Source organism: Pinus tabuliformis, chromosome 2_2 (genome assembly GCF_031772625.1).
Source record: "Pinus tabuliformis cultivar Carrire ecotype Pingquan chromosome 2_2, CPIR1, whole genome shotgun sequence".
In the NCBI taxonomy this organism is placed as follows: Eukaryota; Viridiplantae; Streptophyta; class Pinopsida; order Pinales; family Pinaceae; genus Pinus; species Pinus tabuliformis.
Window position 1 is genome coordinate 930,225,541 of NC_142300.1, and position 72,089 is coordinate 930,297,629.

The 72,089-nt window shown below is 35.2% G+C and overlaps 1 long non-coding RNA gene across 1 annotated transcript; it reads right to left on the reverse strand.

Annotated features, from left to right (window-relative positions):
• Positions 1 to 301: 301 nt before the first annotated feature.
• On the reverse strand, positions 302 to 1,534 carry LOC149196176 (uncharacterized). Its single transcript, XR_016254100.1, has 3 exons — positions 1,132 to 1,534; positions 579 to 722; positions 302 to 398 (listed from the first exon to the last, which is right to left on the reverse strand). It is a non-coding gene; the product is annotated as an uncharacterized LOC149196176 (long non-coding RNA).
• Between the last annotated feature and the right edge of the window lie 70,555 nt (positions 1,535 to 72,089).

Here is a 72,089-nt window from a genome sequence, read left to right on the forward strand (position 1 = left end):
ATCTTAGACCAGGTCACTCTCCCAATTTAGCAAAAATGGAGAAAGGTTATAGTAATCATGACGTGTGAAGGATCAACATTCTCTCTTTGCAAAGAAGCCAAGATATGGGAGTCATATATATGGAGCACTTTACTCAAATGTGCATGGCCTTCCAAGTAACATAACACTAGATGCCACCAATTGTGAGTATACCTGGCACCCTAAAATATGTCAGTGCATGATCGAACCCACTTTGCAAACTACCTACCATCTGTAATGTATGGATCACTGAACAGTGATAGAAGAGGGAAAAGACTACTTCACATGAATGAACAACAAGCATTCCATGAATCCAAACATGTTTTCATAAATTGGACTGCCTCCTTAAAGCGACATTCATGCTGAAACACATGACATAGCTGTACCAAAAACTAATGGAGATCAAAGACATGTTGTAAAATGATTAACACAAATAAAGTAGGTGCCCCCAACCAAAACAAAATACTATTTTTCAAATGCAATGCAAAAAATAAGCCATCAATCTTGGATAAAAATTTAAAATACAGCATGCTAAGTGTCTGCTGTGTTGTGGCACACACCGCATGCTGAGACCATGGGTCATCACTTTTGATTGTCAAGCCTTTCCTTGAAGCCAATTCTGCATCCCCCATTCACCCAACCTCCAGTAAAGAAAATGAAAGCATTCCATATATATAGTTTTCACCTTGATTTGCTGGCAAAACCTGCCTTGATAAGTCAGAATCTATGAATAGAAAATCTCAGACTCTTCTGAACATATAATTTTCAGATTGAAAGGTAGAGTGTAAGAGAAATGTCCTGACTCCTGTTACAGGCTAACTTCTATTGGTTGTTTAATTCTTTTCTGGCATGCATAGTAGATAAAAAAAACCTAGAAGGAAATGAAAGAATATCTTTCTTAACTGCTCACCAAAGCAATTTTCAATTCCATAGAAAACCCCGTATGAGAAAATTGAATCATCATGCATCTTTTATGAGATACACCATATGTTTTTTGAAATACTATTCAATTAGATTAGTAATAAATATAATAGGTCTCTAAAACTTATATACCACGTCAAGGTCTTCAGAATGCGTATTAGACATATACCTGACAGAAAGGGGAAGCAATACCTGCTCTACAAGCTGAAGAGAAAGATCAGGTTGGCCAATGTAAAAGCAAAGCACCTGGGCTCTTTTCAGTGACACCAAATCCTTTGGGAAGTCCTTCAGGAGCTGCAAAGCAAAATAAGTTGTTATTTCAGAAACTGACACTCCTCACAAACAGATTAGAAAAACCCCATTTTATTCAAAATTCATACTTCTTGCTAGCTAGTTATTAATCATAAAAATATAGCAAAACTAATGAAGGAGAAAAGATGCAAGTGTGTGACAAAGTACTACATCGAATGCAGTATGGTTGTATCCAAAAAAGAATCTATCATTGCAACTACCCAAGGAACTGAAAATAACAACAGAAATATGATAGGAGTGAAACTCAAAAGATAGAAAAAAGAAAAGAACGAAACTAGTGGAGGCACCTGCACACCCAATGGGTGGATTGTACTTGCAAATCAGGATTAATGGACAAATCTTCTCCAAAGGAACTTTTTGATTGTATTTCTGAAATGATAAATGTTACAAATGAAAGGGGACTCTTTATACCAAATGAGGTGGAAACCCTAAAACTTAAAAGCTCTAGTTACTAATAAAAGTGATAAGACCCTTATTACACAACAATGGCATTTTACAGATATCAAAATATGGTATTATAAAGACCTAAGACAAGAACATTATTACAAAATTATGAGCTTACAGACAAAATAGCTGATTTATATTATGTAATGTCTAAAAGCTTATGTGGTGAGGTACACAGCATGCCCTCCCTTTAAAAAGTTTTATCCCTGTCTCTAATCAAATCAGTAGGGTTGTTGAGGTCCATGCAACCTACTCTGATTGACACACACAAGATGAGGGCCCACTGTCACCCAAATCCCCACTCTTTAAGCCCAGCTACCTCCTTGATGGCTATGAGAAGATTCCTTTAGAATACCTCACCCAATCAATAAGATCAATGCCTTAAATTGGATCTATGGGTGAAACAGAGGAGTTAACTATTTGTTGTCCTACTGGCTGACTATGTATGAATTAAGGTGGGTAATTACTAATAGATTATGATGGTCACCTTTTTATAGGACTTATGTAAATTAATACATGTAATAAGCAGTGGCTTTTTAGGTAGGCATATAAGGTGTCAAGTTTGGAAGTTGAAAGGTTAGTTTTATGAAGTTGCAATTGAATACAATATTGACATCTAAAAACATATGTAACCCTACAAGGGTGGATGAACCTTCCAAATAATAAAGTTAATATTATTATCAGTCTTGCAAAGGGAATATATTGCCAACGCTCCAGAAATAAACTTATCTGAAATATAGAGGAAGATATTGGAAATCATTGGAAAATATCAGCACACATAAACTTGGACTGAAAGCTCAGAAAATATTGGAAACATTGGCACCCTGAAAAACTCAGGAAAAATTGGAAATATCAGAAGAATTTGTAGATTTTTTCAACACTGATTATTATCATCTCTCTTTCTCTCTGTTTTATGTGTACATTATCTGAAATTTGAAGTTTTAAGCAAATGATCTGCATACATAATTTTGCTGATACAATGTCCAATGGCAAAAATTAGAAGGGAATCCTTTGTAGGAAACTATGAGCGTAGTTTTGTCTTGCACGCAACTACTAACATTCCACACCTTATCTTCTCTTTTCATAAGTACAATACTGAACTTGTGCTAATCTGCAGGACTTACAATGTCAAGTTCCAATTATACATGATCAAGTGTTTAATGTATATCATTGATTAGACAAACTAAAGTCTCATGGACACTTAAAAATGTTAAGATTTTTGGTTTTGGCTGTGTATGTCAGTGATGGTCTTGTGGACAGAAATATGCTTATTCTTAGCCAGTGGGTCATTTTCTAGATCAGCTGTAGTTTTTGTCTGAATTTGAAATTCTTGCACATATTTAGGATGGTGTATTTTACGATTACTTCTAGCTTTGTTCTAAATTTTTAATTACTGTAATGAAAATCTGAGCTATGCACAATCCATTACTCAAGGATAAGTTGGGGTAGAGCTAGTTTACTTTTTGGTAAATTGCGACTTTCATTCTTTACAAGTTTGTATTAAATGCTAGATATGATATTTTAACTCTCACATAAAATGTATTAATATTGACATCTTTTCATCTTCTTGACATTTTAATTTATTGCATTATGGGACATGTTTCTTCTCACTCCATGTTCAACCAATTGTGTATATTTCTTAACACCTTTTTGATTAGAAGTTGGTAATTTTTCCAGTCATTATGGCACCAAGAATGGCTCCTAGATCTTTTGGCAGTATGGGCACTTACATTTACTAATAAGTTTTCCATGTTCGTGATTGCAGTGAGGGATATGAAAGCTGGTGATGAGATCACTTTTCCTTACATCTCTGCAATCCACCCCTTTTCAGAAAGGAAGCAGATGTTGAAAGAATGGGGCATTCATGACTGCTACTATAGCAGATGCAAATTTGAAAACAACAATGGTACCCAAGATACCATATTCTGTGTTAATAGCTCTGAGAGATTTTGAAATATTGAAGCCTATGAAAAGGGAGTGGTATATCGCCTCGCACCAGCACAAGCTTTTGAGTGTTTCACATCCAAATGAGTACGAATCCATTCGCCAAGAACATGGGTCAATTTTTGATGTGCCAAGTTACTATGTGGACAATTGTAGGAGACTGGAGGTGTTGCAGGCAATACAAGCTACAGTGCCCAAACATCCATACTTTATTCAAATGTTGGTGAAGGAAGCAGAATTAATTTTCATTACTAACGAGTCATTGGAGAGCTTAGGGTTCATTGAAAGAATTTTGAATATGGCAAGGAACGCATTCTATTCAGTTTATGGAAATCAGCTAGAAGCTGGACTAGTTTCTGGTTCTGAGCAATTTTCTATTTGTAGACATGTCTATACGTAGATGTGCTATTTTTAGTAGCTGTGCAAGTTTCCTCCTATTTTTAGGTGCAGATTTTGTTGTTAGATACTGCTCTATTTGGATACATGAGAGTGCACAGAAACGTCCTTGCCCCTGCCTCTTATTAACAGTACAAGACTGTTATCAATTTCAACCTTGCCACATATTTCTATTTATCACTGAGCAGATACCACAACTATTAAACATAGACTTCCGTTGTTCAATGAATTCGAAATGTGCAAGAATAAGAATATCAATCACTGATATAGCCAAAGCTTGATGGCCAAACCATGTCATCAAACTAGCAAAATGAGAAATAGATGCTAAAAAGTAATCAAAAACACACAAATGATCAATCATACTCTTAAGCACTAACATTATCACAAACATAGTTTGAATTCAGAATGCAACTTAACAACTTTTCATTACAGTGTCCCTCTAGAGAAGCAAAACACTACATAAAACAACTCTTACAAATACAAAATGACTGGTTCACATGAAACTTGGATACAAACCAGGGAAAGGAGTACAATGACAAGAATAATCATAATAATGTGAAAGAATGTGAAGAATGAACACTTATCACTCTTAACACCCCTTAATTCCCACCTCATTGACTATAACTCCAAGTTGCCTAACCTGAGACTATCGTATTTATCCCACAAAGTCTTTGTAAGGATATCTGCAATCTGCAGAAAAACAGGACAATATGGCAGCCCGGCTTCCTTATTTGTCACCTGCTCCTTGATGTAGTGAAAATGTACCTCAATGTGTACTGTGTGTGGTTAATGGTACAAGCATAGGACAATGAGGTGCTCAGTGAGATATCAAAATCTAACAGACAATATAGCAAAGAACGTATGGATATACATGCACATCAGGTTGCTTCTCCTTCTGGCCAGAATCCTGATCACCAACAACCTTGTTTTCATTTCCTGAGTGACATGGGCAAGGAATTCACCGAAGGCAGTGATGGCCCAAGTTCTAATTTTGCTAATATTGTTCAAATGTTAAGATTCTTGCTTCCTCGTGTTCAACAATCATGTGCTCACTGGCTTGAACGATGCATTTGAAACAAACATGGATTTGGCCTACTAATCTGTGACTCCACTCACAAAACACATTATTCTTACTATTTAGTGCTCACTGGCTTGAACGATGCATTTGAAACAAACATGGATTTGGCCTACTAATCTGTGACTCCACTCACATAACAGAACCATCATCACTCTTAAATTCAATGAATGCATAGAATTTGAAGGTGAAATTAACTTTTCAATGCATCTATACACATGCAGATTCATTGGCATGCATGATATTTTGTGCTCTTCAAGACAATATATTTATTTCACACAACTTTCTATTTTTAGAAATCACATGCATGCAAATTTGTGGGAAATATCAGTTTTATCTTCGAAGACACTGCTTTTCTAAATTTAGAAGTTCATATTTTTAGCAGGTGCAGTGTGCATGCAAGTGTACAAATTCCATTTCAGGAGGATGAAGCTGTTTTTCTGGTTCTGAGCAATTTTCTATTTGTAGACATGTCTATAGGTAGATGTGCTATTTTTAGTAGTTGTGCAAGTTTCCTCCTATTTTTAGGTGCAGATTCTATTGTTAGATACTGCTCTATTTTGTCCGTATAGATAAAAAAATTACAGATTGTTTTTCTTCGGAAATTTAGATTAATTTAAAAGAAGAAAGATATGCTTGATGTTTGCATGCAACATGTCTATCTGAGCATAGGGTTTCATTCATGATTTAATCAATTTCCTTTTCCAAACCCCATGTTCACATGTATAAAAGCAAGTATTTTAACTTTAAATTGTTTTGGTAGTAATAAAAATAAGTTGGCAGGTATTTAACTATAAATTGGAGGACATTGCTATTATTTCTTTCAATATGGAGAGAGTTCCCATATCTAATCAACGAGGGTGTATCTCTTTGACCTATTTGCCAATGATTTTCTTTTAACCAATCCACAAAGTAAAGTGGATCCAGATATACGCTCCAAGAGGATCCAACTTCCAACTTTTAATCTGACTATTTGTTAAATTAAGCTGAAACTTAAACTAGTTCCAAAAAAAATTAGCAAAATCAAAACAATCATTGAGCACCTTGTTCACATTCATTTAGTATGATTCTATTCCTACCCACAACTCTGTCAAGTTTAAATTTTATCAATCGGTAAAAGATTACAAAATAAGCTGTCAAAACTGGGCAGTTCTACAAACCATCCAAATACTAACAAAAAGCCACTGGCTAAACAGAGAGTCAAACACAAAAACCACGAGTCAAACATTAACCTCTGAGGGTCTCAGTATGCTTTTTTCAGATGAAGGGTCTCAGTGGCCTTACTCTATACGTTGTTTTGTGTAGATGCATCCCTGTCTATATCATAGGCCATCTTTCTGAATACTTGAAATCTGTAGGTAGATAGGCGATGGATTACACACCTCAAACAAATATGGAGATCAATTAGGAGCATCCCAGAAGCAGGGTGATCTTCAAGTAAGCATCTAATACCCACTTGGTGGACCTTTCTTTCACTCCTATATTTTATGTCATTGTTGTCATTTATTGATCCCACAACTCAATAGATCAATTGGTAAATATCGTGCTTGTAGCAGTAGCTATTCAGGGTTTGTAAGTGAGGATGAGGATGGAAACTTGGATGACTGGGAGGCTGTAGCTTATGCCCTAAATCTTTTTGAGGACTCTTTGAAATTGTCAGGAGAAAAAGTGAGGGAGGAAATACCCACTGTTGCTCAGTTTCAAACCAAAATTTGTTATTCAATGAAAGCAGAAAACAAGGAAATTCTAAAACCACAGTACAAAATCAAGCCCGTAATGATTCCAAATCCTGTCTCATTACCCAGTCTCTCTAAACTGCACAGCTTTCCAGCACAATCCGAGAGGCTATCTGCATGGGTATCAACTAATAGGACTGAACAAAGCGATCAAACCAACCTATATCAACTAAGCAAATTGCAAATACTTACAGCCCAGGATGGACAAATTCTGTGTAAAAGTATTTTTCATTAACAGAAAAAGAGAGTATATTAAAAAGACATGGCAGAAACTGTTTAAAAAAAGTGCACAAAGGTAATCAAAATTACAATCAGAAGTAGGAAAAAACCTGTATTTTGCATGAACTCTCACTTCCAAAAGGGAAAAATCTGAACCAGTAAAAATCTGAACCAAAAACTTGTGCTGCTTGTAAATTTGAAGATTTGTTCTTCTGAAAATCAGACAGAATCCTGTATGTAAATATCGTGCTTGTGAATTTGTAAACTTCCGTACCTTATTGCTTTTAAGGATTACTGGGTGCATTAATGGAAGTAAATTTACCAGCTCAGAACTGCCATATTTATTAATTCATTAGAGCCCGAACTGTCTAATGAGATCAGATTAGATATTAGATGGTGGAGTGGGAATCAACACTTAGTTTACTAACTACTTTCACCTACTTCAGTAGCCTATATTTACTAACAAAAACGTGCATGTAGATAGATATCGTGTATTGGTCACATGATATGAATGAAAATTTTGAAATTTTAAAAAATCATGTAGAAGTAAATTTACTAGCTCAGAACTGCCATATTTATTAAATTACTGTCTGATGAGATCAGATTAGATATCAGATGGTGGAGTGGGAATCAACACTTAGTTTACTAACTACTTTCACCTACTTCAATAGCCTATATTTGCGGACAAAAACGTGCATGTAGATAGATATCGTGTATTGGTCACATGATATGAATGAAAAATTTGAAATTTAAAAAAATCATGTATATTTTTTATATATGAAAAAAAAAAGTATTGGATCAGAATTGTAAGTAAAATTTCAATAAGCATGTAATGAAAAATCTAATTTTTAATTTTTTTTATTTATGTTAAATAATAAATTTAGTAATTATTAAAAGAAAAAAAAAATAGATTTTTCCTTATTTCAAATAAGGAATTAGTTCAAATACAGAATTTAGTAATTATTAAAAAAATTAAAAGTAGAGATTTTTTTTATTCAAATAAGGAATTTAGGAATTTGTTAATTATTTTTTATCTCTATTTTTCTAGCAATATATACTTGTCTCATATAAAACCTCAAGCAATAAGTTTGGTAACACCCTTGAAATAATATTTACTCTCATTTATTAAATATTTTGTATTTCCACTTTTCAACTTCAGTGACAAAGAAATAATAAATTTAGTTAACAATGAGTAAAATCCATCAAAAGTGTTGCCTAAAGTCATAGTTATTTGATCTATTACAGATGATGAAACTATTTGTGAAATTAAAGATTTCAATATGTGACATAGTAATCAAGATCATTTATAGGAATTCTTACCTATAACTATTCATGTGATACATAACTTTGGTTCCATTACAAGAGATATTGAATAATTAGGCCATGTTCATTTTAGCAATGATATAAACAATAAGATGGGATCCTAGAATTGTAAGTAAAAGTTCAATATGTATGTAGTGAAAAATCTAATTTTTAATTTTTTTTATTTATGTTAAATAATAAATTTAGTAATTATTAAAAGAAAAAAAGAAGAGATTTTTCTTTATTTCAAATACAGAATTTAGTAATTATTAAAAAAATTAAAAGTAGAGATTTTTTTTTATTCAAATAAGGAATTTAGGAATTTGTTAACTATTTTTTATTTCTATTTTTCTAGCAATATATACTTGTCTCATATAAAACCTCAAGCAATAAGTTTGGTAACACCCTTGAAATAATATTTACTCTCATTTATTAAATATTTTGTATTTCCACTTTTCAACTTGAGTGACAAAGAAATAATAAATCTAGTTAACAATGAGTAAAATCCATCAAAAGTGTTGCCTAAAGTCATAGTTATTTGATCTATTACAGATGATGAAACTATTTGTGAAATTAAAGATTTCAATATGTGACATAGTAATCAAGATCATTTATAGGAATTCTTACCTATAACTATTCATGTGATACATAACTTTGGTTCCATTACAAGAGATATTAAATAATCAGGCCATGTTCATTTTAGCAATGATATAAACAATAAGATGGGATCCTAGTTTCTTCTTTACAAATTCTCATTTTGTATAGTCTAAGAAAAGGTGTTTTATTTGACCTTTGGTATTATTTAAGTTTATATTGTAACTTCTCTCTTATACATATTTATTTGCTTCTTGTCAAGCACATGGCAGTCCTTTGCCCACATGTCACCATTATAAAATGGCATATCAACTTCCACGATAGCTTACCTAGTCAATTAATTTGGCTATTATATCCACTATCAACCACTTGGGAAATATCACATTAGTTTAAAACTTGCTTACTCGGTCTTCACATAACCAAACAATGGGTCATCAATTAACACAGTTACCTTTCCATCATCTACCTTATCCATCTGCCAGATCACTAAGCCCCTATCCCCCCAGGACACTTAATGCTCTATACATACTTACTGTCTCGATACTCGACACCTAACATACAGACGAGCTTGTAGATTGAAGCCCTAATGTCTCAATACTCGATATCTTGAAAGGCCAATGGTCGGGCTATCAAGCGATCGGGCCCTCGGAAGAGGCTAAAGAGTGTCATTGATACTAATTAGCTGATATATTAACATCCAAAAGCCCAACATCCACGTCATCGCTATATGGTTACCACCTAGACATCACCTCGGTGCCTAGTCAACCTTCCATTGCCATGTCAACATGCCACATCACTTGCCACATTGGTATGCCATGTCATCTAGACCCACATTGGTGCCACATCATAATGAGACGTTAGCATGTCAAATCAACTACCACACAATTGACATGTGGTATCCCCGGATCCACGTCCACTCACCACATCATTACTCTATCGATACCAAGGTTTCTTGTTGGTGACTAGTGTCCTACTTACTAATGTCTACTACCCAATATTGTGACATTTTGATAGGTTGATGTACCAACAACTAATACATTGCATTAGTGTTGGTTGACCTCGAGGTGTCCTTAATATAGTTAGCCCGACATTTGACCTCTCGATGGACTATAGTCCCCAACCATCAAGTGAGAGTCCTTGAACCCTCTATCTCCATGAGCTAATGGATAATGTAGGGTGATATGCTAATATCGAGGACATGTTTGACATGGCATCTAGGTTAGTTGGGGATTTTTGCACAATTAGGTGATGGGGAGCACTATTTTCCATCATTATAAACCATAGGTATATAGATGGTGTATGGGTGTTAATGTGAGGATAATTTTGCCCCACAAGGATGGCTTTGTTTGGGTCCTTGGACATCATCTAAGGAGAAACACCATTATCATCCTAGGGCCTAGTACGAGTGGTTTTTAAGGCTTAGTAATAATACAGACTATGCACATGGTACAAAACCACCTCCCAATGCCTCTAAGGTGAATAGTTGGCCTAGTGGTGCTCATGGAGACCATCTAAGGGATGGTTCTTAGGCCCTTGAACATTTTTCAAGGATGAAAACTAGTCCCTGAGGGCCCAAAAGAGGTGTAAGATAATGTTCATGGTCCATGTATAAGCTCCCAAGCCACTTCAATACAACACCTACAAAGCAAATATTTTCCCCACGTATGTTGTATGGACAATGTTAATTTCCCTTTAGTGGTTAATTCCTATTGAAAAGTGTTTGAAATTTTTCATGTTATATGTTGATGCCTATTGCTACACTTTTTATCTTTCAATCTCTATTCTTCTAGAAATATATACTTGTCTCATATACAACCTCAAGCAATACGCTTGGTAACACCCTTGAAATAATATTTACTCATTTATTAAATATTTTGTATTTCCACTTTTCAACTTTAGTCACAAAGAAATAATAAATCTAGTTAACAATGAGTAAAATCCATCAAAAGTGTTGCCATAACAACAAATGGTTGTACAAGATTCTCCACCTCCTCCTAGGGTAATGCGGGGAAATGGTAATATGGTCCTAATAACAATGCGTAGGTCCTCATGTTAATTCTCACATTTATTTTACCACGAGAGAAAAATCATATGACCCTCCTGAGTCAAGTTCTACTTCTAAGGACTTGACCACCCCTTTCGCTTCCACTAGATCTCTCACATCAGATAAGCCTATGGAACTGCTATATCACCCACCTAACGGTGTAGTCCAAAAGTTAACAAACAATCCCGATGTGCGGGCTTCCCAACATTATAGTATTATTGAAGAGTTAGTCGAAGCATCATGTGTCATGTCTTCCTTAGAGGATTTTCAGTCCTGCCTCATGTAGCGCAAATCCTTATTGACTACTATTGGAGGGGTAGATCCCTTGGAATATGACTAGGATCATTTTACCACATGGGTTGTCACTCTGCCTATTGAACATGACTCCCTAATGATGAATTTCCTTTGGAAAAATTCATCATGGAGGTCATGGATTCACCTATTGACAATCCTAGGGAGATTATGCGTCTTGATACCTCTAGTCTCCCCAAATGGGAAAAAGTAGAGATTGGTAAACTAAATCTCGAATTAACCTAGGGGGCATTTTCTCAGCCATCCTTGGAAGTGTCACCCTTGGACCAAGTAACGTTTTTGGTTTCTAATGTTGAACTTTCTAGTGAATTGTCCAACACACATCCATCATTCAATGAGTTTCTTGTCACCCCTTTATGTCTTCATAGTCCTTGTCATGGAGCCACAGTAGCTCACAAGACCACTCACTTTTTATGTCCTCTGGTTATTCCTAATAACACTATGATTCTAGGTTTTCCTTGTTATCATCAATCTTTAGGAGTCTCATAGTTAAAATTTGTATGGCATGGCCCCATCATGGCACACCATATGGTACCTCAACTCCTCCATGAGTTCATGTACAGGAATCCTTTTCTTGTGTCCAAAATAGGCACACATTGACATGATTGTTTTGATTGAGTTGTGATTGTACCTTGTACATAGAAGTGTGTGTGTTGTTTTATATCATTTTGGTTTGATGTGTGATGCAAGAACTTTTCTACTATATAATTTTGAGAAAAAATACCAAAAAATTCTAGGGAATGAAATATTCTAGAAAAAATATATGGATGTTGGTTAGAAATGACTAATCTGATGCTTTGAACGCCAAACAATACACTAAGTATGGATGTTGGTTAGAAAAGACTAATCTGACGCTCTCAAAGCCAAACAATACACTAAGAACGAATGGAGGAGGCATATTCCTAGTGTTGAACCAATGTTCGTGCTCCAACAAGCTCAAAATGAAGGGCCCAATATATGCAAAAGGGTAAAAAACATAATGATGACTACAAATAAATATAAGGAAGGAAATTGGTTGATAACACTTCATATTATTTTCTTATGCCATACATAATACACTAGGATTATATTTAAATTTTAAATTAATATTAAGTATAAAATTTATTAAATTGCATAATAATTGATAAATTCAAAATTTGTCTTCTCAATTAATATATGTGATGAGTCTCCCATAAGGTTTTTCTAACCACTCCTAGGCACATAAAGGCTATATTGAACCTAATTTTGTTCACTTAATAATACTTTCCTAGCTTAATGAGTTCTTAGGAGAGTCCAAGATATTTTTCATACTTTATGTGCCTAACATGACTATTGTGTAATATTTGAAGGGATTCTACACAAATTTCAAGGAGAATCATCTAGAGATATTTGTGGGGCCTACTACCTTCTACAAAATAAACCCAACATGACTTCCTAAGGATAGTAAATCCTCCTTACTATTGCTACGTGGTGATCCAGGAAACAAGATCTAGGTTTTTATTGATTTTTGGAGGGAAAGCAATCCTCCACTCAAGGAGTTTTCCTCCTATCCACTTGTACAAACAATAGGCTTGAGTAGCATAATAGGATTAGAAGAAAATCATAGGAAAGCATGTAAATAATATGAGAGGTTTAGATTCTAAGCATTTTTTGTAACTTTGTCATGTACAAACGACATTTTTGCTAATCGAAGTGATATTTGATTTCAGCTCTTAGTTTAGCTTTCTTCTAAGGTTTTTAAGTTTCCTTGTGTTAAGGCCCAACCTAGGTGGTCGATATCCCTCTTGTATCATTTCTGTTCACACATTTGTTTATGTCTACAAAATATTTATGAACATTACTTTCATGCATGTTTATTTAGATAGTTTATGATAGTTGTAGCACTGTTACATTAGTTATATAGAATTTTTACTTTGAATTTAGTTCATTTCCATTACTATTTTTAATTTTTTGTTCATTATGTATTATTCATTGTTTCTTACACTCTACTCTATTTTGCAACTACAAGAAACACTACAACCTTGCATTTTGTTAGATTAACCCTACCACAAGTTGTTTTGATGCATTGGATAGGTGCACTTTTCAATTTTCCAACTTCTCCTTAGCATCATTGCCATCCAATATCACATTTAGCATATTCACCTTCACATTACACTATTTCTTGTAGAAAAATAAGGACACTTGTAGCAATTTGCAACCCGACTTCTAAGCTTTCCCAAATTCACACGAAACACATGATTTTCCTTAATGCTCTATACATACTTACTATCTCGATACTCGACACCTAACATATAGACGAGCTTGTAGATTGAAGCCTTAATTTCTCAATACCCAATATCTTGAAAGGCCAATGGTCGAGCTATCAAGCCACCGGCCCTCGGGAAGAGGCTAAAGAGTGTCATTGATACTAATTAGTTGATATCTTAACATCCAAAAGCCCAACATCCACGTCGTCACTATATGGTTACCACCTATACATCACCTCGGTGCCAAGTCAACCTTCCATTGCCATGTCAACATGCCACATCACTTGCCACATTGGTATGCCATGTCATCTAGACCCACATTGGTGCCACATCATAATGAGACGTTAGCATGTCAAATCAACTGCCACACAATTGACATGCGGTATCCCCGGGTCCACATCCACTCACCACATCATTACTCTATCGTTATCAAGGTTTCTTGTTGGTGACTAGTGTCCTACTTACTAATGTCTACTACCTAATATTATGAAATTTTGATAGGTCGATGTACGAACAACTAATACATTGCATTAGTGTTGGTTGACCTTGAGGTGTCCTTAATACAGTTAGCCCGACATTTGACCTCTTGATGGACTATAGTCCCCAACCATCAAGTGAGAGTCCTTGAACCCTCTATCTCCATGAGCTAATGGATAATGTAGGATAATATGTTAATATCTAGGACATCTAACCTAGACTAGGTTAGTTGGGGCTTTTTGCACAATTAGGTGATGAGGAGCACTATTTGCCAGCATTATAAACCATAGGTATATAAATGTTGTATGGGTGTTAATGTGAGGATTTCCCAACAAGGATGACTTTTGTTGGGGCCTTGGACATCATCTAAGAAGAAACACCATTATCATCCTAGGGCCTATGAATGGTTTTTAAGGTTTAGCAATAATATAAACTATGCACATTGTGCAAAACCACTTCTCGGTGCCTCTAAGGTGAATAGTTTATAGAATGCAAATGTGTGTTTATATAATTTATAGGATGCACAGGTTAGTTAATATTATATGGTTTGTATTAATAAAATAAATGCGCAAATTAATAGAACTGCTGGCAAATGAACATTTAAAAAATTATTATGATGAAGACTTTTCAAACATTTTTGTGAGAAAATTTAAAATTTTATGGGAAAAATTAAAATTTTGTGGGAAAATTCAATTAATAGAACTGCTGGCAAATGAACCTTTAAAAAAATATTATGAAGAAGACTTTTCAAAAATTTCGCTTATCTCCTTGGCTGGGCTTGGCTCGAATCGGCTGTTCTTATCTCCTTGGCTCGAAGTCCCACCGCCTGAGCATTCTCTTCCAATGATTGATTAAGGTGTCACTGTCAGGGTTCACACCCAGGAGGAAAGCTTATTTTCTGAACCAACTGGCTTATATTATTATATGATATTTGGCAAGTTGGGCTCTAAATATCTGGTATTCAACGATTTGGGAAACTTTTGAGCAAACAAATCAGTGTGTTTTGAGGAGTAATAGCCAAGACAGGTTTACCAACTCTGCATTTACTGCTATTTTTTCTGTGAGGCCGATCTTCCATAGTTTTTTCCTAAAACAGGTATGTGTTTTAGCTTTCTGTTTGTTTTCTTAAAAAATAGCTCTTTAAAGATAGGGTGTAGAAACTGCAAGCAAAATTTTCATGTATGTTTCAGCTTCTGGATCCTCTCCAGTGCCATTCCTACCTCCTCTGTAGCCTCCTCTATATCCACCTCACGCACCTCCTTAGTTGTTCCTGGGGTCACCTCCTCAACTCGAAAATAATTTCTTTTGAATCATTTTTCGATTGTATGGAGGGCGCAACAGTTGTTCCTGGGGTTTTCAATTGTATGGAGGGCACAAAAGTTGTTCCTGGGGTCACCTCTTCAACTCGAAAATAATTTCTTTTGAATCATTTTTCCATTGTATGGAGGGCACAACAGTTTTCATTAGTGTTAGTATTTGGAGGGAATTTCTCTGCCGAGGCATACCGTCCCACTTTCTTTGGTTATCAAAGAGTTTTCCCTAATCAGTTCCTGCCTTGCAATCATCTTTGACATTGCTCGCATGCCCATCATAACTGAAAATGGGCCGATGAATTCAAAGGCACCTCCACTTCCCCTGAATTGCTTTCGCTATTTGCACATCAAATCGAAGGTTTGAGGAGATGATTGATCAAGACGGGGCACATGTACGCCTAGTGTCGATTTTGGTGGAGATTAAGGAGGGGACCCTCCACTCTCAGTTTTTTGTAAAGTTATGATTATGCTTAGGGCATATCTTATGAATCATTAGGGGAGATGGATCCTTTGGGTAAAAAACCTTGACAAATTAGATCTCTTTTGTGGAGAGTAGAGTGAAGGTTAGCCATTTCGTCTACAGACGGGGAAGATTTGCGATCGCACACACAGACATTTGAATTGCAGAGACGGAAGTAGAAGAGACAGGGACCATAGCAGAACGAGGAAAGTAGAAAAGACGCACAACAAGCGATATCATAGCAGAACAAGGAAAGTAGAAGAGACAGGGACCATAGCAGCTTCCTCCCACTCCAGCGAGAATCATTACATCCCGTCGTATACCCTACCGGATTCCCAGTCGTTGCAGATTTCGTCATAACCTGTCATCTCAGGGTTAAAATTATATTAAAACACCCGTGACTATTGACCTTCCAAAAAATCATAAAAATTTTGTTCTTGGCACTTCTGCACTTGCTAAGACAGCGATGAAGGAAAAAATATTGGTTGTGGCTGAGCAGTATACAGATATCTACACCGCAACCCAAAACTGGGTGAATCTAGCCGATCTTGCATTGCAAGACCTTGATAGGGGTATACCGATTTTATCAATAGGATACATATGTTTGTATAGTTTTTTATTGTCTTAATCATATGACAAAAACCAGAGTACAAGAATATGGATTTCAATGCTTCGCAACTGCTAAGTTCTTGAGGCTCGGTTGCGACTTGGAGAACTAGGAATATTTTGAGAAGAGTATATATATTCTTTTCAATCCATGTCCTTGCCTTGCAGGACATTGAGAGGGGTATATAGATTCTTCTCAATGGAAAACAGTTGCCATTTGTGTGGTTGTTTATGATATTGCCATTTATTCACGTATTTTTGTAATATGTGAAAAGTTGCAACCTCATTAAATGACACTTACACAGCTAGAATACACCAGTGCTACCTCTAGAGAGATAAAATCTGTTGCGTTCATCTGATCCCTCAGTGCTCAAGATACTATCCCATTGTATACACATAATCGAAGGGAATATCCTTCGCCTTGACAAGTGAAATAGCCAGTAAACTCAAGGCGGCAATATCAAGATGAGTCCATATGTGCTACATTATTAGATTGACTTGGTAAACTGATATCCTGTTGCATGTTTAGATTGTTGGGGCTACCTTTAGATTCTTTCTTTTTGATTGTACAGACTTTAAACACATACCCAACCCATTTCCTTGTAAGAATTACTAAGCATAGGATGATAATATGGGGCATTTTCTTGGATCGGATTCCAGCTTAGTTATTTCCTCTGCTTTTGGGCATATGTAAAGTTAAGTGCATTTTAATGGAATGTGATTGCTTGTTTCTGTGTTAAGATATCTGCAAATTTCCTTGCTGACACTTTCACATCAATGTAAGAGAAGTCCTTATAATCAAATGGGTATTTATCCCAGGAGTTTATTCTCGCGCATTCTCACACTTTCAAGGCTTGCATATGTGCCATAAATCATAGACAAGTACCCAGACTTGGAAGAAAACTCAAAGTTAGAACCTCTTTTGACAACGTATAGGTCCTCCTCATAAGATAGTTGTAGAGACTTCTCCCTTCAATGCGGTTGGGCTTCAAGACAACGGCTAAGATGTGCTAGGTCTCCTTACTTGAACAACACCTAAAACACATCCTTTAGGACTGTGTATTGAGTCTCTTTCTTATTGTGGATTAGGGGTTCATTTAGGCTCCCTTTGACTGCGTCTTAGCTGTGAATAGAAGACTATGGCTAGGGCTCTTTTGGAGCTTCCTTTGACAGCGTATGGAAGCCTCCTTGTTGTGATGAAGAGCCTTCTTTTGGGACATTGAAGGAGCCTCTCTTCACTGTGATTTAATCCCTTTAGGACAGCATATAAGGCTTGCGGCTAGGGCACGTTGTACAGCAACTAGGGCTCCTCCAAGGCTATGGCTATGACTCTTCCTTTAAGACTGCATTTAGGGCAACATTAGCCCTCCCTTGATAGCGGATTAGTGCACAACTGAACAAGAACTTCAACTCCTAGTTTGGACTGCGGTTAGGGCATCATATCTCTATTAGGACAATGTATAGAATACTTCTTGACTGCGGCCAGACTATCTCATTTCCTCTTGCGTCTAGGGCTTCATCATCTAGATCTCTCTAGCCACCAAAACCCAAAACAAGTGGAGAGAGATCAAGAGTTAAGTGTGTGTACAAAATGACTTGAAAACCTCTTCTATTTATAATAAAACGTTGAGGATAGATGGGGGTAATTTGGTTGCTGGAATTCCTTAATGAATTGTTACATAACACAAACAAATTCATATCTCCATGAATACACGTTGGAATCGGATGATCTTTAGATCAATCCTACACCTCTTGACGAGATTGTCCTGTTGTGCCACTGCTGCACTATGTCATGGCTGTCCTGTTGTGCCACTGCTGCACTATGTCATGGTTGTCCCATTGTGCCACTGCTGCACAATGTCATGGTTGTCTCATTGTGCTTTTCCATACCATAACAACACCATGAATTTGCTGCACTAAATACTAGTTGTCCCATGTTGTACCATTGTACCATTGCTGTCCCATTGTGCACTATATGCCATTGACCATTGTTGTCTCATTGTTGTACCATATGCTGCACCATACTGCACCAAGTTGCCTTTACTATCCCATTGTTGTATCATTGCAGCACCATGTAGCATTGTTGTCCCATTGCTGCACCATACATCTTGCTGTCCATACTGCTACACCATTGTTGCACCATACATCTTGTTGTCCATTCTGTTGCACCATTGCTGCACCATACATCTTGTTGTCCATACTGTTGCACCATTGTTGCACCATACATCTTGCTATCATTGATAGTACTACTATGGTCCCTCGATAGTACTACTATGGTCCCTAACCCCATTTCCCTACTCATTAATCAAATGAGAGGTACTTCCAATGAGTCTCAGACTGCATGGGTAGGATGCCTCGATAGGGGAACTAATCATGTATTCCACAGGAGAACTAATCATCCTATCTCACAGGAGAATGAATCATCCTATCCCAAAGTCACCTCGGGGTATCACAGGGGAAGGCTAAGCTATTCATCCTATACACAACGCACCATTAGGGGAGGGTGAGTCGCCCTATGGTCGTGTGTTGCTCCAGTAAGTACCCCAAGCCCCCCAGATCTCCCAGAGCTCAATGCATGCAACATGCAGGACCCTTATACGAAGGTCTCTCAACAACTCCAAGTTGTTCGGGAAAGTCACAGATTTTACCTTTCCCATGGGCTTTGACAAAATGTCTGCAACCTGTACATCAGTCTCAATGCGATGGAGCCTCCTCGCTCATCGACTTACCATATCCTAGATAAGGTAGTATCTGATGTCTATCTACTGGAGCAATCATCGAATACAGGATTCCTCAACAATCGAATCCCCCCCTAGTTGTCACAGAGGATCACAATGGTATTCATCATGTGTACCAACAACACACTGAAGAGCTTCCACAACCAGGTAGCTTCACACGAGATCATACTCGTAGCTATGTATTCGGTCTCTACGGTGCTTATAGCAACCGACTTCTACTTCTTGCTCATCCATGATATCGGAGCAGAATCTAAAGAGAACTAGCACTAAGAAGTTCTCTAGTGATCCTCCCCATTGCCTGCCCAGTCAACATTCGAATAATCATGTAGCTTCATATTTCAGGTAGTGTATCTCAATCCATGAGAGATTGTGCCTCGAAGATATCTCAGAAGATTCTTGGCACCAATCTAGTGAGGCTCAACCAAATATGAGCTCACCATGCTAACTGCAAAACATATATACGGACGAAAGTTCACCAAGAACATCAATGCAAATGAGTTTATGAAACTTAGAGGCATTTCCCAAATCTAGTCCGGCATCATCACAATATAACTTCTGAAAGTTAAGATCCTCGAGGTAGTCATGGTCTTGCAGCTTACCATTCCACATCCGGAATCCAACTCCCTCTTACTTTTTCAAGTGAGAGGGTCTACACCTATCCGAAATAGGTCGTTCTTAGAAGGTGCTAGTATGAGAGGTCTATCATCCACAATCTTCAAACAATGGTTTGGATTGGCTTCACTCTTAGTGAATCTCAGCTTCATCTGACAATTATCAATCCTCTCATATCAAACCCGAGGTGATTTTCTTTAAGCCACAGAGGGCTTTCTTCCACATGCATACATGAGATTCTTGATGAATCTCAAACCCCTCAGGTTGTTCCAAGCTGTTGATTTGCGGTAACACCAAATGTGCTCGAGCCACAAAATCTGGTGGAGAGTTGGAACACATGAGATCTCCAATACCCAGAAAGGGTTTGGGCAGATTCTAAACAGTTCAAGAGATATTAAAATAATTAATATTTTTAATATGGAACCTAAGTCTAAACTTAGGGAAATTAAAATATTAATGTGGATTAATATGAAACTGTGTCAGAATGGTCCAAAAGACAAGGATCAAGCCAAATCTAATCTTAGTCGTTGATTAGGGACTTAATCTCAGTCGTTGATATGTCAACGAGAAAAGTATAAGAGGAGGCTTGAGGGTCACTTGGAGAACACACCAGATGATCAATCATTCTATTCTCTAGAGTGAGGTTTGCTAAGAGAGATAGAATCAGTGATTAGGAGAGCAGCTGAGGGGCATTTGAGTACAGAGAGATAGAGAGGCAGAGATAGTGCTGGGATAGTAGCAGAGCAGCTAGAGGAAGTGACACAGGAGCAGCCAGTGCTCACGCAGGGCCATGCAGAGGCAACCAACTGTTGCGCAGAGCACCAGAGAGGCCAGCGTATTTGACGCAGAGGCCCAAAGAGCTGACGCAGGGCCTCCTGGGGCTAACATAGGCCTAGATAGGCTGACGCCGAGCCAACGTTGGGCAAGGAGAGGCTGACGTAGTCCAGATTGGGCAGACGCTGGGGTTTTAGTGTAGTTTTGTGCTGAGGAGCTACCGGAATGATTATCTAGGGTTTCAGCCAGGAGATCTGTCAAAAACTGTGAGGTATTACTGCTAAGGAAATTCTCTGTTGGGTAGGCCGGTTTTGACACCCAGATTGTACTCTCATATTGCTTAATAAAAAAACCCTTAGATAGCTACACCGGTTTTCCCACATTGGGTTTTTCCGGGGACATTGGTCCAAAAATAACGGTGTCATATGGTGTGTTTGTTTCTATCTCTTTTAGTTGTTGATCTGTAATATGTTGGGCATGCACTAGTTTTTATTTTCAGTATTTACATTGTAGATAACTTGTTAAGGAAAAGAACAAGTAGGTAGGAATGAATCAAATAAAGTGCATGGAGGGTTTCTAACTAATAAAACTTAGAAACTTCAACACAATCCTATGAACCTGCTACATGAGGGGAATGGTCCCTTTGTAAGATTTTCCTTCGGTACATCTTAGACATGTACCTTCATGCTCCTTTTGAATTTAGGCATCCCAATCACCATCTGACTCACATTGGGTAAGGCCCCACAATAAGTAGACCTCTGGTGCTATAGATGAGATGTGTCAACTAACATGGTCCCCAATGGACCATCCTACAACTTGGTACAAATTGCCAACGCTGAACCCATGAGTAAAAGCATCTTTGAAAATTCTATTTTCAAACATGTACCTTTCCATCGATGAATACCACCCTGAAACCTCTGACTTCCATTGCCGAAATGGACACCGGGTTCTTCTTGTGATCAGGTACATAAAAGAGATTCTGTAAATGAATCGAGTTACCCTCATTCAATTGAGGGGTAACATTTCCTACACCCTTTCCAAGATAGATGGCATCGACTTCAAGTATAATCCCACGATTATTTCTTACCAAATTCAAGAGAGCACCCTTCTATTCGATGAAGTGCCTTGAAGCACTATAATCAATAAGCCAACTTCCCACAGAATCTAAAGGAGAGGACCAATACAAGATAACGCTTCTTTATCTTATCAAAAACAACATTTGGTTCTTCATACCTGGGGTTCCTTGCTTTCCTTGAAGCGTCAGTCATTTCCTTGATGACCTGCATTATCTGTCATTCCTTCGATGATTGAAGATGTCCCTGAAATGATTGTTATCTTCATCAATAGATGTGTCCCTACCATTTTTACACTCCTTTGCATAATGGCCGAACTTATTGTAAGCAAGGCATTTGCCTTTCCTTTCACCCTGAGATCCGAACTTCCCATTGAAGTGATATGTAGGTAGGCCATAAGAAGCTTCCATTGCGTCATTCTGATGATATGCTCTGCTTCGACTTTACCCTTGGTGAATTTGAAGAGGGATGAGGAATCCATGGATCCTTTTGTCCTTTCCCAACTGTTTTCAGTGATTGCTCTTTCACTCATGACTGCGTATAGGATAAGGGATTTTCCTTTCATGACTGCATATAGGATAAGGGCTTTCCCTTTCATGACAACAAGGGCATTCCATGTGTAGAGCACTTCTTCGAGGACGATGTTTAGGTGCCATCTCCATTAGGCAGCGTACCAACTAGGTTTAGGGCATCTCTTCTCCTTAGACCTGCGGCTAGGGAACTTATGCCTTCATTTCCATGGCTGTGTATTACTGCTACTTCATAGGGCAGCATTTAGGGCTTCTCCATAGGGAAACGTTAGGGTTTCCTTCACCGTGCTAGATCTCCCTTTCCTCCCGCATCTAGGGCTTCTTCGTTAGTGCAGTGTAGAGCCTAGGGCACTCCCCCTAGACTAGTGCTATAACTGGTCACTTTTGATGATGGTGATCCTCTTGAGCGTTCATCCTCCACACTAGCAAATGCATATATTGGATTAGGTATAGAGGAGGAGGATGATGGATGAGACAACAATGGTAATACACAAATTCTAATGATTATGGCATCGAGGAGGACTACTGATAGTCATCGGCTATGAGAATCTTCCATCTATGGTTCTAGTGTCCATGCTATTTTGTATTTTCCATTGGCATTCCAATCTATAGTAGCATTGAGTCAATATCTATGTAGTATGTTTTCTACATTCTGATTTTTATGACTTAATGAGAAGACCACATTTTGTGGTTCTAACTTCTTTTGTTTGCCATTTTATCATCATTGATGTAGTACTAGTAAGTACTAGTTGTATGATTGAATTTGTATCATGTAAATGTTCTAGTTTCTAAATTCTAAAATAATTGAAATCCTTATTGTCATGTTTTTAGAGTCGATGTGTCTTGTCTCACATATGAGAGATGAAACACTTGGTATTACCTTAGATTGGCTATTTATTTGGTATTTGCCACTGTAAATGGGTTGTTTTTATTTGGTTGCTTCAAGCTGTTCATGTGCTATAGGTGTAGAATTTCTTTGCTAACAAAATTCAGAGTTGATTTGCCTCCCAAACAAATTATTGTTTGTGTGTGGATTTTTTGATTTGTTGATCTTATATGTCTTGCCATAATATTACAATGTCCACAATGAATTAAACTCTGTGATTTCTTGTTGGGGTTGCACTTTCTCTAAGCATGCTCCTATTTGGATCGCAGGAAAATCAAGGTTATGGTCTTGAATACCAACATGATTGGACCAAGAACCAATAATGTATGTCTAACAATCGACCTTAGGCATCACAAAGGACACACCTCCAGTCATATGATGGTCTGATAATTGATGTCAAAGAATTTTTAACTCCAGTATCAGTTGTAGTTGCTTTAGTTTCTTAAATAGTTTCTTCTCCTGTGATTGGGTGCATAGTTATACTTATCTATTGATCTAATTTTGTCAAAATTTGGGTTCAAAAACTATCTTGAATTCATGTCTGGAGGGATATAAAGATAGTGGTCACTGTAAAAGGTAAGTTATTAATGGTAGGTGTTGCCCATATTTCAGAAATTTTGATATAAATCTTGAGAGAAGCTTTGTATCCTAAATTGAGTGGGGATTTAGGATTGAGAGACTTGGGGATCCTAAACAAAGCATTGGGAGAGAAATTATGTTGGGATTGACTTCGGGTTAGAGATGAACTCTAGAAACAAATTTGGGATATGAAATATGGCCACTCTTCTCAATCGAAAAAGTTGCAAGCAACCAAGCATCCTCTAAGATCTTCCATATGAAATTTGCCACAGGCCAACTAGACCTTAATTCAAAGTCATGTTTTTTGAGAGACCTGGAATGGTCACACTAGTGACTACATTATTCTCAAAATATTCTTGGCAATAGATGCCACAATCAAGGGATTGTTAATCTTAGAGATTTAATAACATGAGAGATGTGTCTTGTCTCACATATGAGAGATGAAACACTTGGTATTACCTTAGATTGGCTATTTATTTGGTATTTTCCACTGTAAATGGGTTGTTGTTATTTGGTTGCTTCAAGCTGTTCATGTGTTGTAGGTGTAGAATTTCTTTGCTAACAAAATTCAAAGTTGATTTGCCTCCCAACAAATTATTGTTTGTGTGTGGATTTTTTGATTTGTTGATCTTATATGTCTTGCCATAATATTACAAGTGTCCACAATGAATTAAACTCTGTGATTTCTTGTTTGGGTTGCACATTCTCTAAGCATGCTCCTATTTGGATCGCAGGAAAATCAAGGTTATGGTCTTGAATACCAACATGATTGGACCAAGAACCAATAATGTATGTCTAACAATAGACCTTAGGCATCACAAAGGACACACCTTCAGTCATATGATGGTCTGATAATTGATGTCAAAGAATTTTTAAACTCTAGTATCAGTTGTAGTTGCTTTAGTTTCTTCTCCTGTGATTGGGTGCATAGTTATACTTATCTATTGATCTAATTTTGTCAAAATTTGGGTTCAAAAACTATCTTGAATTCATGTCTAGAGGGATATAAAGATAGTGGTCACTGTAAAAGGTAAGTTATTAATGGTAGGTGTTGCCCATATTTCAGAAATTTTGATATAAATCTTGAGAGAAGCTTTGTATCCTAAATTGAGTGGGGCTTTAGGATTGAGAGACTCCTAAATAAATCATTCGGAGAGAAATTATGTTGGGATTGACTTCGGGTTAGAGATGAACTCTAGAAACAAATATGGGATATGAAATATGGCCACTCTTCTCAATCGAAAAAGTTGCAAGCAACCAAGCATCCTCTAAGATCTTCCATATGAAATTTGCCACAAGCCAACTAGACCTTAATTAAAAGTCATGTTTTTTGAGAGACCTGGAATGGTCACACTAGCGACTACATTATTCTCAAAAGATTCTTGGCAATAGATGCCACAATTGAGGGATTGTTAATCTTAGAGATTTAATAACATGAGAGATGTGTCTTGTCTCACATATGAGAGATGAAACACTTGGTATTACCTTAGATTGGCTATTTATTTGGTATTTGCCACTATAAATGGGTTGTTGTTATTTGGTTGCTTCAAGCTGTTCATGTGCTGTAGGTGTAGAATTTCCTTGCTAACAAAATTCAAAGTTGATTTGCCTCCCAAACAAATTATTGTTTGTGTGTGGATTTTTTGATTTGTTGATCTTATATGTCTTGCCATAATATTACAAGTGTCCACAATGAATTAAACTCTGTGATTTCTTGTTGGGGTTGCACATTCTCTAAGCATGCTCCTATTTCGATCGCAGGAAAATCAAGGTTATGGTCTTTAATACCAACATGATTGGACCAAGAACCAATAATGTATGTCTGACAATAGACCTTAGGCATCACAAAAACCTCCAGTCATATGATGGTCTGATAATTGATGTCAAAGAATTTTTAAACTCCAGTATCAGTTGTAGTTGCTTTAGTTTCTTAAATAGTTTCTTCTCCTGTGATTGGGTGCATAGTTATACTTATCTATTGATCTGATTTTGTCAAAATTTGGGTTCAAAAACTATCTTGAATTCATGTCTGGAGGGATATAAATATAGTGGTCACTATGAAAGGTAAGTTATTAATGGTAGGTGTTGCCCATATTTCAGAAATTTTGATATAAATCTTGAGAGAAGCTTTGTATCCTAAATTGAGTGGGGATTTAGGATTGAGAGACTTTGGGATCCTAAACAAAGCATTGGGAGAGAAATTATGTTGGGATTTACTTCGGGTTAGAGATGAACTCTAGAAACAAATATGGGATATGAAATATGGCCACTCTTCTCAATGGGAAAAGTTGCAAGCAACCAAGCATCCTCTAAGATATTCCATATGAAATTTGCCACAGGCCAACTAGACCTTAATTCAAATTCATGTTTTTTGAGAGACCTGGAATGGTCACACTAGTGACTACATTATTCTCAAAAGATTCTTGGCAATAGTTGCCACAATTGAGTGATTGTTAATCTTAGATATTTAATAACATTTACTTCAGAGCATCAGGGTCTTACTATAGAAGAATTTTGGAAACTGATTCAATCCCCTAGGCTATGTAAGGAATGGAAAACAGTTGAAGATTGGAAATCACATCCATCTTTCTCTCCCTGGCCTATTTTGAATACCAACATGAGTGGGGCTTTAGGATTGAGAGACTTGGGGATCCTAAACAAAGCATTGGGAGAGAAATTATGTTGGGATTGACTTCAAGTTAGAGATGAACTCTAGAAACAAATATGGGATATGAAATATGGCCACTCTTCTCAATCGAAAAAGTTGCAAGCAACCAAGCATCCTCTAAGATCTTTCGTATGAAATTTGCCACAGGCCAACTAGACCTTAATTCAAATTCATGTTTTTTGAGAGACCTGGAATGGTCACACTAGTGATCACACTAGTGACTACATTGTTCTCAAAAGATTCTTGGCAATAGATGCCACAATTGAGGGATTGTTAATCTTAGAGATTTAATAACATGAGAGATGTGTCTTGTCTCACATATGAGAGATGAAACACTTGGTATTACCTTAGATTGGCTATTTATTTGGTATTTGCCACTGTAAATGGGTTGTTGTTATTTGGTTGCTTCAAGCTGTTCATGTGATGTAGGTGTAGAATTTCTTTGCTAACAAAATTCAGAGTTGATTTGCCTCCCAAACAAATTATTGTTTGTGTGTGGATTTTTTGATTTGTTGATCTTATATGTCTTGCCATAATATTACAAGTGTCCACAATGAATTAAAATCTGTGATTTCTTGTTGGGGTTGCACTTTCTCTAAGCATGCTCCTATTTGGATCGCAGGAAAATCAAGGTTATGGTCTTGAATACCAACATGATTGGACCAAGAACCAATAATGTATGTCTAACAATAGACCTTAGGCATCACAAAGGACACACCTCCAGTCATATGATGGTCTGATAATTGACGTCAAAGAATTTTTAAACTCCAGTATCAGTTGTAGTTGCTTTAGTTTCTTAAATAGTTTCTTATCCTGTGATTGGGTGCATAGTTATACTTATCTATTGATCTGATTTTGTCAAAATTTGGGTTCAAAAACTATCTTGAATTCATGTCTGGAGGGATATAAAGATAGTGGTCACTATAAAAGGTAAGTTATTAATGGTAGGTATTGCCCATATTTCAGAAATTTTGATATAAATCTTGAGATATGCTTTGTATCCTAAATTGAGTGGGGCTTTAGGATTGAGAGACTTGGGGATCCTAAACAAAGCATTGGGAGAGAAATTATGTTGGGATTGACTTCGGGTTAGAGATAAACTCTAGAAACAAATATGGGATATGAAATATGGCCACTCTTCTGAATCGAAAAGGTTGCAAGCAACCAAGCATCCTCTAGGATCTTCCATATGAAATTTGCCACAGGCCAACTAGACCTTAATTCAAAGTCATGTTTTTTGAGAGACCTGGAATGGTCACACTAGTGACTACATTATTCTCAAAAGATTCTTGGCAAACAATTGAGGGATTGTTAATCTTAGAGATTTAATAACATTTACTTCAAAGCATCAGGGTCTTACTATAGAAGAATTTTGGAAACTGATTCAATCCCCTAGGCTATGGAACGAATGGAAAATAGTTGAAGAATGGCAATCACATCCATCTTTCTCTCCCTGGCCTATTTTAGCTCATGAGCTTCAAAAATGAAAAATATCCAATGCTTAGGATGAAGACAAACTCTGGTGAGGTTCTCAAACCAAAGGGATGTTTACTCTCAAGGAATCCTACTCTCTTATAGTTGGTCATCAAGACATCCACTAGGATCCCATTTGGAAGAAAATCTAGATGAATGGTGTTTTCCCATGGTCCTCAATTCCTTTGGCTATTTGGATGACGTAAGATCCTCACATGGGATCAAATCAGGAAAAATGGATTTTAGGGCCCCTGACTTTGTACTTTATGTTGGAATTATGAATATTCTATGGAGCATATATTGAATGTATGTCCTTCCATTGAACATATTTGGATACATATTTGACTACCTTTTGGATCCTTGTACTGTAACTTCAACAGTTTTTTATACTTGTACTCCCTCATAGATCCAGTATATTCAATAATCCAATTAAAAATAGAGAGTGGATTATTTCCCTTAGTTTTGTCATGTCGATGCTTTGGAAAGAAAGGAAAAACCAAATATTTAAGCAAAAGAAAGAAAAGACAAAGTCATGGTCTACATCAAAGTGCAACATGGAGGTTACATTACTCCTACTCAAACTCACAATGAAATGCTGAGGTTCCAAGTGTATTACCATGAAAGTCTACAACTCCCTTACATTCAGTGTCTGTGAAAATAGGATTAGTTTATTGAACTGTATTTCTGTGTCCTCAAAAGTTTTTTCAGGATTTAAATTATCAGCAAGGAAAGCGTGATCTTCACCATACTTTTCATATGGTTGATCTTCTTCCCCTACCTTTGCATGTTGTATATGTACTTGTATGTTTCTTTAGTAGAGATTTCTCCTCCATGAGAAAGACCGCCCCAAGAATGCCTATCTGCCCTCTTAGACAGAGCAATATCTGTGTGATAGAGATGAGATCTATAATTTTCCCATTTGACATTGAGCTCCATCAGAAGAGCCAAATTTTCAGCATGTGGCCAACTAGAAGAGGAGGAAATGACCAATTGTTGGCAACCAATATCAGCAAGAGTGAACAGCTCATGCCCGTGATTTTAGGACTGCAAGCATTTCTTCATTGGAGATGGGGCGATCCAATATCCAAGCGCTCAATATCCACTTCCTCCACCATATTTAGAAATAGGTGGGCAATTTCTATCTGATATTCAATGTTGTGGATCTTTCGGGCCTTGTATTGATTACTAAAATGGCTTACAACTTCCTGTAGGATGTCTTTCTGAGTAGTTAGTATTATATTGTCCATATTTCTAATATACCAGATTATGTTGGAATTTTTTCTTTTGGAAGCTATCTTATGAAAGTACTTAGTATTATTATCTCCACTAGAAACCCGCGTCATTTTTATTTTTTCTCTCCATTCCTCTGCCTGATAATTTAGAGAGCTCCAATATTGTATTTTTGCTTTGTTCAAATAGGAAATTAGGACTTGTAGGGTCCATCAATTCTGAAATCTCTTTATCTATAATAGAAAACTCCCAAGAGAGTGTCTTTTTGCACTTGATGATGCATGTCTTAACCTTTGACTTTAGCCTATGCAGTTTTTGAGTGACCTGATACATCATTTTATTTTTCATTATCCCTAAAGGCCTCATCCAAGATATCTTAATCAGGTCCACTAAATATTTATCCTGTAGCCATACTTGATTGAACTTAAATGGTAATTCCTTGGCTTCTTGTTCACCATTCCATTCCAAAAAGATTGCATTATGATCGGAAACCTTAGAGAAGGATGACCATGTCTTCAAATGCTTTAATCTAATATGCACAACAGGGTTTACAATATACCTATTGAGCCTCTTGGTTATGCCCTCAACACTTGCTCTACCATTCCTCCACGTAGGACATAAAGGACAAAGAGTTATATCCTTGAGCATTTTCTATTTAAATAAATCACTGAAGTATCCTACAAGAGGATCCATTTTGGATTTCAGACCCGAAATATTTTCAAAATTCAGTGTAGGGTTTAGATCCCCTACAACAATAAGAGAGTCTAATTCTAATAAGCCACAACCATCCATTTTTTTCCAGAATTATTTTCTATTTTCATATGGAGCATATAGATTAAGGATACGAAATCTTGTCAAATAACCCCAACAATATCCCGATAAAATGATGCCAACGAAGGATTTGTAAGCCAAAAGGGAGAAAATTTTGGGATTCCATATAGCGGAAAGACCTCCAGAATTCCCTAGTGGATTGGTTATGTAGACCACCCAATTTGGGCATAAACTCAAGAGGATATTCTGAGCTTTGTCCCTATCTACCATTGTTTCCTGTAACAACACCAAAGCAGGCTTTCTAGTTTGAATTATATTATGTAGTGTTCAACAAGACTGTAGTGATCCAAAACCTCTGATATTTAATGACATGATCCTCAATTAGATTGGGTTGCTATGGGATAGTCTTCTATAAGGACCCATGAATCTGAAGTTTTTGTTTCTTCGTAGTAGTAATAAGAAGTTCCTAGATCAATGTTTGGATAGAGAGATGCTTCATTGGTTTCAGAAAAGTAAGTGTTGAGCTCTGACCCAACTCCATTACATGAGGATATCTTTTTGTATTTAGTACCCTTTTTCTTCTTAGTTGATCCATTTCTAGGGAAATCCATATTAGTAAAAGACTCTGTCTCCTAAAAAAGGTCTTCTTAACTGACAACGATTCGAGGCCCAGTGATTCATCCATTTTTAGATTTTCCACATCAACATCAATTAAGACAGGGGAAGTATTTGCTTGTATATATCACGTTGAGAAGGATATGTTGCATAACGCCTCAATTATGGATGTTAACTGGATTCATTTCCTTTTGTAATATATCGAATTTGGCCAACCTCTCGAGTGAAATTTTTATCTTCATTATTCGCCAAGTTTCCTCGTCCATATGGCCTCTCTTGGGAATATACTTCTTGAGTATTAATTCCTGGAGTCGACATACTGTTATCCTTTCTACTACTATTGTTTATAGGAACTTATTCTAGCACAGGCACCTACACTTCATTTGGCAGCTCCCAAGGGGCATGTTCTTTCTTGGGAAAAGTATGATTCTGATTTATTCCTATAGCCTTACCATACATTTTGATGTCATCCCAACCAAGTCTACGTAGGAATTTCGTTATTAGATGTATGGTATTATGGCATCCCAAACATATAAAATGGATTCCCCAGTAATCCACTTGTCTTATGATAGATTGTGTACTCTAATAGATATCAAGGGTAGCTGGGAGACCTTCTATGGAAGTTGGTTCAATGAAAAACCATGCTCCTCATTTTTCCAGAAGGCCAGCACACCCTTCATCGACATAATAGAATTTTCCTATCTTGTTGGCAATTTCCATGATTTCCTTCTTGGTCCATAGTTCCAAAGGAAGGCTAGGGAGTTTAACCCATATGTATTTCCGCTGGGGATCTTCTTTAATGGGATCAAATCTGACCGTCTAATTCGACAAGCATAAAAATCCCCTACCTTTCACACATGAGATTGAGCCAATCCTATCTACATCTTCCACTGTCATGAAGTGGAATCCAAACCAACTATTGAGGAGCATGCTTACCTTCGGTCTATTTCCAACAATACAAAACCAACATTTCTGCACCCATTCTTTCATTTGTCCACTAGACATCCTAATGTGTTCCCAGTGGCCCACCAATACCTTATGCTTCATCTTAACCACATTATCCCAATATATATCAATACCCATAATGAGTTTTTGTATCTGTTCTTGGGTCTTGATCGATTTCTTTTACGTTTGTCTATTTTTTTTGGATCGGGTTCCATTTGAAGATTCCTTTCCAAGATATGTATTTGAGTCCTCATGTTGGGATGTTTTCAACAAGCCAATGGATGTGGGAACTTGATTTGGTCTTCCTAGTCTCTCTGCAAATTCATTTTCTATGACTATCGATACTTCTATAATTTTCCTGTCATCATAAATCTATTCCATAGAAAAAGATTGACCAACCATGTCAATATTGACTATTAGAACCACATTACTTTTTAAAGCCAACGTATTGGTCAGCACAACACTATTACATATGGGTGAAAATAAAATCCAAATAAAATATGAAAGTGTGACCGATTTTATTTTTACTATAGAACAAAGGCTAGTGGGTTAATCTCTTAAAACAAGGTGTTAACATAGTCTTCCGAGAGGTACATTTTGCATCAGGATAACCCCTAGACTACTATCTTTTTATGAGGAAGCAAAAACATGGAAAATGTTTGGTTAGGTAGGAATAAAACTTGTCAATTTGGTCTAGCTTGAGTGATTAAAAGAGAAGGTTGTTAGGCTCTCCACATTTTTATGGATTGATATAGTGATAAGACAAAAGAGGCTCTCTCTTGAGACTTGACTAGGTGATTCATAACAATTGTGGTGTTGGTGCCTTTACTTAGCCAGAAAATGCCAAAACTCTATTGATGCTCAAAATTTATTACTAAATCTACCTCAGAGTATGCCATAGTCACTGAATATGACATGCATGGTTTTACCAAGGAGGCCCTAAACTTTTGAACAATGAAACTTTACATTGGTATCCTTGCGGTAGTTGCATTGGTCTTATTAGCATTACACCACTTTTAATATGGGTCTTCACAACAGAGAATCACCATTACACTTTGTTGATTTGTGTTAAAAAGAAACATAACACACAATAGATTTCTTTTGGCATGCAATGTTGTTGTTGGTAGTTTTCTTGTATTTGTGCCACATGTAAAGCTAACATGCGTTAAATTTCTTTCACCTTGCAATATTTTTGTTGGAAACGTGCTTGTGTTTGGGCTAGAAACTATGCTAGATTTCTTTTTCTTTGCAATATTGTTGTTGTCAATTTGGTTGTTTATGATAAAAGGAAATCTAGCAAGCAAGGAAAATTTTAAGGATGGAAAATTTTCTTGAAGTTTAAAACATTGGCGAATCTCACTAATCGCTAATATGCAAATTATAAATGTTTGTTGATATATTTGTAAAATTAATCAAATTTATAATTATTTTATATATAGTCTCTCTATAATGTTGGCGATTTTTAAGGTAAAATAATTTTATATTCTAAAATTTGGGCGAATCGTCTTTTATAAAATTGGAAATTGGCGAATCTTTTTTGTGGAAAAATCATGGAAAATTAGCCCACTGGGCGAACATTAGCCCCTAAAATTTTCCATGCTAGCAAGTGTTAGATTTCCTTCACCTTGGCAATGTTATTGGAAATGTTGTGCTTGTGTTTGGGCTAGAAGTTGTGCTAGATTTCTTTTGCTATGCAATATTGTTGTTTTCAATTTGTTTGTTTATTATAGAAGGAAATCTAACACGTGTTAGATTTCCTTCACCTTGGTAATGTGCTTTTGTTTGTGTTAGAAGGAAATATAGCATGCACTAGATTTCTTCTGGCATGAAATGTTGTTTTTGGTAGTATGCTTGTATTTATGCTACATGTAAAGCTAGCATGCGTTAAATTTATTTTACGTTGTGACATTGTTATTGGAAATGTCATTGTGTTTTTGATAGAAGTTGTTGGATTTTGTTTTCCCTACAATGTTATTGTTGGCAATGTGCTTTTGTTTGTGCTAGAAGTAAATGAAGCGTATGTTAGATATCTTTCACACTGCAATGTTGTTTCTGGCAATGTGATTGTGTTTGTGCTAGAATAAACTCTAGAATGTGTAAGATTTCTTTTACTTTGAAATGTTTTTGTGAGTAATATGCTTCTATTTACGTTAGAAGGAAATTTAGCATGTGGTGGATTTCCTTCACCTTAGAATATTCTTATTGACAATGTGCTTGTTTGTCCTAGAAGGAAATCTAGCATGTGCTAGATTTATTTGACCATGTAATGTTGCTTCTAGCAATATGCTTATGTTTGTAGTAGAAGGAATGATATTGATTGTTAGCTTTCATTTGAGGAAACAATGTTTCATTACATACAATATTACTACCATACTATTTTAATTTTTGCATCTATATTACTTTTTCGTAAGTTGTGTGTTTTTGTGAAAATATAAAGTCACACTTTACACGGTTCAACCTTTTAATTACAAGTTACGATTTAATTGTTGTTACAGAATTGATACAAGCTACAATGGAAAATATAATTTTGGCAAAAGGGGACTATGTTTATCTCCTTATTAATGATCAAGTCATTGGGCTAGGAAGGGTCAAATCTACAGAGTCTGGAACTTATTATGTTGGAGAAAGGGTTAATGTTGGTCAATACAGAGCTTGGGCATAAAGTGCATGGAAATATGGTAAAGAAAGGATGCATAGTGGTTAAAATCGAGAAGGTGTTAAAACATAATGCTCCTCTACCACATCCAACAGGATTTGAGCATACACATGGGGGTGCATTAGAATCTTATGAAATTTGGCCAGAATCAGATTTGGAGCCTCACTGTCATGATTATGCCACAAATATTCCCCAAGATAGGGTTAGATTCATATGTACAAAGGTTTCTCTTACACATGAATGCATGGGAACAAGCATGTGCATTGCCAAAGGAATGCTAGTTAATGTCTACAAGGATGACATTGTTGAGGGTGAAACACTAGGTGAAATGGATTTTGGTGTTTTTCTAGAAGAGATAGATGGAAATTGTGAGATATGCAGAATTGGGGATAAGTCTATACACTGTTTGGTTAGATGGCCAATAAATAAGTTGGTGGACAACAAAGGTGTGATATTAAGGGTCAAGGAAAAGTTCAAGGAGCCACCTAAGGAAATGGTGATATGGGATGTTATAGAGGACACAAATCCCTTAAACAATTGGGATGGGTACTTTTGTAATGAAAAAGATAGAAACTCAATTGATATGCATGTAACAAGGCCATATAAAAGGATTAAACGAGTTATGGCTACAAAAAAAAATGCAAAATGTCAAACAAAAATAGATGAAGAGAAAGAAATTTGAGTTTTGGCAGCAGATGTATTTGTAGAAAAGATTGTCTTCAACATGTGGATAGGAAGGCCATTGCAGGTGCTAGAAGGGATATGAGACAAATAAATAAAAATGGTATTAGAGAATTTGTCTTGAATTCATTCATCTCAAACATAGTCATGTCAAAGGGCCATGGCCTACCACCTATTGCTAGAAATGTAAAGGACATGAGATTTAATGGGAATATTATTTGTAAGAAAGCATGGTATAAGCATACTTAAAATTGGTATAAGATACATAAAATTCCTCAAAGCACATTCTATAACTACCAGCATTATTTCCAACATGGACAGATCAAAGCTATTCATGGTAACACCAGCACATGCAAAGCAAGAGCTCACACAGTGGCAGCCATAGAAATATTGCACAAAATTGTAATGGATAATTCAGATTTTTCACCAAACCAAACACGTCAATTTGAAGAAGATGGAACATCTGCTCCTTTAAGATTGCTTCTTTCGACTTACACACAAAATTCTTTGTTAAAAGAGATCAATGAGGCTCTTCAAAAGCTCAATTACCCATCAATATCACAGTCAACAATGAGCAAGATCTGGAATACTAAGTTTCGAGATGTGGCATTTTCAAAGAACACCAACTTCAATAAATGCAGTGAATGTATTGTGTTGAAAGCACAAATGAAGTCAGCAACTACAAAAGAGTTGGAAGAAAAGGCACGAGGTAGGTTGAAGAAACATAACAAGATTGTTATCTGTGGAAGATATTGCTACTATGCCCATAGAATTATGTCAGAGCGGTTTCCAAAGGAGTATTTGAGAATTATCCATGATAAAATGGACAAAACAAAGACTTCAATCCCAAGGCTACGTGTCAAATCAAAATCTATTGTAGGAACAAATTTAGGTTTGTCATTGACAGGTATGCTTACACATGGGCATAAGGCAGGAGGTTTTGGTCATTTCTCCTTACCATTTGTCCATATGGGATCACAATTTACTATTACATCTCTTGCAAAGTGCCTAAGGGACCTTGAAGACCCACAAATGGATATGTATGGTGATATACTTTATGAAAGTGGAATTTCAAGAAACCCACTTACAAATGCATTACTTGACACCTCTATTTACTCAAAATGCCAAGGGTACGAGGATGATTTTATATCTCATGGAAGTTCAAAAAGTCAAAATGTTGATTTTAAACCTCTTCCTCCACATTTGTTGTTACAGTTGGACAATGCAGCAAGTGATAATAAGAATCACTATCTTTTCATGTTTCTATCATTTTTAACTGCACTTGGTGTCTTCATCACTATTGAGGTTGGGTTCTTGCCTGTGGGGCACACCCATGAAGACATAGATGGAACCTACAGAAGAATGTCTTCCAACCTAAAAAGTAAAGATATTTATTCTTTACCTGAAATGATGGATACATATCACACAATTGAAGAAAATCGAGTGTTTCCACCTACACTTATTGACAAGGTCTATGACTTCAAAAGTTTCCTTAATGGATACATCAAGGAGGGAAAAAATGCAATAGTTGGACATCTTAATGTCCAATACTTCCAATTTCTTGTACTCAATGATGTTCCAGTACTAAGGTACAAAGAATCAATTAGAGATATTGAATGGTCAGAACCAGTTGAGTTATGGAATATAGATGATGAAGGCCGACCTATAATTCCCATAGGGAAGCCATCTTTTTTAGCTTCCAAACAGAATGATGTCTATTTAAAAGAACTAAAGGAAGGGATAAAATCATACATAAAAATGTGGAAAGACACTATTGGGAATGAGGATTCACCAATTGTTACAGAGGAATGGAAAATAAAGTAGTGTGTTGGGAAAAAGTTCTTAATACATTAGATGGAATCGATAATGATCATAGAATAATAGATGGAAGTGATTCATCTTCTGAGGATTTCTGGCCCAGGACAAGGCACATTGTTGATGTTGATCGTAATGCACTCCAAGTAATCTCAAGTATTATGGATGGAGATTTTGATAATGTCATAGATGAACCAATATATGTTGGACCCAAATGCAACAAGCCAAAACTAACTTTCAATCCGATGATTGATGTTGAGAAAGGGAATATGTTGCTAGTTAGATCAGGAAATGAGGATGTAGGAGAGATGATTTGGATGGAAAAATCCATCTCAAATATCTTTAGGGATAATGAAAGTGAGAATCTTCATGTAAAGGTTGACTGGTGGAAGCCTATGTCAGGGAAATACAATGGAAAATTTTTAGAGCAATATTGGGTACCAAATCCTGATGACACAAAACTTGGCTCTATTCCAATTAATACCATAGCGTAGGCATGGATGCCAAAGAAAGAACATTGCAAGAAGACCAAGATAAATAAATATGGTGTAGAAGCCATTCTGGATCTACTTGAGCGAATATCTTAAGAGTAGGTTTATATGATTCATGAATGTAATTTTTTTTTAAGGATCTATTAATATACATTCAGACACACTTTTCCATATTTGTAGTATATCAAATATTCTCTTCATATTCTTTTTGGAGGAGTTTTATATTATTTAATATTTCAATGTAATCATGTGTTATACAAATTACATGACAATGCCATAAAATATTTAAGTTTTCAAAGCTTTATTTGACCAACATGACTTCTCACCACATCAAATATGCATAATCAAATTCAATAATGCACTTAAAAACATCTTCTAAACTTGGTCTATTAAAAAAACAATGGAGTACCTAATTAGTATTCTATTTAATATAAACCATTTAAACACTTAATGAATAAATGCTAGACACTTGATATAATGTTTGAGGTGAGTTTTCCTTAATTTTCCTTATTATAATTGATATAAATCAAATTTACTATTTTGTTGCACTCTAATTTATAAAAAAAATATTTTGATCATTGAACAACATAACTAGAATTATAAAATATTTCCTCTTATAGATTTTGAAGTGGTGCCAACATTGTACTAGTATAATTAATTTGTACTCAACGTAGGAAAAATAGTTAGCGTCAATTTAAAATGGTCAATAATAGTAAGAAAAACAATATTAGTATATTGTTAAATAACTTTATAGGTAAGTTTTTTTTTTGCAAAATCTATTATTCACGAGTCAAATTTAATACATAAATATAAATGTTAATGATAATGTAGAAATAATGTAAGGAATCTAAGTTTTAAGATGAGATGTTAATATGTTCTTTTTAATATAATATCCTTAAACACTACAGGAATATAAACTAAACATTTGTAATAAATATCTTAGTCAATTTTCTCTCTTTCTTGTTGTATTTCAAAATAATCAAATTGTACTACTTTGTTACTATTCTAATTCATGATTGATTTTGATCATTATGGTCAATAATAGTAAGAAAAACAATATTAGTATATTGTTAAATAACTTTATAGGTAAGTTTTTTTTGCAAAATCTATTATTCACAAGTCAAATTTAATACATAAATATAAATGTTAATGATAATAGAAATAATGTAAGGAATCTAAGTTTTAGATGAATGTTAATATGTTCTTTTCAATATAATATCCTTAAACACTACAGGAATAAAAACTAAACATTTGTAATAAATATCTTAGTCAATTTTCTCTCTTTCCTGTTGTATTTGAAAATAATCAAATTGTACTACTTTGTTACTATTCTAATTCATGATTGATTTTGATCATTAAAATGATTAGTAATTGAGACGAGAGGCTCATTTTACAACCCAATATGGGGAGAAAAATAAAAATTATGTTCTAAAAAAAAAATGAATATTTTGTAAAGTAATTAGAAGTATATAAAATGTGTGAATTAGATGTTTAAATCTTATACTTTTCAAAAATATTTTAGCTAGAGATACAGAGAAACTATTTGAAGGTTTATGTTAACTAATTTATGTCAATATCAACTTCATATATATCTATATATAAGAAAAAAGTTTTTTATGGTTAAAATTTTTATTTGGTCGTATATATACTCTATTTAGCATTCAAAAATACAATTTCAACAATGAAAAATAACACATTGTATCTTTCACTCAAAATGTTTGCACGTGAAGAAATTTGATCCCTACATCTCCACTTAAAATGGATCTATGATGGTATATATTGGACACATTATTATGATCATTTGTCATTAAATAACTTTATACTTAATATATAGCTTGCATATTAATCTATTATTCATTAAGTAAGCCTCAAGTTTTTAACATAAAAGTACAAGTAATAAATAATAAATAAATTATGCTACTACTAGCATTCAACATTTAATTTGATCTTAAAAAAATATTTTCTCCTCAACTCTAAAATGGTGCAAACTTCCTACAATAGTATGTAATGTTGATGGTGATAATGATGATTATCATCCACTAAGACCAAATATGGTATATAAGAAGGTAAAAAGATATTACTAAATGTTATTTCGAATTTTATTGTTATGCTCAAAAAACATTAAAAGAAGTGTTTCAAGATCATCATAATTTTGTTTAGTTAAACAATCTAGAAGGTTGGTAGCATCACAAATATTTTGAAATTTAATTCCAATATGAGTATAAATTGGATGATCTATGACAGTTTTTAAATCTTCAACCATATTACTAGTGTTGCAAAGGTGATAGCCTTTTTATTGTGCTAACACTCTTTTAGTAATAATCATAACTTAACACATACATGATATTTACTATATATCGGATTATAATTAAATGGGTTAATAATAGCAACATAGACATCATTATTTTCATAAAATAACCTTAACAAACTTATTTTTTAATATAAACCATAAAAATATTAAAATAGATAATGTAAGGAATCCACATTAAGATGTGAAAGATTTGCTTTTGCAAGTTTATATAAATATGTTTTATAAATTTTATCATGATAATTTTTACACAAAAAATGGTGAATATCTACATTAAAATTAGTGAACTAAGTGACTTTCTAATTCCTCATTTTGAAAAAAATTAATTTAGTTAAAGTTCTAAATAATGGTATATATTGGACACATTACTAAGATCATTTATCCTTAAATAACTTTATGATATATATTAATCTATTATTCATTAAGCAAGCCTCAATCTGCTACTCACATTCAACATTTAATTTGATCCTAATTTTTTTTTTCTCCTCAACTCTAAAATAGTGTAAATTTCCTACAATAGTATGTAATTATGATGGTGATAATGATGATTATCATCCACTAAGACCAAATATGGTATATAAGAAGGTAAAAAGATATTACTAAAAGTTATTTTGAATTTTATTGTTATGCTCAAAATGCATTAAAAGAAGTGTTTCAAGATCATCATAATTTTGTTTAGTTAAACAATCAAGAAAGTTGGTAGCGTCACAAATATTTTGAAATTTAATTCCAATATGAGTATAAACTGGATGATCTATGAGAGTTTTTTAATCTTCAACCATATTACTAGTGTTGCAAAGGTGATAGACTTTTAAATTGTGCTAACACTCCTTTAGTAATAATCATAACTTAACGCATACATGATATGTACTATATCGGATTATAATTAAATGGGTTAATAATAGTAGCATACACCATTATTTTCACCCGGATGCGGGTGAATTAAATGTTAATTTATGGAATTAATGAAGGGTGTAAGCGCTTGGTACTGCCAGCCACCGATCAGTGCAGTTCTCCATGAACAAATCTGGCTCAAGCAGGTTCACCTAAGGCGTGGGCGATTTGGCCTGAAATTTGTATTAAGTGCTCGCTCTGTCCGAGGGGAGGCTCTCGCTGGTATAATCATGGCGATTCTGGCTCTCCTTCCCATTGTTTGCTTTCTGTCTTCTTGCTTCTGGCCTTTCCTAGCTGCTTGTCTTTGCAGCAGGTCGGTTTCTGCTAACAAGGGACCGCTCTCGGGTGCTCTTGCTGTTAGAATTGCGCTTCCCTCCTTTCACCCTCAGGCCCATTCTTTGATCTTGAAGCGGATTCTCGTTGTGTTGTCTCATCTCCACGCCATTGTTTCCTGTTTTGCTGAGCTTCCCTTCCGTGGCCTCATCATGGTCCGCCATCGCATGAGAAGCCACTATGGGGGAAGCCGTGGTGGCCGTGGGCGTTCGTAGTCTGCTCGCTCTGTTGATCCTCCCCCGCCTCCTGCTACTCTGCCCTCTTCTCCGACGAATTCGCCTCCTCTCAGTCCTTCCCGAAGGCCGATCCCGCACAATGCTTTTCAGACTACTCATTTCAAGTTTCAGAGCAATTTAAATAGGCCTGTTATCACGGCCAATATTACTATTATCTTTTCTGAAGAAGAGGCTCCGCCTCAAACTACTATGCGCTTTCAGGCTGAGCTTCCTCAGGGTGGTCACAGAGTGGAGGGCAGCCAGGGCAGTGAGCAGAATTTGGCAGATGAAGGCCAGGAGGAAGGGCGTGGTGAGCAGCATGACGAGGGTGGTGCTCCTAGTGACACTCAGCCACCAGGTGGCAGCTCTCATGGCGCCTATGTCTCGATGGTCAGTGCAGGCAATTCCAGCGACACCCATCCCTCGTCGATTCTTCCAAGTGGCAGTGATGTTGGTAACATGGCAAGAAATGATGAAATGTGGTATGACAACGCATGCCCGGTTGTGGAGGAGCCTTCGAATGAGAACGTGGTAATATGATGCCTCCTGGGCCCTTTCGTGCCTTCCCTGTTTTCTTTCTGATGGTTCGTATGGTTAAGTTCATGCGGTTTTGGGTTTGCAGCTCTGGTTCTGCCTCTGTAGCTTGGCAATTTCGTTCTTCTTCCTGGTGGGGTGGCAGTCTATAGCTCTTTTGCGGTTTTGGCCAGCGTCTCTGTCTCTTTTTTTTTGGTCTCGACAACTTCATAGGGGGTTATTCCATCTCCTCATCATGATCTTTTTGTTAAATTCCGGTTCCTATGTCAGGTCCCTTGCTTACTGTAACTGGTTTTCCCTTACTTGGGACAGTTTTGAGGCGTTGAAAGCTCTCAGATGCTCTTGCCTGAGGTTTCAACCTCCTTGTAACATTATTTTGATTTTCAGTTAATAGAATTAGTCTTTACAGAGAAAAAAAAAACATACACCATTATTTTCATAAAATAACCTTAACAAACTTATCTTTTAATATAAACCATAAAAAATATTAAAATAGATAATGTAAGGAATCCAAATTAAGATGTGAAAGATTTGCTTTTGCAAGTTTATATAAATTTGTTTTATAAATTTTATCATGATAATTTTACACAAAAAATGGTGAATATCTACATTAAAATTAGTGAACTAAGTGACTTTCTAATTCCTCATTTTGAAAAAACTTAATCTAGTTAAAGTTCTAAATAATGGTATATATTGGACACATCACTAAGATCATTTGTCATTAAATAACTTTATACTTAATATGTATCTTGCATATTAATCTATTATTCATTAAGCAAGCCTCAATCAACTTTTTTATTAACATAAAAGTACAAATAATAAATGAAAATAAATTATGCTACTACTCACATTCAACATTTAATTTGATACTATTTTTTTTCTCCTCAACTCTAAACTGGTGCAAACTTCCTACAATAGTATGTAATTATGATGGTGATAATGATGATTATCATCCAATAAGACCAAAAATGGTATATAGGAAGGTAAAAAGATATTACTAAAAGTTATTTCGAATTTTATTGTTAATATGCTAAAAAAGTATTAAAAGAAGCGTTTCAAAAAAAGTCACTAACGTACCTCTCCTTATCAATCGAGCAATGGCGGCCTTTTAGTCGAGCGTTCGTTACCTCACCCTGTCGGACCTCTCCCGTTGGTCGGGAAAGGAAGCGCTTGGGATAACGGTAAAGTAATCACTTGGGTGGGATAACCTTGCATCGCATCTTTCTGGCTGGTTCCAACGATGGAGTAGTTGGAGCCAATGATTAAAGGGATCATCATAATTTTGTTTAGTTGGTAGCGTCACAAATATTTTGAAATTTAATTCCAATATGAGTATAAACTGGATGATCTATGAGAGTTTTTTAATCTTCAACCATATTACTAGTGTTGCAAAGGTGATAGACTTTTAAATTGTGCCAACACTTTCTTAGTAATAATTGTAGCTTAACACATACATGATATTTACCATATCTGATTATAATTAAATGGGTTAATTATAGTAAAATACACATCATTATTTTCATAAAATAACCTTAGAAAACTTATCTTTTAATATAAACCATAAAAACTATTAAAATAGATAATGTAAGGAATCCAAGATTAAGATGTGAAAGATTTGCTTTAGCAAGTTTATATAATTTTTTTTATAAAGTTTATCATGATAAATTTTACACAAAAAATGGTGAATATCTACATTAAAATTAGTGAACTAAGTGACTTTCTAATTCCTCATTTTGAAAAAACTTAATCTAGTTAAAGTTCTAAATTCTAGATCCACTGAATACTTCCAAATTTAATTAAATTTGTGTTAAGAACCTGAATGTGCTACAAATCACGTGTTTTTTTCATATATAACATCCATTTTGCTTTTGGGCAAGGTTGCAATACATGTTTTTTTAAATGCAACATCCATTTCACTTTTGGGCAAGGTGGCAATGTGGTTTTTTAGGTAAAGGAACTTGTATCTATTACCATATATATATATATATATATATATATATATATATATATATATATTTATATAACTTTTATTTTATTTTTGAGTAAAGTTGCATTTTTTTATATGTAATATTTATTTTCTTTTGGGTAAAGTTGCAATATTTTGTTTTTCAAGTAAAAAAAACTCATATCTATTACAAATGTATATATAAAAAATAAAAACAAATAATAAAACAAATAAATATATATAAAACAAATAATTATTTTCACATTTCTTATTATTGTTTTATATATATATATATATATATATATAAGTTGTGTTTATCTAAACACTTCCCATATCAAAACAGATAGCTATGCTAAACAATGCACATAACACTCTTAAACCATCATGCTTAGATTCAATATTATCATCTATCCCTGCGATAGGCAGAGATATACGTATTCTATTCTCTATGTTATTGAATTTAAATTAGTTTAACAGTTGACTAAAAATTAAATTGTTATTTCTAAAATTTACATTAGTGAAATAATTCAAATTATGTTTTTTTAATATTTTATTTTATTTTTCCTAAATTTGATTGGCTCTTATTTTGTACCATTTTTATTCAGCACTACTATTCCTCGGTTAACTATGGCTGTTGTACAACCCGACCTCTAATGAATGTTATGTAGACTAGAACTAGACATGTGCAGATCCTTCATATATGAGATAGATATGCGCTATCGCCATTGGATTCTGCTACATGTCACTCCTATCCCATTACGTACAGTATACCGTATGGACACATGAGACAAGAGGGTGGCAGTGGAACGGTTCCTGCATTTGTCACAAGGCCACTTAGTATTGCTAGTTGAAACACACTGGTTTTGATTCCATCATTGTAATTTCATTATATTAATAATATCGCGGTGAAATTTTTCCAAGTAATTATGGAAGTTTAGACATATGGGAAAGTGTAAGAATATTATATTTGTAATAGGAATTGCTTATTTGGAAAATAAATTAAAAAATGATGATTCCGCGTGTCATGATTTCCCTTTGCTTATTTTTAATTTTAGAATATCAAAGGCTTCGATACAAGGTTAATCGTTGAATTTTCTATACGAAGTTAACAGTTTTAGATTATCAGGTTAAAATTTGACTTTTTCAACCCAAATTAATAATTAATTTTATTATTTAGATTATTTAAATATATAATAATATTTAAATTTAAATAGTTATAATATTTATTAATAGTTGTAATAATATATCATGTTAAGGAGTATGATAATAATGGTTAATTTTTGTTTAGATTAAATTTTGTTTCTCTGTTTAGTAAGAAATTTCTTTTTTTTTCAAATTTTGTTTTTTATATTTAAAAAATCACATTCCACCATGACAGTAATTTGATGAGAAAAAAAATTTAAAAAGTAAAAATTATAATACATTTTGAAGTTAAAATTTAATGTAGGTGTGTATAAAAAATTCAAGAGAAAATGCTTATTATTTTTGCCTAGCCAAAGATAATGCAATCATGAACTATCTTGCTATAGATATTGCAAGAATACATGAAACACTACCATACTAAAAGTTTTTAAAAGTCAAAAGGCTCACATTATAGATACAATTTCCCAATGTCACCTATGATAAGCATGAAAGTTATTCAATCAATTGCCTCCTTAGATGGCACATTAAATGAAAAAATTAAAATTGTTATATAGCATACAATATGACAACAACAATATTACATTCAACCCAATTACAACATAGCAATACAAGGTAAATTAGTAGATAAATTAAACTAAGCTGCACAAAAAGCTAGCTATACCGACTTATTCAACGTGGCTTAGTGTTTATCTTTATACCAAGAAAAACCATGCATGCCAAACTAATTAATTGGTGAACACTAGCCATATCGGAATGCATGCCAAACTAATTAATTGCTGAACACTAGCCATATCGGAATAATTTTAAGTAATTCGTATTCTTAACACAAATACGCTTCTGCGCAAGTCCAATTTGATCTTTATTATAATGGCAGGGGTACTACTACTAAAATACGCCTCAATTTGAATATTTGAGGACGAACGCTTTGAGAACATCTTCATTGTGTTTGCCAGAGACACGGATGCATGCCTCCCTTACCTGGCTGCCTTCTGTTGCATTAAAAATGCTTCATTTTCATCCCCATCAAAAGATGGAAATTTTTAAACATTCCCGTGCCAATTCCAGATTTAGGATGTCCCCAGGCACAGTGCTTTGAATCATAGTTACCAAGTTCAGATACGAAGTTCAAATTTGAATTCGGATTCGAATTCAATACGATACAATGAAAATTCTAATGAAAAATTTTCAATCTGGAAAAATTCAACAATGTACATCTTAAAGTCTTATATATACTTTATTTTTTCTAACAATAAGATATTCTAATCATTTTATTTCTACTTCATTTTCAATTTCGAATACTTTATAATAATTCTATAATATAACAATCTTAGAGATGCAATTCACTTTTAAAAAAACACCACACCAACTTTTTCCTAGAGAACTTAAATCTAAAAACTAAAAAATATAGCATGGCTCTCTACCTATTATCTAATAAATAAATCCATATTTAAAAAATCACCATTTTAAACTTATTTATGTAGCATTTGTCAAAATAGAAATATATTTAAAAAATTAGTGATAATCTACTTTCACCCCTTCTTTGTTTTTCTTTCTTTCTTGACTTTCTACTTTCCAAGGCTAGAGCGAACTTGAAAAATATAAATTTTCCAATTTCACAATTGTTTCTATTTTCTTTCCTTTTTTTTGGTTCTATTTTCTTTCCTTTTCTATGTAACCTTTCTAAATACATAAGGTTATCGTTATCTATATGTGTTAAGAGTTCAACATTATATGCCCACAAATCTTGAGTTGAGTGATCTAAGAATATCTACGAGTTTCATCTCTCTTCATAAAATTGAAGCAAATAACCATTGGGAGTCGACTCATAGGGTTGCTGAGAGAATGCGCTTCAAGCCCAATTTCTGCCTCGGGTGGCACACTCCACTAGCAAATTATCTAGACTCATACCCAACAACATAAACAGTAAGAAGGTAAGCAACTTAACTAGCTAAATGACCAAATTTTGATAGTTGATGAGATCCAAAGCAAGCACCCTCACCCTATATTTATTCCCTCAAGAGAGAAGATATTTCTTCTTGCATTAACTTATATGTCAAGGCCCTATCAAATAGTTCATTCACCAATGAGGTAGGCTCCAGGGGTTCATGCACCTCTCAGTTATGCGGCAGGTCGTTGGCCTAGTAGTTGTTAAACCACTGGAGGACTGATCCACTTTAAGATTAGGTTTACCTGCCGTCCACGATGAATAACCTCCTAACTCCTTAGAAGATAGGTTCCATAACTTCCAAGAAATCGAAGGTGGTTTTCACTGTAACAATTGTGATTACCTATAACTTATGTCGAGCAGGAAGGAGACAGGTTTCAGAGTTGTTCTGAAAATTCCGCTAGGACCAAATGCACCAGACCAAGCAAGGGGAGGGAGGGAATACCATTGCAACTTGTGCCTTCCGAACACAACATTGGATCTGTGTATAGCTCAGGACCATAGATCTTAGGGTTCGTACAAGCTCCCAAGCAGAGTGTGTCTGATCGCCAACAACTGGATTAACTGGAATGTTTGGGGTTGAACTCTGAGGTTTAAATTATTTACTTAATATTTGAATGGTGGTGGATTAAATTACCACAGATATCCATTACATTATCCGCAAGATGAAATTACCATAGATATCCATTACATTGGATGAACATTATTAATTCACATAACGACGAAAACATAAGAATCAGGATCATACATTATAAATGTTTATATTGAGTTTATAATACATGCTAGGGGGAAAAGAAATACAGAGTATTAAACCTAGTAATCTACAATTTCACTATTTTTTAAGGTAATTAGTCAACAAATAAAATATTACCATATGAGTATGTTACAAGTGGTATCCCGAATCGAATTTTATCAAGCTATTCTTGGTTCAAATCGAGTTAGCGAATTTCTGAATTTTTGAGTATGTTACAAGTGGTATCCCGAATTGAATTTTATCAAACTGAATTTTATCAAACTATTAGTGGTTCGAATCAAATTAGGGAATTTCCAAAAAAAAAATCCTTGATACAGGCAAATTTGGTAAATATGCTTTGAATGACCTCCATAATATTGTGCCAGGAAGGAAACAAGCCATTCCACATGGCGGAAAGGAAGTTTTGGGGCTCTGTTGCTGCTACTAGATATGGACATACAAACGATGCATGAATCCAGAGCCTCTCTTCTTCAGTTTTTAACACGTGGTAACTCTGGATGATCTCCTATACCTCTACAAAAAGGATCAAGTACTTTGCACCTGCTCGAATATCCACGTCGGAGAGCTGTCAATGACACCTTGCAAAAATCAATTCGTAAAATATTTGGGTAATTATAGGCTCCAGTGATGTCCCGAAAGAGTGTTCTAGAATGCGTCCCCTGCACATGCACATGAAGCCCCAGTTCTTGAACTTGGCTTGGCATTGTGGTAAGGGAACCAGGACATAAAAGTAAGGAATGGTAATCTCTTCTCCTCTCTCGATAGGCTTGGATGCATGAATAAACATGGTGCTTCCCACTTCCAGCCAGCTTGAGTTCGGAAAGAAGGAATGGTTAATAAAAGACGACAGTAGCCACAAACCGTTAAAACAGTCTTGCTGATGGAGGTTGACTTCATAGATTCTTGATTTTGAAGTAAATATTTGTACAGCACCACCAAATGCGTTCAGGCCTATAATATCCCGAATGCGGTTAACATCCACCAAAAAAATTTCATTTTGTTCTTTTGGACTTTTCGTTTTAAACGGATCAATGGTTGGACATCCAGTATGCAAGACATAGGGGAATCTTGTAAACTATACACCTGGCGAAGAAATCTCTGTGATTTCCTGACAACACAGACGACCGCGAACAAGAGATCTTCTCAAGTCGTAGCAGTAACATTAATGCACCTGTTGTCGAAATGGAACACATTGGCAAAGGCACTCTCATAAACAACTACAACAGTGTTTCTTACCAACAACATCTTCCCAACCTTTATTTTTCAAGTGGCATAGAGTCCTCTTCCATGGTCGTCTTCGGTCATCTTGATCTCCACAAAGCGCCACGAAATCAGCCACTTCTAGAGGAGTAGATCCACATCCGCATAGATAGTTTAAAATGTCATACTTGTCATTCAAGCTCTGGGCCTAGAAGGTATTGGCCTCACCTAGAGCCGCTTTTATTTCTCTCTTCCCGGGACGGGTCTTGTCTAATTTCTTCAAACACTCGCATATCGCCCCATAATGTCGCAGCCCAAGAAGAGCCCAGCCTTTCCTGTATAGCGTTTCAAGATGCCTGAGATCAATCTGAAGGGCATCGTCTGAATCCTTCAACATCGATTTGAATTCTTTTATCTGCAACCATGTCTCTGCCCTAATGGAATACGCAAGTAGAAGGCCGTTAAAGATGCTATTATTAGCATTGGAGGAGCTCACTTTGAGTTGAATCATAGCGGCATCAATGCATCTCGTATAATACTCAGCCATCACTTCCCAGTTATGTTCTCTGAAGCACCTGTTACCTTCTTTTCCCACGTCCTCCACATCTTTGTCCACTTACCCTTCTCAACGTTGGCAAGGTTGTCGACGCGGATAATAAAGCCATTGTCAGCAATGACTTTAAAATAGGGCTTCTTGACAGCCACCTTGGCACCCTTGGGGTAAATCCTCTTGATATTCGCCTCCGAGGGAGTGGTGTTGTAGATTTCCAACCTGATGGATAGTCCATTATTGTCTTCAAGCAATGTCACGATACTGCATATCTTGTGGGCATCTGTGCACAACATCCTGTAAACCACCAGCCTCAGTGGACTTCCCCAACCTTCAACGCGTTGAAGGAAATGGGGTTCAGCTTTTCCAACGGAGCCGAACAAGCTACGCCACCATTGCTAATTGGATCAATGATGGACGCACATATCTGGAAAGTGCCTTCTGTCGGGGACCTCAGTGCCCGGCTGTTATACAACCAGCTCACAAAATAGAAGAAAAGATAGATCAACACCTTCAAAATCAACCTCTTCGAGGGGGAAACCTCCTTTACATTACACAAATGAAAAATTGGATGATACAAATGACAAAACCTCCTTTCTATATATAGGAGTCTAACGGGTCACAATGTAATCAAAGCCGACATAACAATAATAATATAAGGGCACAATAATAACAATATTGGGCTTCTATGGGGCACAATAATAACAATATGGAGACAATAAGGGCACAACAATAACAATAAGGGCTACAATGACAATAGTAATGGGAGAATCACTAGTATTATAGGGACCTAACATGCCCCTCTCCTTTAAAAAATTGTTGTCCTCAAAGCTTGAGTAGTTCTAGATGCTTCTGTATAAAATTCTCACCCTCCCATGTGGAATCTTCAGCGAGTAAGTTCTTCCACTTGATGAGATACTCTGAAATTGATCAATTTCGTAGCTATTGAGTTCTTGTTTCCGTGACTGCTTCAAGTTCCAATATTATTTTTCCTTCCTCGTCAAGTTCTGGAAATATTGTTTGAACTAGGAGTTTGTCACCTATAACCTTCTTTAAGCATGAAACATGGAAAACTGGGTGCACTCTAGAAGTTGCAGGAAGCTCCAATTTGTATGCCATAGTACCAATCTTTTGCAACACCTTGTACGGACCATAATACTTTGGTGATAATTTATTATCCTTATTAGCTTTCTTGAGGGACATTTGTTTATATGGTTGTAGCTGTAGGAATACCCAGTCACCTACATCAAAACTTCCTTCACTATGATGTTGATTTGCCTGTTGTTTCATTCTATTCTGCATCAAAGTGAGGTTATCCTTTAAGAGTTGAAGAACCTATTGTTGATGCTCGATGTGATCTTCCACTGCTTGAACCTTAGAATTTTCTCTTAAATATGATGTGATCGAGGGTGGATGATATCCATAAAGTGCCATAAATGGGGTCATTTTTGTTGTAGTATGGAAGGAAGTGTTATACCACCATTCAGCCAGAGGTAACCATTTGAACCATTGTGTTTGTTTATCAAATACAAAGCAACGAAGATATCCTTCCAAACATTTGTTTACTATCTCAGTTTGCCCATCAGATTGAGGATGATAAGATGAGCTATGAGCTAACTGAGTACCAAGACAAGAAAATAATTTTGTCCAAAAATTTCCAGTGAAAATGGGAACTTTGTCGCTTACAATAATATTTGGGTTTCCATGTAGCTTTTGAATTGTTTCCATAAATGCAGTAGAAACTGTACTTGCTTTAAATGGATGCGATAATGCACAAAAGTGTGCATACTTGGTAAGTTTGTCAACTACCACCATGATGACACTCTTTCTTTCGTACTTGGGTAAACCTGTGATAAAATCCATTGAAACCTCCTCCCAACATAGGCTTGGAATGGATAAAGGTTGTAATAGACCTAGGGTCTTAATTGTTTCAACTTTATTTTGTTGGAAAACCAAACATTCCACCACAAACTTTTGAATATCATAATTAAGGCCATCCCAAAAAAATTCCTTCTTAACCATGTGGTAAGTTTTTAAAAATCCTGAGTGCCCTCCTAAGGGAGAGGTGTTCAAGTCCATAAGAATATTTTGTTTGAATTGGGAATTCTTACATAGGTATAAACGATCTTTGTACCATAATGAATCATTTTTCCAGCTAAATGTATCAGATGTACTGGGATCTTGTTGTAACTTTAATAAGTGCCCAAACTTCTTTGTCATTTTTCCATTCATACCTTGCTTCATTTATCCAATCTGGTTAGATAATAGAAATGGCGCAAAGCAATGCTGCCACATCCTCATCCTTTCTTGAGAGTGATTTGCCACAACATTTTGCTTCCATTTTTTGTAGATGATTTCAAAGTCATAACCCAACATCTTTGTGACCCATTTTTGTTGCTCTTCTGAAGATAATCTTTGTTCTAAAAAGTATTTAAGACTATCATGATCCATTTTTACCTTGAAGTGTCTTCCCATTTGGTAGGGTTGCCATTTCTTAAGTGCATGTAGTATTGCCAACATTTCCTTCTCATAAATCGCTTTGTGTAAATACTTTCCTTTGATTGGATGACTTTCGAAAGCAATGGGTCTTTCTTCTTGCATTAAAACAACACCTATTCCATTACCTGAGGCATCACATTCCACAATAAAGGTTTTTGTGAAGTCCGGCGTAGCTAAGACCAGTGCTTGGCACATTGCCTCTTTAAGATGTTCAAAGGCTTTCGTTGCTTCTTGAATCCATGAAAATGCATCTTTCTTCAATAATGTTGTTAGAGGTGCTGCTATTCTCCCATAATTCTTAACAAACTTGTGATAATACCTTGTCAACCCGAGAAATCCTCGTAAATGCTTTATGGATGTGGGGATTTTCCATTCCTTAATGGCTTTAATTTTTCTAGGGTCTACCTTAACACCTTCATGAGATACAATATGACCCAGATATTCCACCTCTTGTACTCCAAAGAAACATTTAGAGCTTTTTGCATATAATTGTTTCTCCTCAAATAGTTTGAGAACCTTGTCAACATGTTGAACATGATCCTTCCAAGACTTGTTGTAGATTAGTATATCATCAAAAAATAGTAACACAAATTTTCTAAGGAAGGGTTTGAAAATGGAATTCATCAAACCTTGAAATGTAGAAGGTGCATTGGTAAAGCCAAAAGGCATGACCAAAAATTCATAATGACCCTCATGAGTTCTAAATGTTGTTTTTAGAATGTCTTCAGTCTTCATTTTGATTTGATGATATCCTGAACGAAGATCCAACTTGGTGAAGTAAATTGATCCATGTAATTCATCCAATAATTCATCAATGACATGAATGGGAAATTTATCTTTAATAGTGAGCTTGTTGAGCTCCCTATAATCCGGACACATGTGCCATGGCCCATCCTTCTTGTACACCAATACTACTGGAGCAGAGAAAGAACTTTGACTAGGTTGAATTATACCATTCTTTATCATTTCTGCAACCATACGTTCAATTTCACTATTTTGGGCATAAGGATATCTGTAAGGCCTGATGTTTGGAGGAACACTACCTGGAATCAAATGAATAGCATGATCATGATCATGAATAGGTGGGAGACCTTTGGGAGTCTCAAGTACCTTGGAATGATTGTCCAAGACATTTTGGAGATCTGGAGAAATAGATGATTTCGATGTGGGAAACTTTAGCGAACATAATTGTGCAATCATGCCTCGTCGTTATTTCTTTAGAAGCTTTGTCATTCCGTTAGAGCTGATTATATTTCATGGTTTCCTTGCGATACCCCTTAATTCAACTTCCTTTCCTTCAGAAGAAAATTTCATGAAAAGTTCTTGAAAATTAAAATCTATTGTACCCAAGGATTGTAGCCATTGGACTCCTAGTACAACATCAACACCACCCATTGGAATGGAAAGCATTGGGATATTCAGTACATATTCTCCCATGGATAGCTTGATATTATGGCACTTTCTAGAGCAATTTATGGTTCCTCCACTTGCAACTATCACTTGACATTTTGGTGCTGGATATAGGAAGCAATTCAATTCCTTGGCTATCTTACAATGAATAAAATTATGGGTATTTCCCGAATCAATCAACACTATTACCTTTTTCTTCTTGATATGTCCTTCTATATTGATAGTTTGAGGAATGGTAATTCCGACCAATGCATTACAAGATATGATCGGATTCATTTCTTCTTTCTCTAGGGTTTGTTCCTGGTGTATATCCTCTTCTTTTGATGTTTCTTGTTCCTTTTCTTCCTCCTCTTCACAATCTATGTAAAATAATCTCTTCTCAGCACACTTATGGCCTTTAGTGTATTTACTATCACAACTGTAACAAAGCCCTTTTTCTCTTTTTTCTTCCAATTGTTGTGGTGTCAACCTTGTAGTTTGTGGAAGGCTAGGAGAAATAACACTTCCATCTTTATAGTTATGAGTGGTAGGCTTCCTTATTGCCATAATTTTGCATTCCATTTTTCTTGCCAACCTAAATGCCTTCTCCAATGAATCAGGTTCCCAAAGGCGAACCTCACATTCGATGTTATCATTTAAATTCCCTATGAACACATCAATCATATGCTCCTCTAGAATATCTTTTACCCATATATTCAATGTTTGGAAGTCCTCAATGTGCTCCATCATTGAACCCTTTTGTTCGAGATTTATTAATTGGCTAAAAAAGGTGTTGTTTTTTGTATCCTCATAATGTGCTATCATTTCTTCTGTAAAAATTGCCCAAGTGACAATTTGTTTACGAGAGCAAAGTCATCGATACCATACAAACTGATTTGGTTCCAAATATAAAGTTGCAATGCATACCTTTTGTGTTTTTTGCACATTATGGAGATTGAAATATTGTTCCATCTGTAGTATCCATGTTACGGGATCCTTGTCATCAAACTTCCTCATATCAATCTTTGGAACGTGGTGGGTCTTTGTTCCAACGTTAGAGTCTATGAAATCATGATTAACATTTCTTTTGTTCTCATCATGAGTTTCCTCTACTACCTTTCGCCATTAAGAATTCTTTCTTGTAGAAACTTTTTCAAACCTTCCATGTCTTTCTTCAAATCTTCAATATTGTCATTCTTTGAATCATGATTAACATTTCTTTTGTTCTCATTATGAGTTTCCTCTACTACCTTTTTGCCATTAGGAAGCCTTTCTTGTAGCAACTTTGTCAAACCTTCCTTCCAACCTTCCATGTCTTTCTTCCAATCTTCAATGTTGTCTTTCATATCATCTATCTTATCTTCCACGTCTTTCTTTAAATCATCCATCTTAGCTTATGTTACTTTTGTGAGAGTGAAATTTGTTGCACTTGGTCTCATAATTTAGATATATCATGTTGCATTTCTTCCTCTTCTTCATGAGTCATGCAAGAGATTTCAGGTTGCTTACTAGGTGTTTCCATTTTCTTTCTTTGGGGCATCAATTAAGGATAATAATGCTTCACTATTCCCTTTGAATTCCTTCAAACTATTTTTTCAAACCAAACTTATGCAAAATTTAAAAAAAAAAAAAAACTACACACATTTTTTCACTTTGTAGGAGCTCTATTTTGAATTTGTTGTATCTCTGTAATTTTGGATCTCCAAGGTTTGAAATTGCATCATGCGGTGACCCTCTGAGTCATCTTTGTAACCCCGCAAGTTTGATCAAGATTGGATTGTCCAAGGAATAATTATGCCAAATCTTCCACTATGACCTGATTATAAACTGGTTCAGTAGAGCGAACTTGTACGAAGTGCCACGTGTCACTTTTTCGACCTTAGGACCTAAAACCGATACAAAAAAAACCACCAACGATCCTCTTTCTGTAACTTTTTATGAAATTTCAATCTAATGCTAAAAAAATGTTATGACGATTTTCCCCAGATCACCTGTTTTAGATATAATTCAGGATCCTGCAAACACCCTAACTTCCTTGGATCATATCTCCGAAAATATAGCAAGAAAAGATCTAAAATTAGACCCCGAGGTTCAGAGAGATTTCATCTCAAATGGGTTTTGTTTTAGCTTTTGAAATGTTGTAGAAAACAAGTTATAGTGAAAATGTCACGATGACATGTTTGGAGTAGTGAAATCCTAGAATCTAAAGCTCTGATACCAAATGTTATGCAACCAGCTCACAAAATAGAAGAAAAGATAGATAAACGCCTTCAAAATCAGCCTCTTCGAGGGGGAAACCTACTTTATATTACACAAATGAACAATTAGATGATACAAATGACAAAACCTCCTTTCTATATGTAGAACTAACTGGTCACAATATAATCAAAGTCGACATAACAATAATAATATAAGGGCACAACAATAACAATAGTGGGCTTCTATAGGGCACAATAATAATAATATGGGGACAATAGGGGCACAACAATAACAATAAGGGTTACAATGACAATAGTAATGGGGGAATCACTAGTATTATAGGGACCTAACACCGGCCAAACTCATCATGGAACTGGAGGAGTGCTCGCTTATCGAATATTGTTTCTTTTCTTTAGTGGCATCCTTAATCCTAGGTGACTTTGGATCTTCTACAATTAATCCTGATCTTAAAGATGTGGCTTTATAGTTAACTGCAATAGTAGTAAGGGTTGAAGATGCAGTGGAGTCATTGCTATAAATTCCTTGACTTGATTAAAAAAACTAATTCAATTTTAGTCGTTGAATTTCTTGACATATTGTAATATTGGGATTTGTCTTCAATTGAGCAGGTAATTGATTTATCTTAGATGGTTGATTTATCTTTTGTATTTGTGGTGAATGGGTCAATTCTTAGTGTGGCAAGTTCTGATATGGTCTATTGTGGTAAGTTCTAATATGGTAAATTGAATTGTTGTGTAGCAAAAGATTATGGAATAGAATAAAATTGTTGGTCGTAAGCAAGTTAAGGATTTGGGACAGATGGTTGCCAAGGTTGTGGATTATTGGCAAATTAAGAAGAAGAAAATTGTTATCTTTGGTTAATTTGAGGATTATATCAAGGTTGATTAAAAGATTAAGGATCTTAATTTATTCCAGGAAATGGTGGTTAAAATTATCCAATACATCACGGATTAATAAAATCAACTTGTTCAACATGTTGATATCTATTTGGTATACTTCTTCCAAACCTGGTAGTTGTGGGTAGTTATTGACATTATTATTTTAAGAACAAATGTTGCAGACTTCTATTGTAACTAACAAACACTCATTCCTAGGATGTTTCTTGGTGCAGAGGATAAAATATAGCCAAATCTTTTTCATCATCTTATTGTTTCTTCTTTATTTGTAAAGCATATAACTACACAAAGAATGAATTCAGGATATCAATTTTCATATTTTCCAATAAAATTCCAATCTTAGTTTTTGTTACTCTCAAACTATTATGCCTCCTCCTAACCCCATAAATCATCTTAAAGTGATATATTTCAAAGTTTAAGGAAACTACCTTAACTTTTGAGAGTTTGTATTATAATCATAAGTTTTACATAGAACTTCAAATTTGAATAGGAAAGTTTTGTAGGTAATCCATAGAATACTGGAAAAATAGAGGGGTTAATATTCTTCAATTTGGCATCATCTTTACTTTTCCTTATAGGAAAAGGAGATTCTTACTAGATTCTCCTTCATCTCTTTTATCTCCTTTTCATATTCCTCTTTCATTTTTAATCCCAAAAGACTATATTTTGGAGGTTCGTTAATGATTGCTTGTTATTCTTCTTTAAAAAGAAGCATATTCTTTCTTTTCTTCTTTCCTTGAAATTGTGTCTCCCTGGAAAAATGACACTTTTCCTTTTCTATTTCCTTTCTCATAATCACCCATATTGAAATAAATGGACTCTAATTCATAACTAATAGGTTCACATTCCTCTTTTATTTTTAATCCCAAAAGACTATCTTTAGAGGTTCGTTAATGATTGTTTGTTCTTCTTTTTTAAAAATAAGCAGTTTCTTTCTTTTCTTTTTTCCTTGAAATTGTGTTTCCCTGGAAACACGACACCGAAAAGGGATGGGATTCTACAACATTCTCGTATAAACCTTACTTTAATATCAATTTGGGATTGTTTTCATTACAAAACACCCAACAAAATATATGAATTTTGGTATTTATGCATTACCTAGCTCAAAAAAGTGAGGAAATTAATTATAGATTTTTTACAAAAAGTTAAAATTAATTACAAGAAACACTATATAAATCATTGTAGATGAAATTCTAAATTAATTATTATTTCAAAACAAAAATAAAACAAAACAAAATTAACTATAGCAATACTAACTAATAAACAAATGAAACTAACTATAAATATTAGCGAAATTAACTATTCTATTGTGTTGGAGAAAAATAAATCCACATAAAATTGCTACAACAAGAAAATACAACTAATTAAGCGTAAAAATGTAAAGAACATATAACATAGTATTTTGGTGAAAAGGAAATGATTTGAAACTAAAATGTATACAAAAATGATTTTTTGCACTAATAAAATGGATGAAATATGTTCAAAATGTAAGATGAGTAAATTTGTGCAGTGGAAACTATATGTAGTAAAAGAAATTAAATTATAAGGAAATGTGGAAATGTATACAAGGAAGAAAATAACCACCATGATTATAGAGTGACCCTTTCTTTACAGTGTACTGGTTGGTTGCAAGTATTATACACTCACAAGAATAGAAAACAACTGAGTTTTATTAAAGAAGATGCTAATAACAAAATGAAAAACATTTAACCAAGTTTGGTTCTCATAGTTTTTTTATATCAAAAAAAAAAAAAAAAAATCTAACAAACACAATTATTGCTACTTCCACTAGTTGTTTCCAAGAATAATGGACACAATTTTTTTTAGTTATAGTTACTAGTTAGAGGTATCAAAACTTAACACTAATCCAAAATAGAAAGTTCTAACTTAACTACTTTTCCTATTTTCCCTTCTCAACCTATTTTCAAGCTTCATGTGTTCCAAAGCCTCAAGTGGGTTGAGACAAAATCACAAAGTTGAGCTGACAAGAAAAAGTAGTAATAGTAATAAAATTAAATATTTACAAAAGGAAAATGCATTTATAGATAAAATTTTCAATGTCAATGGTCTAGTTTCTTGAAAATGCTTTTGGCTACAAAAGAAATATTTATAATATCATTGTACAAATTGTTACCACTTTAATGTTGTAGAGAAAATCCAAAATTATTTATAATATCATTGTACAAATTGTTGCGGACTTTAATGTTGTAGAGAAAATCCTCAATATTAATACTTTCTAAAAGACCTATTCAGCTTCATGATTATTGATGAAGATTTTTGTACTTATTCTTTTCAAAATCAAAATCATAAAAGGATGTGTTACTTGATACCCACAAGCTCATAACGAACCAACATTCACCAGAACATGCAAAATTGTTAACTTATTATTAAAAAAAAATTGTTCATTACCATTGGATCCAATCACTCTAATTATGATGAATAAGTGGAATGGGAAGTAATGAAAATGGACAAAACATGTGATTTTTATAAAGAAATTTGTGATAGGAGTGACAAATTCATCCCTCATTAGCATCTTTGGAGTAAAGCTTTTTGATGTCCACATGTTAGGGAGAAACATTGTAGAACATTGTAAATTTACAACCTAATGGAAAGTCCATTATCTTCGTCAAGTCATGACACTACATATCTTGGTGGCATCTGCCCACAATGCAAGCACCTTCCCATGGTTGTCTTCCTTGATCTTTAACTTTTAGAAGGAAACGGGGTCAGCTTGTCTAGTGGAGCCAAACAAGTTGTGCCACAACTGCTACTGGGGTCAGTGACAAACAAACATATTTCAAAAGTGACCTCTGCTAGGAACCTCCTTAGTTGACATTGAATCTCATTATGAAATTGTGGGGAGGGGGTGGGGGGGCTTACCTATCTAATCTCTTTGTGGCATTGACAACGACATGCTTTTAGAATATATGTAAGGCGGTTATACAAAACATCCATCTTTTTGATGTCTTTCCCTTCTTCTCCTTTCTTTTAAAATCTTGTTCTTATAATTTTAACTATGAACATCATTTCTCCTCTTTTAAAGTTTTATTTTTGTATTTTTAAATGCTAAACTTAAATTGATTACAAATAGGATAAATATTCCAAAATTTGATAATTGAAAATCAAATCATTAACCTTAATTTAACTTTTATCTCTATAATTCTAAAATATTCCCAAAAATACAATCTATATAAAAATAAAAATAAAATCAAATATTTAATTAACCCATTCTAATCGTTGAGGTTTTGTACCATTCCTCACATGTACCAGAAAAATAAAGATAACATGAACTTCAGTGTTAAATGCCCCTCTACAACGTTCTCCTTTTATTTTCTTGCTTCGCAGATTTCTTATATGCCACATTAATATTTTTAACACATAATTCCTTGTATCACATTTCACTGAAACTAAACCTTTCACATGAGTGATGCATTGGTTCCTTCTTTCATAAGAAATTTAGTCACTTCCATCCTTCATCGAGACTAATTATAGTTCCTTCATTAAAATCCACTTCCTTTTATCCTTCTTTGTAACGAAAGGTATTTCGTTCCTCATTTAAAAGTTGCTCCCTTCCTTTTTCAGGAATATAAAAAATATTTTTAAAATAAAAGGGATTTTATGTTGGGATTTGATTGTGTTTAATTTAAAATGGTTAGTATTCTCTATAATTTAGTTTAATTATTGAATTTTGAAAAGTATAAACTAGTTCTCATATTTGATCAAGGGTTAAAAAGTAGCTACTCTAAATTAATTTAAATATATTTAAATTAAAGTAAAAAATATAAGGATATAAAATTTTATATTAATAAAAATTACAATTAAAATAGCAGAATAGTTCATGATGGCATTATCTCTCGCTACCCAGATAATAAGAACTCTATTTATGGATAATTTTTTTATAAACTTTAATATCATATTTCTCATATTAATCTATTATGTGTATAGATTTTTATATAAAATTTATATTTTTTTTCGACAAAAGATATAATTTCCTTAATATATTCATTTAATTTCAGTTATCCCTTAATATACTCTAAATTTAAAAAGAAAATCCATTAATAAAAATAATGAAAATCATCTCAACATTTTTGTTACTCTCCTGGCATTTAATAGAACTACTTTAAAAATTAAAAAAAACTAAATTTTAAAGGTTTATTAGTTGTGCTTAGAGAAAGGGAAATAGTCACATGCGTACAAAGAATATATGTAATTTTTTGCTTATTTCGAATCGAAATAGCTAGATTCCAAACAATAAATGGTTATACCATCACTTTCTAATTTTTTTGATTGGATGGTTTGATTATATATATATCTAGAACGAAACTATGTTTCTGATCCATGATCTCCCATATGATTATTATCCTGTTTGACTTTCCAATTTTAGGGGAGACATCCAAATATATTTATAGCTCCCAATAATATCACATACAGGCTAATATTACCATATATTAGCTATTAATTAATGAATTGATCCTATTTTGAGCTACTAAGATGTAGAAGGGGGTTTCATCAATAGGATCAAATTTCACTAGATTAGTCAGCTCTTTTTATGTATCTCTATCACAATGGTTTGGGCATTATGCATTATAAATAGTAGAGATACGAAGAAAGATGATTACTTTTAGTTCTCCTAAAGGATTGAGCACTTCTTTTTATCCAACCATAAAGGAGGGAAAAAATTGGGACCCAATAAGGGGATGAATCATTGGAAGGAGCAAAAACAGAAGAAGACTGAATCAAGATATTTGAAACTATAGTAATTATTCGCCATAAAGAAATAACGCGCATAATGCACGAGCAATTCCATAATGAAATAATATCATCCCCGTGGGTGATTCCATAGGTTCTGTGCCTTTATTTATAAATAATAATAAATTAATCTTAGTTTTAGATCGGAATGGATGGATTGGGATAGATCCACACTATAGAAGATAGAATCTAGATATCCAGATATATCTCTTTTTTCCTATCTTGTTCGGACTAGATGGCACCATGTCTTTTCTCAGAAATGAAGAGGTTATTCTCATGAACGAGGGCCATAGCTGAGGGTTGAAAATGGATGAGTTCCATAGATGCGGAAAGGAAAATAGCTTTTGGCAACAATGCTTTTTATATCCACTCTTTTTTCACGAAGATCTTAACGCAATTTCTCATGATCATTATTTGGATGGATAAGTTCCTCCAGACCGATGGAACATTTAAGTTCCAATGATCAATTAAGTTTCCTAACTATAAAACATTTGATTAGTCAAATATGTCAACAAAATCATTCAATTGTTTTATTCGTGAATTGCGATCCAAATCCATTCGATGATCGCAAGAAGAGTTTCTATTTTGAATTGGTACTAGAAGCACTTACATTGGTCCTGGAAGTTCGGTTCTCTATATGGTCGGTTCTCTGTATGGTCAAAATATTTTATGGAGGGATGAATGAATGGAAGAGTTTCTCGTCGATCCATTCAATATTTCTCTTCTTAGAGGATAAATTCCCGCATTCAAATTCTATATTAGATGCACGACCCTATTCTATTCATCCAGAAATTTTGGTTTAAACTTTTCTTCGAACAAATTGGCTCTCATAAATAATGAGATACAAATTTAGGATAAATCTAATACTCAATTATCATTATAAAAGATTAGTTAGATTAACCTCATTATTATTACGCATCATTCTGCCTATACTTACTTGAAACTATATTTAAAATGGTATAATAATACAACTATACATAATATAATATGTCTTTGACATAGTTGTAACTATATTTAGAATAGTATAATAATATAGCCTAAATAATTACACCCAAAACGTTTTATTGTGACATTTATCCTCCTCCTTACATTGTTCAGATTCAGCGTCACTGACATAATCTTGAACAGTGTCTTGAATGTTTTATGAAAATGACCGTTACAATGCTGCCAATAGCCATCTGTCAACCACGTTTTATCTCGGATCACGTGTTTCCCTACGATTTTGTCGTTCTGTACGCCTGTGACGTCAACCTAATCCTGACACAACCGACAGCGACAGCTCCATCACTTCCCGCAACAGGTGACCTCAAAAACCAGTTAAAAACATGATGATTCTCCTATTGATTTCACGTCATCCGCGTCCCGACACGTGTCCTGTGGAATCCGGCGTGGCTATAGATTTTTTTGGATTTGAATTTCGACAGAATTTGCAAGTTATATCAGTTTAATAATAAAGCCAAATTAATTGTCATAAATAATTACGCCGTAAGGCGTTCCCTCCGAAATCAACTCCCCTCTTGTCTTGCGTGTCTTACCATGATCCGTCGGATCTTATGTTAGACGATTAAACTGTTTTCCACCGTTAATCAAAATAACTAAAAATAACAGTCGAAACTTCATCCTTTTCTTGGAGGAGCGAATCCTCCAATGATCCTTTTCTTGGAGCGGTGAACCCTCTTGGAGCAGCGAATGATCCTTTTCTTGGAGCGGCGAACCCTCTTGGAGCAGCGAATGATCCTTTTCTTGGAGCAGCAAACCCTCAATTGAGAGAAGGTAGATGGCCATGGCTTGCCTCGCAGAATATCGTCGTCCTCTGTCTTATCCATCTATGAAACCTCTCGTTGTTTCATCCCTGTCTAGCAAGTTCCCTGCGTATCCCTGCCAGAGAGGATTTCTTGCTTATCCATGCCAAAGAGGGTTTCCTGTCCAGGAAATGTCTCATTTGACACCTCCACCAAGGTATTTCATTAGTTACATTGGCATTTTCCTGCCCTCATCTCATCTTGGTTCCCCATTTTCCCTTTTCGCATACAAAACAAAACACCCAATACCATATTTGATTACGTTGTAACGAGTTTCTTTTTTGTGGCAAGATCCTTGGAGCTATGCAATTATTGACCTGCAATTCATTTGACAAGCATCGATTTGCAAGACAATCATCGATGCAGTTGAATGACGGTAATGGCATAAAGGTAAAATAAATCGTAAGCTCTCAAAATCATTGATCGATCACGAAATGGTGAATTTATGAATTTTATGTCGCTAAATTAGCCTAAATTTTTCTTTAGATCTGTTATTGCTAAAATAAAATCTTTATTTTATGCTCTCAGTAACCGATCACAAAATGGTGAATTTAAGAACTATATTTAGTTAAATTAGCCTAAATTTTTCTTTAAATTTGTTCTTACTAAAATAAAATATTTGTTTTAAGCTCTCAGCATCAGTGACCGATAACAAAATGGTGAATTTATGAACTTTATTTAGCTAAATTAGCCTAAAATTTTCTTTAAATCTGTTCTTGCTAAAATAAAATGTATGCACGGAATTTTTTTTGTATAAATTTTTTCATGTAGAAATGAAATGGATGCATGAAAGAGAATTTTAATAAATCTGCCCTTGCAGTAATAAAATGAGAGCATGAAAAGAGATTTTCTCCAACCCAATTCTTTCCTAGTTATGCGCGGTTTTCCATTTTCAAGAGAATAACACTCTGCATGCAACATATAAGGAGCTTAATATTAATTTCCATACAAATAAGACTGGATACCAAACAGTTTCATGCAGGAGGAATCGTTTGTATTATTGAAATTGCAAATCCTATTAACAGAACCCAATGAAGATCATAGTATAACTTATAACCAAAAAATGAATAATCTTTGAAAGGAACACTATGCTGCAACACATTTGACCGATGGATATAACAGGGACTTTATCATAACAATAAAAGAGTATAACCATTAACCTTGAAAGTGCAGATCTAGTCTCATAATGAATATAGATAATTAAACAGACTCTGTTCTCATAAATAGGAAATAAATTGTTCTCTTGTCCGTGGACAGAGTCAATTATACAAGAAAACTATAACAGTACAACTACATCGTGAGGTCGAAGCCAAACTATGAAACCCTTGTTACACAAAGAACAATCCAAGAATAAGTAAGTAGTCGCTCAACAACTGTTTGAGGATGCCGAAGTAAATACCTAGAAGTAGAGGCAAACCCTGTTAGGAAACACGACCTTAACCAGACCCCCTTTCCTCATTGTTGTAACTAGAGGAACAAAACTAACGCTGGAGTAGAGGGTAAGATGCTACAGGAGTATACCTGTGATTTTACCACCATAGTGCCGGATTAAATACCGGGAAGCAGAGGCAAACCCTGTTAAGAAACAGGGCTTTAACCAGACCCCTTTTCCTCATTGTTGTAGCCAGAGGAACAAAACTAACTCTGGAATAGAGGGTAAGATGCTACAGGAGTATACCTGTGATTTTACCACCATAGTGCTGCAAGTTTGGCACTTTACCTGCAAACAGACAAGAAAATGCTCAAAAAAACCAAGCCTATAGGCACTGGAAACGTCCCTCACATCAAACCCTCGTTTTATATGGGTGCACATACTGCTGAAGGCAGCCATCCGATGGTGCGGCCCTTCGTTAACAGATGAGAGCACCTGCTTAGAGAAGGTCAAATTAGAAGTTAAACAGAGAAACCCCAACCCAAAACTGAGAGCGAGTATGTCGGGTATGGTCAAGAGGAGAACCACTCATACCTTGGTTCTATGCGCTGGAAGTCAATTCTGCCAACATAGTTGTAATCTTCCACATTGCTGGGATAATTGCCCGAATTTGGAATGTTGCTGCAAATGGTGCAACGGCTATTAGACATAATTGCTCCTTGAAATGAACTATCATAAAATGACCCATTTTATCAGTTGGTCAATAGCCTGTGTTGTTGTAGACAATATATGTTGTTCTCATCTGGTTCAGAATCATGGTTGATTTTTTTTTTTAATATGTATTTTGAAATTGTGGTTTAGTGGTGTGGAGGTTTGGTTTTATAAATCTCGTGGTTTAATTTTGTTAAAAATTATAAATGCAAGACTATATATGCCTCTCAAACGCGATTTCTTCAATTAAAAAAACATTAAAAAAATATACAAAATGTGATTTTTCCAATTAAAAAATATACAAAATAAATAGATGTAATCTTCATGATTGCTACCGTCACTGCCTGCATTTGCATTTATCGTGTTGTACAGGCGACTATTGTTAGATGTAACCCATGTTTAACGTAATTGCTCCTTGAAACTTTCATATTCTTTCCTGGTATCTTCTTGAAACTTTCATTTTCTTTACTGTTATTATGATGCACAGTGGGGTGGGGTGAGAAGGAACTATCAGAAAACGTCCCCATTTCATTAGTTGGTTAATAGCCTGCTTATTATTATGGGTACGTATTATTTTCATGTATTTCAGAATCATGGCTGCACGTTGCTTTCCATATATAAAATTCTGGATATGAATGATCAGTGAGGAGGAATTTGAAGTAATGACACACAAGTATTGATGGTTGGATTGAAAAATTTAATAGTATTGTTATTCAACAATTATTCTATAAATTACTGAAGCAACAATTTTATTTTAATTATAGTGACCAGGATATATTTTTAAATGTATAAATAATTTATAATCATTTTTTTTAAATCATCCATTTTCAAACTAATAGAACAATCCAAGAATAAATAAGTAGTTTAACTCCTTGAGGATGTCGGAGTAAATACCTGGAAGTAGAGGCAAACCCTGTTAAGAAATAGAGCCTTAACCAGACCCCTTTTCCTCATTGTTGTAGCCAAGGGAAATAGAGGTACCTGTTACAAAAAAAGCGATAGTCAAAATAGTTTTAACAGAGAGGAACAAAACTAACACTCGAATAGTGGGTAAGATGCTACAGGAGTATCCCTGTGATTTTACCACCATAGTGTCGCGAGTTGGAACTTTACCTGCAAACAGACAAGAAAATGCTCAAAAAAACCAAGCCTGTAGGAGCCGGAAACGTCCCTTACATCAAACCCTCATTTTATCTGGGTGCATGTATTGCTAAAGGCAACCATCCGATGGTGTGGCACTCCTGTGATAAATGAGAGCCCCTGTGCAGAGAAGGTCGAGAGGAGAACCACACATAACTTGGTTCTGCGCGCTGGAAGTCAGTTCTGGGCTTCCGGTGGGAAAAGCATCGATCTGAACCCGAGCGAGAACCAGTGGTTCCTCTGTCATGACTTCGGCAGAGAGCAACAATAAGCTCTGAATAATTGGAGAGAATGGTGTTCCAGACGGAGGGTTAGGGTAGGCTTTTACCATGAAAAAAGGGGAAAGGTTTCCACCGTCAAATCAGCATCGTCGCTCCAGACAGTCGATGCAGTGACAATCCCGAGAACAATGCCAAGTGTCCGTCGGTGGAAACAAACCTAGAAGCCTCTATTGATAGGTGTTATACACTGAAGGTTAATGGCTACGTCAAATCATATATTGGTGTTATATACAGAAGGTTAATGGCTAAGTCAAATCATATATGTGCTAAACATTGTAACTCATATGGCATAAATGAAAATAATTTTTTGTGCATGACTCAACATGAAAATAATTCTCCGTGCATGACTTAACTCATGTTTAACGTAATTGCTCCTTGAAACTTTCATTTTCTTTCCTGTTATTATGATGCACAGTGGGGTGAGAAGGAACTATCAAAAAAACGTCCCCATTTCATTAGTTGGTAGCCTGCTTATTATTATGGGTACGTATTATTTCCATGTAGTTCAGAATCATGGTTGCACGTTGCTTTCCATATATAAATTTCTCCATATGAATGATCAGTGAGGAGGAATTTGAAGTAATGACACACAAGTATTGATGGTTGGATTGAAAAATTTAACAGTATTGTTATTCAACCATTACTATTATTCTGTAAATTATTGAAGCAGTAATTTTATTTTAATTATAGTGCCTAGAATATAATATTGTTATTCAACCATTACTATTATTTTGTAAATTATTGAAGCAGTAATTTAGAATATATTTGTAAATCATCCATTCTAAAACTAATAATAAATGATTCGGAATACAATATATTTGATATAATAATAAATGATTCGGAATACAATATATTTGATAATCTTGGAAAGTACTCTAACCACTCTTTCCTCATTTCACAACTCACAGCCTTAGAGGTTTATGAGTAATATTGTCATTCTATTAATGTATTTTAATAGCATTTATTATTTCCATTCGAGTCAAATCCTATTACTTAAAACCCATAGCTTTCTACAGATTTGGTTGTTGAGTCCCAGAATTACTCAGTGGTAAAGGCAAAGGCTCGATAGAGGCATATATTCTTCGATACCAATATGAATGATACTGCTGAGGAATTTGAAATAATGACACATATTGATGGTTGGATTGGAATTTCAACAGTATTGTTATTCTACCATTACTATTATTCTGCAATTTCTAATTTATTTTATGGCATTTAAAACATATTTTTAAATGTGTAAATTTTTTATAATATTTGAAAATTTGTTAAAAAATTAAGCATATTAAAGATCAATAATAAATGAATATCAATACAATGTAGCTGATAATCTTCAAAAGTATTTAAAAAGCTAAAGTAACCACTCTTGCTTCACAGTTACAAGCTTTGAGTAGTATTGTAATTTTATGAACATTTATTATTTCCTTTTTTTAAATATTATGGATTAGAATTCAGCAATAAAATAAATTTAAGTAACTTTTATCTAACTGATGATTGGTGCATTAGACATTTGAATTGCAGCAATATTTTTGTGAATGGCAATGGTGGCGTTCTGAAGATTGGGGATCTGGGTCTTGCCACTACCCTGGGAAATGTTCATGCTGCGCACTCTGCCCTCGGTACTCCGGAATTCATGGCTCCAGAATTATATGAGGAGGATTATAATGAGCTTGTAGATATTTATTCTTTCGGCATGTGCTTGCTGGAGATGGTTACTTTGGAAATTCCTTACAGTGAGTGCTCAAATTTATAAGATGGTGAGTTCTGATATAAGCCCTGCAGCATTGGAAAATGTTATGAATCAAGAAATGAGACAGTTTATTGAAAACAATATGCATATAACTCGTGGCACAGGAACCTTTTTGCACATTTCGGTGAAATAGACTGTAAACTCAAAGGAAATGACAATCGAAGTCGATTCTTCTCCATTTTCTTCCAGAAATCCTCGCGTTACACGGTGCTATAAGCAGGACAACACGTTCCCTGCTGCTGCTCACGCAAAGCCAATCGGCTTCCTGAAAACTCAATCGAAACTTATTGTACGTACGCCACTGTTTATGAGCAAATAAGCTTGGAATTTCTCTGGTTGCAAAAGAAAAAACATTCCCACCCCAAGAATTTCTGACTATAGATAAACTTGAATGTATTCTTCTCTTTAAGAGAAAAGAGATTGAGTGCATAAAGAGATGTGAACGAATCCAAGCAGATAAATCTACTTCACTCTACCCCACAGATATTTTGAACCTACTTCAGACCTATACAAATACATGCAGACTAAATGAATGTTATTCACTGCAAATTGCCCAGTGGCAGTATAGCAGAGAGTTTTGAGTAAATTCTCATTGCTCCTCCTCTTAATCTCTTAGTTATGATACTCATATTGAAGTTAAACTGATAAATATTTGGTTTATTTTATCATTATGTACTGAACTGAAGATTGTTTGGACAGTGGATCAGAAGAAGAAGAAGAAGCAATGGCAGGTGTGACTAAACAACGTCAGCCACCTCCAGGATATCCAAGTGGAGGAGAAACAGAAGTGGAACAACCTCCTCAACGTCAGCCACCTCCAGGATATCCAAGTGGAGCAGAAACAGAAGTGGAACAAGCTCCTCAAGTCATTGATGATATTAGTGATAAAGCCCAACTAAATGGTGGTGGTGGTGAGGCTGATGGAGAAACCGATCGGGGAATCAGAATCGGTCGCCCTATGCCTCGCTTATATCAAAGCGGTTACCCTGCCCCTTATGATCGGGGTAATCGGGGTAAGTGTATTGTTAACATCTTTGGATTTAGATGGTAGAGAATAGGAGCCAAGTTAATTGTTTTGTTTCATCTTTTTATATATATAAACTACAATCATATCCAGATAAACAATCCAATAACTATATTAACTATGTTTATGGGTGAATGCAACTGGGTCATGGCGAGGCTCCCTACCCTCCCAATAACAACCAGGGTCCAGTAAGATGAAATTAGTGAAGGTTGAAAAAAAATGTAATATGCAAAGTCAGAGAGGTAATATCACAAATTTATAATTGCAGACATGGTTGACAGAGCCAAGAGGTTCGTTTTTGCTGGGTGTTTTGGTCACCAAAATGCAGTATAAAAAGAGGACAAATTCACTAGGATTGGATCCATGATTTTGCTGAGAATTTACCAACCAAGTCACAACAAAAGGGAGCACATTTTTAGGTGGTAAGGCACCCATCAAATCGTTGTATTGAAGGGCCATGAAATGCCATTGACAGAGGCACGATTTCGCTGGGGAAGCAGCAACCAAAACACAGTAAATTTTAGCACGAATTAGCCGTGGAAATTGGTATGATTTCACTTGGTAAAAGGTTCATTGAATTTACTGTTTGAGGGGCCATTAAATGGCAATCGTTTGTGCAATGATTTGTAGAGAAAACTGGAAGAGACACAAGTAAAAACTAAGTTCGAAAATAGCCATGAAAATGGCTAATCTAAGAGGATCAGAAATGTGCCAGAAATATGAAATTTTGTTCAAGTCAATTTGGCGTATGGTTTATTTGGGTTTCAAGTCTACTAGGTGTATATTGTGCATTGGTGAAGCTCACCGCCAGGGAACCACCCCCACACAATTCCACTTTTGGTTTTTGTCATTCCACTTTTCGCATCTCAGCCAGCAGAGCCAACATGCAAATATCCAGGTGTTCAAAAATCCAAGCATGTCACCAAGAATCAAACATTAAGTGCGTGCCAAGAAAGAAGAAGTTCTCCCATGAAGAGAACTCATGAATATCAAATGCACGACGCATCCAATAAAGAGATGAACACATTTCCATATATACGTTTTAAGAAATATTTTAGTGTTGGAACTTGGCAGGTTCATGCTTCTTCGTGAGACCAATATAAATGTACTGTTTCAACGTGGTTGGTGGCAGATTTATGCAACATATTTGATCATTTAAGTTTAACAGATTTGCCTTTTCTTTTCCTACAAATAATTTGCTCTTTATATGTGTTGGAGTTATTGGGATATTCTTTAGGAGCTAGCAGGCATGCAAATTTATATTTTTAGATCCCTAATTCTCCTCATCATTTGCAAATTGTTCGTCTGCATCTATGCTCAATTAGCTTCAGAACGTTTGTAAGACAGAAAATGCAAATTTTAGCAAATATGGAGGTAATAATAAATGCCCTGTGGTGTCAGATCAATGTTTTCTTGGGTTTCTTTTGAGCAATATCATTAGAGAGCCGTATATTGGTGAGGGACCTTTAGCATCAGTGGCTTCATACAGGTGTGATTAGGGGCGCTCATCTTTGTAGGCAGAAGAAAAGAATGTCATTGATACATTTGTGATTATTGCTTTCAACAGAGCTCTCTTGAGTGTTATTGATCCCAGGTCTGGCATTTACAAAATGTGACTCAGCTCTTAAAAATGAGGTAACATTCTCTGCATTTTTAGAAAAGAAAGAAAAATTGAACACTTGTTTCTGCAATGGCAGAGTATGGATATGTTGTTTGCATGATATCAAGGGAAATATCTTATTCAGCTGATGTATTCCTTACCTTCCCATGCTATTTGTAATCATGTTGTTAAGATACTTAATAGTTTCCTTATGCACAACACTCGTGTGAAATTTTCTATTTTCTAATAGTGATTTCTAGTCATGTTTCCTAGCAGATATATTTGTACCCTGAATGGCAGTCACTATTTTATCATAGAAATTTATACTTGAAAAGTGTTGATCTTACATTCATAATAAAGCCTCATGCTAATTGGAAATTAGTCTTGAATCCCTATAAATTACACAATTTAATTTATGTCATATGGAACCATTTCTACACCCAGTTTGATGATTTAATGCACTTGTTCGAGATATTCAACTCTGTTTCTTCAGATTGAATGCGGTTGTGGGAAGTCATGAAGTCGTTGTCGATGATGGTCAGTGTAATAATTCTGTTGTATTTGGCAACAATGTTGAAGATCCAGTAGCTGCTCTTAATGTACAAGGCTGGAACAACTCTTGCTTTCGTTTTTGGGAGGTATCATCATTTCTTCTCCCCATAAAGATATAAGCTATGGAGGATGAGTGGATGGCTATAACGACTTTGAATGTGTAGTAATCCTCTGGATGGCATTTATTGTGAGAATGTCATGCGCTTGAAAAGGTTTCCAAATCAAAAGACAACGTAGCTTGGACGTACACATTCTTAAGGAGAAGGCCATAATGAAGGGTTTGTCTTCCTCATTATCTGTACTAAAGATCCTTTGCATACATGCCAACGAAGAATTTGTTGCTATTTTGTTGAACACATATCTAGGTTGTCCTTTGGTAGCAATTAGTGTTGGAACTTGGCAGGTTCATGCTTCTTCGTGAGACCAATATAAATGTATTGTTTCAACATCGTTGGTGGTAGATTTATGCAACATATTTGATCATTTAAGTTTAACAGATTTGCCTTTTCTTTTCCTACAAAGAATTTGCTCTTTATATGTGCTGGAGTTATTGGGATATTCTTTAGGAACTAGCAGGCATGCAAATTTATATTTTTAAATCCCTAATTCTCCTCATCATTTGCAAATTGTTCGTCTGCATCTATGCTCAGAGAAGACAACTTAGCTTCAGAACGTTTGTAAGAAAGAAAATGCAAATTTTAGCAAATATGGAGGTAATATTAAATGCTCTGTGGTGTCAGAACAATGTTTTCTTGGGTTTCTTTTGAGCAATAGCATTAGAGAGCCGTATATTGGTGAGGGACCTTTAACCCAATGCATCAGTGGCTTCATACAGGTGTGATTGGGGGTGCTCATCTTTGTAGGCAGAAGAAAGGAATGTCATTGATACATTTGTGATTATTGCTTTCAACAAAGCTCTCTGGAGTGTTATTGATCCCAGGTCTGGCATTTACAAAATGTGACTCAGCTCTTAAAAATGAGGTAACATTCTCTGCATTTTTAGAAAAGAAAGAAAAATTGAACACTTGTTTCTGCAATGGCAGAGTATGGATATGTTGTTTGCATGATATCAAGGGAAATATCTTATTCAGCTAACGTATTCCTTACCTTCCCGTGCTATTTGTAATCGTGTTGTTAAGATACTTAATAGTTTTCTTATGCACAACACTCGTGTGAAATTTGCTAATAGTGATTTTTGGTCAAGTTTCCCAGCAGATCTATTTGTACCCTGAATGGCAGGCACCCATCAAATTGTTGTATTGAAGGGCCACGAAATGCCATTGACAGAGGCACAATTTTGTTGGGGAAGCAGCAACCAAAACACAGTAAATTTTAGCACGAATTAGCCGTG